Here is a 72,089-nt window from a genome sequence, read left to right on the forward strand (position 1 = left end):
GCTGTCCCAGCATATTGATACGACTGTATTGCGATGTCCGCAGCTTAGGATTTTCTGTCCGCATTTTAATATAGCGAATACTTCAGCCTGGAAGACAGTGGCGTGCTCCCCCAGCGAGTATGCCCTACTGGTATGTGGGATCCCACCACAAAGCTCTGATCCAGCTCTGTTATTCATTCTGGAGCCATCTGTGTACTAGATGGTCCCCCTATTTAGCAATGCAAGTCTGTTGGAACGCTGCCACTCCTCTCTACCTGCAATATGCGTCACGAATCCCTCGCAGTCCACAGTCACTGAAGCCATGCAGTCACTGCCCATCAGAAGGATAGGACATTCCTGTATGGCCCGTGAGCAAATTTTTGCGTGACCGTTGCTATGATTTAGTCCGCCACGATAGTTGATTGCAGTGGTTTTCGTAAGTCTTTGTAGTATACCTTTTGAGACTGCCACGGACCGAAGTTTTTGTTATGCCAAATACTGATTCAGGGCCTATGAATGGTTTTTCAGATCCTTGGCTTGCTAGAGACTCTGTTTCTTCATTGTCTTCCACGCCTGTATGTCCTGCCACCTGACCGAGGAAGTATTATAAACAGTTCCAGACTAATTTGAAGCTGATGTTTAAGTGTGCTAGAGCTTTTATTAAGACCGAATTGTCTGTAAAAATTGTTATGTCTTTATTAGCATAGTCTCTTTCTTAGTTTTTTTCATAGCATGCATTTCTTCTTGGCTTGGAATACTGTGGTTTGTTGCCCTAGTGACGCAAACAAGTTGACTCTCGGGTCAAGGCCAGATATTTCTGCTCCTATTCTATCATCTTTGATCCGTCAATATACCATACTAACTTATTGATTATTAGTGAATGTTTTGTTTTATCCTTCTAGTTCAGCTGGGTTATAGAAACGTTATATTCATGTTGATTTTGGTCATCATATTGTCACTGCTTATCTCTAAGAGTGAGTTTGTGGTTGTGTTTATTATTGTTGTATGACGTGCAATGTGTTATTCATAACAGTTGCCAATACACTGAAGTCTGTATGCCGTTCAGTCTATACTCCTTATATTAACAATAATATTGACTGGTAGGTTTAGCCGGGTTTCTATGGCAGCAGTTGACGTGCTACCCATATAGTCTTTGCATCCAAGTCTTTAAAGTTTGGATAGTTCTATTCTTGATCTGGTTTGTTCTAATTTTTGCCATTATATTGTTGCGCGATGTGTTAATTTGGTTTTTAGCATAGTAGTGTACAGCCATTGTACTAAATGAGGTGAAAATTCTGAAGACTTTCCTACTGCTGGTTCGATTTTTAGCTGCTTTTTGCTTCTGTTTATTGCGTATTCAATATGCGAATTCCAGGTTAGTTTTGCATCAAGAATAGCACTTAAATATTTAGCTTCTCGGATAAATTTCAAACGTTTATAGAAAAAAGTTGAATTGGCCAGATCTTCCATCTTTCTCTGTTTCTTAAATGGAATGAGGAATTTTTTTTTTTAATTAGCTTAAAGGTTTGCCCGACTGCACCAGTCCTTTACGATTTATAGAGGTCTTGGCATACTAGTTTTTATGTAGTGGCTTCAGAGAAGAGAAGTTTCCCTGGCATATCTTTCAATTAACTTTTTAATTATTTTAATTATACCGATGTAGGAGTAATTGGCCTATATCCGCTCGCCTGACAGCAATTTTTTCCAGTTTTATTATGAAAATTATTCTAGCCTTTTTCCATATGTAGTTTCAGTCTTATAGCCCTTTGGTCTTAAGAACAAAGATTGATTAGTAAGTAGAAGTCCATTCTTGAAGTGGAGTGACTGTAATATACCGGGTTGGGAAGGGCGGGAAGACTTTTCTCCACAAATGAAAATGCCAATCTTTTGTCAAGAGTTATGCATTTCGAAGTCTGAAGTTTGTTTTTGATAGTAATACACGATCCAACGTTTTTAGAATTTTGATCATAATCTTACCTTTGTTTATAGGTACCAGGTTAGAAATTTTCCCCTTAAAAATGTATTTCTTTTGTATAAGGGCTGCATCGTAGTTCCTTGTGTTAAAGGCACTGGTAAGTACTGCCGATGCAGCTTTACTATGCTGAAGGCTTAATTAAAGCACCAAAAGCTTCATCTTCTTTTGGAGATCACCTTAAAAGAGACATGAGTTATACGTAAGAAAGCTTTAAATTTCTTCTTGCTTAGTTTCTTTATGGCGTCTTCATCCATTGCCACCACAAGGATAACGCTGCTCTTTTCGTCTTTACTGCTCAGAATCCTCTAGTCTTCAGTTTGTAAGTCTTCATTTTATAGCTTCAAAGATTTAGGCTCTTGCCGGGTTCACTACTGTCAAGGGCACTGTGAAGGTTTTAAAGTATCCACATTAGAACCCTGGCGGTTTTCACTACCCTGCTAGCCTCATCCACCCTGATTGGTCTTTCTGGTGAACTGGTCTTTCATCAGTTTATCTTCTGGATAGTTGTGCAGAGTAACAGCCATCTTTAAGTCCGTAAGAGTTTGGCGGTAGGTTTCACCACCAGATGTTTTGAGTTTTGTCTGCAGCTTGCTCTTTTTGTGCATCGGTGACGGTGTGCTCGCATCCGAGCGAACCCGTTTGTTTACAAGTTGATGGTCTGATGGTTTTGTAGCATCCAGTCTCACCTTTGCATGGGTTTATCAACACCTTCTGTTAGAAGTAGGAATTTAACTTGTAGAAGGTTTTTCAGTCTCATATTTACATAGTCACCGATGTTTTTGACCTTCGGTTGCCTTGGAGCTTCCTAATTATTTTTAATGAGCTCCCTATGACTTTAGCCGCCTGTCTAGGCAATTTACGACCAGAAAGTCTTTTCTTTTATACGTCCCGGATTTCTGAGCTATATTCTGTAACCTCTAGGTTAGCTCCCGTTTTCGGTATTGTCCCTGTTAGAGTTTCGCTCTGGTGTTTGGCATATGTGATCTTGTTGCCTACAGCTACGCTTCCAGAAGTTTTATTTTTAAGTGGATGTATGGTTTCTTTATCCACAACCTCCATTGCAGTTTGGTTTGAGTTTTTTGTTTGTGTGTTTTTCATATTTAGTTCCACGAGTATATCGGAAGTAAGAGGCCCAGCCAAGCAGAGCAAGCAGAGCGATATACTTGGGGAAGGCAGTACTTAAGAAGATTTCTCGATTGTCCAGAGGGAACTTAAGCGGTCGTGTATTATAGCCCTATGATAATCCTTTTCTAGGCACGTTATCTTCACACTGTTAGAAGATTGAGAGAGGGGAAAAGAAGTACATAAGAAAATACAGTTATTAAGGCGACCCAGATGGCCGAAAGCAGCAAGTGGAAAAAGGAGAACTACACACAAGGGAAGGAGAAGAAGAATATGGTTCTGGCCAGACAATTACAAGGATAATTACCAGGTAGTTTATCGACATCTAATTTAGATCCGTAGAGTCTAGTTTCCTGTTTCAATAGGGTTACCGCATGAAGGACGCAAACAATAGTATTTACATATCTATAATAATACGACAGAGTTACCCTATGTTCTTGATAGTTTGATGACTGAAGAGGTGCAATGTCAAAAGGCTCTCTGTGAAAGTCCACCTTGCGAGTTAGTCTGTGAATTTCTTTATCATTACGCCGATTGGAATTTATCCCCGGAGCCAGCAATGGAACTCTTTCAACCCCATGGTATACAATAATGTACAGCTTGTTCTTGCTGTAAGTAGAAAAAAAAATGTATGTAAATAAATAAAACGTAATAACATTTTCATTGTTGGGTGAAAAGAACACGCAAATATTATATACCTAAGTCTCCAAATAGACCTTCACAGGACTATCAGGAACCATTGTTTACTGAAGCAAAATCGATGTAGCAGAGGCTTTTTCGCTGTGAAGGTATGCAACTTTCTTTCATGTAGAAGTATTCGCAGTTCTAGAGGTAGCAGCAGAGTATGAAGATAAGGGGATCTTTAAAATCAAGCGTAAAAATAATCGTCAAGAAGGATCATTTAGGAAATCAATTCGGATTACACTGGATCCTAGGACAATAGGCTATACAGTGGAGTGTAACGAAAAAGAGCATGAGTTTGCAATACTCGGATCAACCTACAGAACCCTGCTTTAAAATGAATACAAGACTGTCTCATATCCTAGAAGATTGTATAGGAAGAAAACCAGGGTAAAATTAGGATAACGAATAATAATAAATGAACAATTGGAAAAACGAAGTGCCGATAAATAAAAGATATGCTATCAGACATATCTAAAGATAGGGCGACCTGATTGCTCTCTTGGCACAAAGCAGTATATATAGAATATTTGTTACAGCTCAAATAGAAATTCTTTAGTTACTAGTAAACAGTTTTTTAATTAATATCTCAAGCAAGTAATTTAATCATGATTTTCTTTCTATAAAATTATATATAACTTTCTTGAAATTCAGTAGCTTTAGCTTAGATAATTAAATTATCATTATCACTACAAACTCTATTTAAGCCAAGAACTTAAATTTGTTCATATAATCAGCAGGCTAGAATTGTGTACTAATAGCTAACCCTAACCTAGTGATTATCATACGGAAATCTCATAGTAATCCGGTGTTCACGTGGCATTTACTAAGTGATAGTGAACATATCAGTTAGGTTATTGATAAATCGGACGAATTGATGGTCAGGATGTATGTGAAGGAAAGTTAAATTATAATCAAAACTTATATAAAAATATTAGATTTCATATTAATATCCATAATATAAGCATAAGGCTGCAGATTAAACTAATAATCCCAGTACATTCTACTACCCTGCTTGATCGATTCTTTTTACGCCTTATTGCGAAACGTCTAAGTAATTTTCCTGCAGTGGAATTTGCTATATAACTAGTAAATTTTAATAAATAACTTACGAGCAAGGTGTGTTGACATCTAAGAGGGTTAATAAATTTTAGCAGTACTTAATTTTACATTTTTTTTCTTTTGAATATTAAAAAACTTAATAAATAAAGTAATTAAAATGAAAGTTGTTAATATTTAATTTTATGGTCAATTTGGGTACTAGAGTTAGTTAAATAGTCGTCAGATTTAATATCTGGCATAACGAAACTCGTCTTTTTGAATGCCTACTTTTAAAACCTTGGGAATAAAATCTGTGGAAATTGGGCAGCACTGCAATTTCCATAGATTTGGCTACTTCCTTGAACATGTAGATTATTGCAATATCATGATTCTTATTTATGATATCATTTTGCTCACAAAGCTATTTTGCAATATGTTCAAGATTCAAATCTATATGGTATATAAAATATGTATGTGGTACTTATCTTAACATCCATAAGTATCAACATAAGAACATATTTTAATAAAAATTAACGAAATTAATAACATAATCTAAACAAGATGGGTATAAACAAATTTCCATTATCGACTCCGCTTATTTAATTTTATAAAGGGTTAGTCCTAAAAGTTTGTTAGTCAAATTGAATTTCCATTTTAGATTCGATTTAATACTGCAAAAATATTTAAAATTAAATAACACGGCAGAAACTATCGTATAACTTCAACCAATCAACAAAAATTGAACTAATCACGTGCGATATCGTCATCAACATCGCCCATGCGACGTAGCATAGGATTCATTATGTTCTTTCGTAAAGCTTAAAATTAAATAAACTAAAAAACAGTTTAATTTTATTTAAATTAATGATCAGTCCTTCGAGATTCAAAATTGCACAACAGAATAATTATTCTCATAATATTTATATTTTTGTGCTTTCATTTATTAGCATCTTTTTATTTTGTAGTTTAGGTTGGTAACTTCAATTTAATTATGGTTTTACCTACGTTTAGTTTCACCTATGAGGCACAGATTTAACTAGCTAACGCAACAGATACCCATTCGAATAGTAAAATCGCGGGACCCCAAATGTTAGCCGGCTTTTTGAGCGAGCTAACCATCGGCGTTTTACGTCGCCATTGTTGCCAAGTTTGGTGGAAGCCGGCGCCGGTCGGTCTCTCGGCTTGTTGTTCGAAGAAAAAAAACCTGAGGTATGGGGTTAAAACTACGATATTATTTTGGTTGCAATTTGCCGAGGTATTTGCGTTTTGTTTTGTGTTATAATTGATATACATTATTATACAATTGATTGCGTTTTGTTTTGTAATTAGTTTAAACTTTTGTGTTTAGTGTAAGTTTAAGTTTTTTTTTTTGAGTTTGTATTATAGTATTGCATAACAATGAATATTATTCCAAAAAAAACCTGCCCGGGGGGGTGGTAAATGTGAATATTTTAATTGTGGAAATTCACAAAATAAGTGTTCATCTTTAAAATATTATAGCCTCTGACAATGATTGTGGGACACCCTGTATACATATTTCTTGTCATTTTTTGTTTTATTTAAAAACTTACTTATACTTTATATTTTTTTTAATCCACATTAAAGGATTTTACTAAAGTTTCGACCCCTTTGCCGTTAGACATTTTATATTTGTTTAATTGATAAACATTTTTTTAGAGTCGATAAAATTCTTTTTTTTTATACAAGATACTGATTTTCTTATTTACATTTTTATACTTTTATATAAAAAAATATAAATCATGGAGACTATACCAATAATAATAAATTTTTAACATCACTATTTTATATACGACATAATATTCCTTTTTAAATTTCTAACACTAAATTTGTACATTTTCGAGTAAAATTGTTTTTTTTTTGCTTATCAATCAGCTTAGAATACTTTATAATAACCACGTTTTAAATCAATGACTAAGTAAATATGTATTTATTTTTATTTTATTAATTATTATTTTGTAATATAAATATTATGCATACTGTAAGTACATACTATGTCATATTGTAATTAACTGTAAATATTGTACATACTTTATACAAATTAATATACATACATATTTTCATAATTTAAAAGACGAAGTCTTTTTATTTTAGTTACGGTCGGTAGTTTTACATATTGGCAACAGGGCGCCGCATTTCGAATAATATATTACAGCTTTGGTATTAGTGCTGCTGCGGTGGCCGATTTTTATGAGGTCCAAACTTCGCTATTCGAATGGGTATCTGTTGCGTTAGCTAGTTAAATCTGTGTATGAGGTCTAGTTTTAACCGTTCATCTTATTTAAGGGTCGCATTTAAAGGGTCCTGGTGAAGGCGCCGCCAAATATAATTTCCTTTCTTTTTAAAAGAGACTAGGTTTCTTAAGCAATGAAAGGTAGTTAACGCAAGTTGACTAAAAGTGTGTATATTCAAATTCAAAATAATTATTCAAAACAATACAATTCTCAATAAGTACAAAAGCAAATAAAAAAGAATAAATATAGGAATCATCTTAAGTCTAAGTTTTGTGTGATTTTAAAAGACAGAATTATTTACAATAAATTTACTTACCATAATACGCCTAATTACAATTTTTGTTTTGCTACAAGGTTTTGTAAGTGACTAAACGTGTATAACGTAAACTGGTCTAGAAGGCTTAGAATAATATTCCAATTCCAACAGATTTATATATTTATATCCAATTGTAATAGACTGTTGCATATGTAATGTGCTAAAACCGAGAAACCGACGTCTACGTCGCTTTTCTGACCTCATGAGTTCTTTCGACGTTATTAGAACGATAAAGGTGTTCCAAGAACGTTGACGTATACGTGTAAATTGACAGCTGCGCATGCCTAGTTTCACGTCCTTTACATACGACTCTTCACGGATGATCTTAGGCAAGGCGCACATTGAGACACATGCGACGCAACCCACGCAGGGCAGCACAAACGTCGAAGTCCACGAAATTCGGGGGATGTGTTGGCTGAACGCATATTGTTACACAAGCTGTGTTGTTTCCTGCGTAGTAGGTAGTTTCCTTAAATTAATAATCATGGAAAATTTATTACTAGACTTAAGTTCTGAGTCAGATTCGGACGCAGATTGGGAAACAGAAGTTTTGCTGTACGACCTATCAAAAAAAAGAAAGAAATCATATTGGAAAAGCAATTACATGAAAAAAAGGCAAAGTCATGGCGAATTTAATCTGGCATGTGAATTCTCGGACTCAAAGTTTACAAATTATTTTCGACTAAATAAAAATCAGTTTGATGAAGTGCACAATATAATGGAAGAGACAATTTATTCTGAAGGTTGTAATGCCCGACACCCATAGGAACAAAAGAAAAACTAGCTGTAATCTTAAGGTAAGAAATTTATTTAATGTAAACTAAAAATTTATTTATTTAAAAAAAAATAACACTGGAATGCATTTTTGTTAGACTGAAAAGTTATGAAAAAATGATGCGGTGTCTTTGGACTGCGCACTGACTGTCTCTGGTGCCTCTGTACCAGGAGACTGTAGGGGTGTGCTAGTAAAAGATGAGTAGGAAGCATGGGAGTATGATGTTGAACGGCTGCAGGTTCCCTGAGATATTAGTTGAAGCTGGTGCAAAATTGGAGTCTGAGAACCAGTTTGTGAAAAATTTTGAAGTGAAGAAGTGCCTAACTGTAAATATTTAGCTTCTACTTCTGACACTGCTTGATATACTCTATTTCTTATAACATGTTGGTACGTAGCAGGCATTTCCCTTGTTATTTTATACATGGCCAAAAAAAACTTTTGAAGTCCATCACGTTGAGGCATTACTGCCTCTTCACTGGCTTTTTTTCTTTCAATTGCCCGTTCTTCAGCTCTTTTTTCCCGCTGAATCATCAATTTCTTCAGTATGCTGGCTATATCATCTTTTTTCATTCGCTTATTTTTCTAAACAATAGTGTCCGACATTGATTTAGAAACACCAGAATTACTTATTGTATTTTTATTTAGCAAATGTTCGGTTTCGGTATTCTCCTCTGTGGACAAGTTTTCAGTGTTTTCATTTTCATGAACTGAAGTATCACTGTCTGCATTTTGAGACAAATCCTGTGTTTGTTTTTCTTCGCTTTCGAGATCTAGGTTACCCTCGCGTGGTCGATTTCCCATATAAGGGACTAGAAAATCCATTTGCTTCTGGTATTTCCAGGGTTTTATCACGGTTGCAGCAGATCCACTTTTAAAAGTATTTTTCTGTCTACGTAATGCTTCACGATGACAATCTCGCAATTTTAGCCAACTTTGTTTTGCCTCGCTTCCTGCAATAAAATATGAACATTTTTAGATTTAACTATTATAACATTTCTTCTTTATAAAATAATATCGATGTTTTTTTCATTTACAGATATTTAGCGTCGGGAGACAGTTACAAAAGTATAGCCTATAGCTACAGGTTGGGCGATCGCACGGTTTCCAATATCGTTCTTGAAGTATCAAAAGCTATTTGGGAAAATATGCAACCCGTATATTTACCACAGCCCATAACTGAAATGTGACAAAAAATATCTTTGGAGTTTGAAGACAAATGGCACTTTGTCTAACATATAGTTATAAAGAAACCGTCAAAAACGGGATCCTCATACTATAACTATAAACATAATTTTTCCATTGTCTTAATGGCGAGTGTTGATGCTAACTATAAGTTTACAACAATAGATATTGAATCAATGGGAAGATTTAGCGATGGAAATATTTTTTCTAGTAGTCCATTAGGAAAAAAAATAGCAAACAAAACTTTGAATCCACCAGAACCCAGTGAACTACCAATAGTTGAAGGACTTTTGCCTTACGTTTTCGTAGGGGATGAGGCATTTCCTTTAACACAAAATTTTATGAGACCCTATCCAAGAAGAAACGTGCTTGGTAATTACAACACTAAAGTATTTAATTACAGATTGTCACGAGCGCGCCAGTGTGCAGAATGTGCTTTTGGAATTCTAGCTTCGCAATTTCGTATTTTCAAAAAAGCATTTGAAATAAAAGTGGACAGTGTCGTCAGTATCGTGAAAGCAGCTTGTATATTACACAACTATTTGACAAAAGAAAAGGTAAATACTTTGGACGAACAACTAGAAGAAATGCCTACATCTCAGTTACTTCCCTTACGACCAACAAATAGTAGAAGTTCATTGAATGCTTTTGCGGTGAGAGAAAAGTTTACAGCGTATTTCAACACGGATGGTAATATACCCTGGCAAGAACAAAGTGTTCGAAGTGGAAAATTTTAAATTCATAATGAAAAATATCGCATCATCCAACAAATTTTCGATAGCAATGTTTTCAGTTTGTATGTATACCGTAAAATGTTTTTAATTTAAAAATAAAACATCATGTTTTTTTTCATCCTAAATTGTTTTTATCTGTATATTGTTTTATGTACTTACCGGTTTTTAATTTAACATGTTTAGCAATCGTGTTCCAGAGTTAGTTTAGTTTGGATTTCATATATGAGGGATCATTTGTATCATATAGAACAGGAAATTTTCTGACAGCCTCAATAAGTTCTTCCTGCATTGTTTTGCAATAATTTTGCCACACTCGCTCACGAAATCTGTGTCTCGAACACTGGGCGACACACGTTTTGTTTGGCACATTCGTGGCTTAAGCTGTGCTGCGTCCTAATATGCAGGCGTGCAATGCTAACTACATGATACAAAAACGTGGCGTGTGCTGCCCTGCGTGGGTTGCGTCGCGTGTGTCTCAATGTGTGCCTTGCCTTAATGTTATACACTTAGCTGCTATTACTTGCGAACAGCAGCGATTATTACAGAGTGAGCCGCGCCTTTCGAATTAGCTGTTTGATTGCTATTGTTTGGTTTATGTTTTTATTTGTAATTTTGTATATTTATATAGCATTACCATTCTAAAATAAATCCCAAAGGGAGCATCTTCTACAATATCGCCGCTAAAATCAGAATGAACAGGTGCAGCTGCAGTAAAAGTTTTGTCCATTTCCATATCATAAGCTATAAATACAAAAGAAAACGCCACAATTTGCACAGAATCGATTCCACGTTAACGTTAACATAGAAAAAAGTACTTCAACACTTTTTTAAAATACCACGATCAAATTCACACGGCTTACGTTTACGTGCTGTCGGAGCTGGCGGTATTTCAGCCATAGAACAATATAATAAGGGGAAACAGAAATTGCATCTCTGGCTATTTCGCGGAACCATGTTTTGGCGCCCTGTGTGCGGCCTGTTGGGTTATTAAAGGAGTTTTAGCATAGACGTTTTTTAACGGACGGTATTTTATTATTACGTTGTTTTAGATAGAGCAACTATAACCATATATAACCAACTATTTTAGTAGAACGATTATTTTCCATTCCAAGATTTCTTGCCGACCCTGTATAGTAAATAAATAAAACATCGAATTCCAAATAAACTTATTTATTTTATTTTCTTACATGGGATCCAGGGATTCTCCACAATTAAGGAAACTTAAAAAGGCCTAAAATACTGCTATTCTGAGTGAACCTACCATAATTTTACCAAAAATTCTAGAAGTAAACATTAAATGGATTCTACCTCTGGTTCTTTACAAGCCGTCTACGTATTAGAATTAAATATAATTTTCTTAACTTACCACTACTAGCACAATATCACTAAAATGAAGATCAAAAAAAGTCGATAATTATAAATAAAGCGCCTCGAAAACCACAATAAAAACAATCACCAACCACCATCACACACGCAAATTGCAAGAAAAATAAAAACTAAAATGGTTGACCTTCCTTTATAAATCATTAAATATCATTACCTGCATTATCGTGTTATGCAACCGACTCTGCATATGTGGGGACTTGTATCGCCCTCTCACTCACTCCGAGAGTGGAGTGGAGGCTGTCAATTGTCAGGATGTATTCGATCCATTATGGCGGATGAGGTTGCACCTGAGTCGTGACAGAGACTGGTTGTAAAAGTCGTTGACTTCCACGTGTCTAAGCTATGTAGCTGTTTTCTTGTACGATTGGTACAATAAAGTATTGTTATCCGTTAACAAGTGTATTATTTTGGTGTTTAAGAGTATAGGATCTCTCGTCTGGTGACTACAAAACCTACAGTGGTGACCCCGACGTTCATATAGTAACGGTTGTGCGTGTGCTGTAAGTTAGCAGTGAACTAGTACGCTATTTGCTAATTTTACCCTGGAACGGTGATGTGATCGCTCAGTAGTGTTGTTAATGAATTTTATTGAAAAATTGTGCCGTCTTTAGTATCCTTACTGCCAATTTTTCCCATCTGCCATCGTGTGCGTCCGGCTTTGTGATTGTTCGTATCGCTAGGCAGAATTCTGGCACGCAGTTGCTGCCGGTTGAAATTGTGCTGTGTGCAGCCGGCTTTTTCAGTTCGACTGTTGGCCGCACTTGTTGGTAGCGTTTGTACGGTTGCTGTTTGCCGGTTGCCGGATGTTTGGCTGGTTGCTGTACTTTGGAGCGCGACGTTTCGCCACTTGACTCTCGCATCTCGCCGTCTGACAGTAGGATCAGCTGTTTTCAAACTTCAAATTTGTGATTGAGGGATCAGCTGATTTGATACTTCAGTGCAGTGCGTAAAGGTACAAAAGTTTAAATTTATTTAGTTTTTTATTATGGGTGTGTGATAATCATCCCTTTTGATTAATTATCGTCACTGTTTTTACTGTATTAAATATTGTGTTGGAAAACTATTTTTAATTTAAAATTAGATCATACTTTTTTATTTTATTCATTTATTTCACATATATTATTCATTTTGTTCCATTATGTCGTCTGAAGAGCTACAAGTGCAATTAGATCAAACTAATGCTCAACTACGTGATGTCAGGGACGCCCTGGCTAACGTTATTGCCGGTAATGGCCGTAATGAAGGCCGCATCGACGCTGTTTCGCCTAAAATTCCCAAAATTATAACTTCTGATATTCAGTGCTGGCTTTTTCAGGTCGATGCCGCTTTCCGCCGTGCCAATATAACTGTAGATTCTACAAAATTCGATTATTTAGTTATGGCTATTGACGATGAGGAAGCCTTCAAATGTATCAGCTCAATAATTAAATCGAGTCCGCTTCCGGGTGATGCGTTTGAACAAGCAAAAGCCAAGCTTGTTTCACGTTTTTCCTTATCTAAGGAGGACAGCTTAAAAAAGTTATTAAAGGGTCGTGTCGATGTTAATTGCAAACCTTCTATAGTATTGAGTCAACTTCGTGATTTAAATGAAAGTAACCTCTCGGATCAAGTTCTTAAAACAATCTTTCTCGAGTGTCTTTCGCAACAACAGCGCGACATTCTAACGATTGTATCAGACAAGGACCTTGAAACTTTAGCCACTATCGCCGACAAAATTTCGTGTCAACCGGGTTCGAACGCTGAATTTCCCCAAGCTTTCGGGGTGTTTAAAAAACCCGTACCATCATTGCCAGTAGACCGCTCTGAATTTCAAAAGCTCGAGGCAAAATTTGACACCATGATGGAATCATTTAAGCGAATGCAAATGGAATTTAAACGCTTACGCAGTCGCGGTCGGTCACGGTCTGGGTCCAATCAGGGTCGCAGGAGTAATTCTGCGAAATCCGAGTTATGTTATGCGCATCAGAAATACCCGAATAACGCTCTTTCGTGCAAAGAGTGGTGTAAAATGTTCGCGGAATTTTCAGCTAAGCCAAAAAACTAAGTTCTACACCTTCCTGTTTGGAGGCGGCAGGTAAAGGTGTGATTGGACCTTCTCGACGTCTTCATATCCGTGACAGGACCACAGGTCAAATTTATCTTGTCGATACCGGTGCGGACATTTCGCTAGTGCCAGTCGATCCTAGGTTTCGCGACAGACCGGCTCGGCTAAAACTTTATGCCGCTAATAATAGCTTCATAAATACTTATGGTGAGGCTCTTCGTACTCTGAATTTGGGGCTGCGGCGCGATATATCCTGGAACTTTTGTATCGCGGAGGTTCCATATGCCATTATTGGCGCCGATTTACTTTTTCAGTATAATTTGGCGGTTGATCTACGCAGGAAATGTTTACTGGACACTTCAACTGAGCTATGCTCTAAAGGAATTGTCAAAGAGGCTCCTGTACACTCCATACATTGTGTGCTGATAGATAGTGAGTGCAAAAAAATTCTTTCAGAATTCCCAGAAATTACAGGCAGCTCCTGCAATATTCCTCCAAAAATTCCTAGAGTTTTCCATCATATAGTTACCTCAGGACCTCCCTTGTCAGCTCGGGCTCGTCGGCTACCGCCTGATAAGCTAAAGTATGCAAAAATGGAGTTCCAGCATTGGATAAACACTGGTAGGTGTAGACCCTCTTCTAGCTCTTGGGCAAGTCCCATTCATATGGTCAAAAAGGGTGACACCGAGTGGCGGGTGTGTGGTGACTATAGACCGTTAAATGCTGTCACCAAACCGGATAAATATCCCATTCCCCAATTATATGACTGCTCCAGTGAATTACATGGTAAAAAAATCTTCAGCAAGCTTGATCTTATTCGTGCATATCAGCAGATTCCAGTTCATCCTGAGGACATCGAAAAGACTGCTGTAATAACTCCCTTCGGTTTGTTCGAATTCATGTTCATGACTTTCGGCTTGCGTAATGCTAGCCAGACCTTTCAGAGATATCTCAACCAAGCCTTGAGCAATCTTGATTTTACCTTTGCTTATCAGGACGATATTTGGTATTCTCCAAAACCATTGAAGACCATCACACTCATTTACGAGCAGTCTTCGAAAGACTTAGAGAATTTGGTCTTCGCTTAAATCCCGCGAAATGTGTTCTTGCCGTTAATGAAATTGATTTTCTGGGTTATCGCATTAACCATCGTGGTATATCTCCTATTCCTACTAAGGTTGAAGCTATTTTAAGTTTTCCCAAGCCTTCTACGGTCTCTCAGCTTCGCCGCTTCTTAGGCATGGTAAATTTTTACCATCGCAATATTCCTACCGCGGCCTCCTCTCAAGCTCCTTTAAATGCATATTTCAAGGACTCGCGTAAAAATGATCAAAGTCCTATCATCTGGACGGATCAGTCTGAACGAGCTTTTGAAAAAGTTAAACAGGAGCTGGCTAGTGCGGTCTTACTAGTCCATCCCCGCGCTGGTGCGGAACTCCGTGTGGTATCCGACGCCTCTGACATTGCGATTGGTGCGTCCCTCGAACAACTGTCTGAACCGACTGATGGAACGAAGCAGTCCTGGGAGCCTTTGGCATTCTATTCTCAGAAATTGTCCCTCGGCAGACTCGATACAGTCCTTACGATAGAGAATTGCTAGCCATTTACGAGGCAATTAAATACTTTGAGCATTATCTTGAAGGTCAGGAGTTCAAGGTTGTGACCGACCATAAGCCCTTGATCTACGCTTTTCTTCAGCGTCCAGACAAAGCTTCTCCCCGGCAATCTCACCAACTTTCATACATTTCCCAATTTACTACGTGCATTGAATACATTAAAGGTTCAGATAATGTGGTGGCTGACTGTTTGTCACGTATTGAGTCTCTCTCTCTACCCATAGACATCTCTCTAAAACAAATTTCTGATTTGCAGAGCAAAGATGAAGAACTGGCAGAGCTTATTAAGACACCCCATAAAGACTTCTGTTTTAAAACCTTCGACTTTGGTCCTGACAAGACATCTTTATATTGTGATGTCTCTGGCGACTCCATTCGCCCCTTTATCCCTTTGCCATTACGGCGCGTGATCTTTGATCGTATACATAACGCTGCCCATTGTGGAACCAAATCAACTGACAGGCAAATTCGCATGAAGTACATTTGGCCCGGTCTGCACCGTGATGTTGCACTATGGTGCAAAACCTGCTTAGATTGCCAGCATGCCAAGGTTTCTAGGCATGTCAAATTTATTCCTGAACATTTTGTAACCCCTGATGGTCGTTTCGACCACGTACATATCGATCTGGTGGGCCCCTTGCCTCCAAGCAACGGCTTCCATTATATTTTGACAATGATTGATCGGTTCTCCCGTTGGGTAGAGGCCATTCCAATCCCGGATAAATCTGCCCAAACTGTTTCGCGGGCCTATATGATACATGGGTCTCTCGTTATGGGTCTCCCAAAGTTATTACCTCTGACCAGGGTCTTGAGTTTGAAGCCACCTTATTTAAAGCCTTACTTAGCCTTATTGGCACTCAACACATCCATACGACTGCTTACCACCCCGCGGCAAACGGAATGATCGAGCGTTGGCATCGTTGCCTTAAAGCCGCTTTGAAGTGTCACAATAACAAGAATTGGACGCGGACCTTATCCACGGTTCTTTTAGGGTTGCGCTCTCATGTTCGTGCTGACACCGAGGCATCGCCTGCCGAATTCTTGTTTGGCACGACACTTCGCATGCCTGGCGAATTCTTTCTTGAAGGGGATTTTACTCCTGATCCTTGCACATTCATTGAGGAGTTTCGTGAGTTTATGCGACTCGTCAGGCCTGTTCCAGTCACACATAACCACAAGAGGCGTTGTTTTTAAAAATTTATACGAATGCTCCCATATTTTCTTACGCAATGTTGTTGCGAAGGCACTCGAACAAACTTATTCCGGACCTTACAAGGTTGTTAAAAGACTGTCCGATAGGGTGTTTGATATCGATATCAACGGTAAAACGAAAAGCGTCTCGGTTGAGCTACTTAAGCCGGCATATCTCATGTCTGAAGACTTGTTAGCTGATACACTTGATAGCGACCCTCCTTTAACCACCCCTTCGAGTCTAGCTGGAACCCAGGACTCGAATGGTGCTGGCAATTCGCCAGTCACCTCATCCAGTTTGGCTGGAACCCACGACTTGGACGGTCCTGGCGATTTGCCAGTACCAATGGTTAAAAAGGTTTTAAAAACTTACGCTCGTAAAAAACAAGTGAGATTTTCAAATATATAATTTTATTAATCTTTGCATATTATAGTGTTTGTAACTTTGTGTTATTCTAATGTTTCTAATGCATAATTTTATTAATCTTTCCATATTATATAATGTTTGTGACTTTGTTGAATTGTAACGTTCACACTAGGAGGGGAGTGTGTGGGGACTTGTATCGCCCTCTCACTCACTCCGAGAGTGGAGTGGAGGCTGTCAATTGTCAGGATGTATTCGATCCATTATGGCGGATGAGGTTGCACCTGAGTCGTGACAGAGACTGGTTGCAAAAGTCGTTGACTTCCACGTGTCTAAGCTATATAGCTGTTTTCTTGTACGATTGGTACAATAAAGTATTGTTATCCGTTAACAAGTGTATTATTTTGGTGTTTAAGAGTATAGGATCTCTCGTCTGGTGACTACAAAACCTACACATATAATACCGTTGCTGCCATCTGTTGGCGAAGCGTGCCATTATTTTCGTGAAATTAGAGTTTATTAAGGATTGCCCAGACCCTGATTTCAGCTTCCTAATCTGGCATCCTCGCTTGTCAATTCCCTCCCACCACTCGTCTCCTTCCTCGCACACGCTTGCCACCTTTGTATAAATTATTAATTCTAAAGCTCAAAGATAATGTATGTCCATCTATATACCATTATTAAAAGATTATTGTAAGTTTCCTCTCCTTAAATTAATAGGAATGAAACACTATTATTTTATTACGACGTTTTGGCGGTTTAATTCCGGCTTCCTCGGACACTGAAATAAAGACATAGATTTATATAATGAAATAATTTAAAATACGGAAGAATTACAGCCTTTGTTTAAATATAAATACAAAAAAAACAGTTGAAAAAAGTCAGAAACTTAATGATAAAAAAAAACTATTAGCTAGTTTAATTTTATTAGACAAGAAGATTTAAAAGAAAAAGAAAAATAAATAAAAAACAGACTATTCATTTACCTAAATAATCAGTGGTAAAAAAAAGTAAAAAAAAACATAATGCAAAAATAAAACTATAAAGTTAATGAATATCATGTAAAATATTTTTATTGAAATACCTTGCAAAAAGCTAAGTTATTTAAATCAACTTTTGTTTGAACGTTTATTTAAAAGGTTGCTGTAGATATGACACAGGCCCAAGGTGTCTCCTTAAATTTACACTATCTTTACATGAATATATGTGAATCAAAATGCAAACACCTTATAAATAGAAAATTATGTCCAGTGTCAAAGTAATGGCAAGCTAAGGCTGTTTAGTTGCTTTTTGTTGCATGTTGAATATGAAAATCATTGAGGTGTTCTTTTGCTCTTAAATCCAAATACTGTCTAGTTTCTCCGACATACAATTTTTCGCAAAAACATGTAACCCCATGTATAACACTCAATTGCTTATCTAATGGAACTTTATTTTTAAACCTAGTAAACAATAAGCAGATGAAGTAGTCCCAGTTAGTGCTTAAAGTACCATCCGTATTTCTAGTCACCGTAGTGTCGCAAAAAGGGATGGAACTCATCTCTCTATTCTACTCCATCTTAAAAGTAAATTGTATTTTATTACGATAGCTATTAAAGTGGTGAAGAATGTCAGGTAAGTCATCCTTACGGATTTCAAAAAAAGTGTCATCAACATAATATTTCATGAAAGGTATTTTTATTTATTCATTTATTCAAAAAACTTTACAAACACTATATATCGAGTAATAGTAATTACATGTAAAGCCTATAACAGGAGAAAAAAAAACAAACAAAAAACAAATTAAAATAATTTCACAACAATAACACTAAACCTAAGAGAAAAAGAAAAAAAAAAGAAAAAAAAAAAGTAAAACATGAGTCCTAAACTATGTCCCGATGCTCAAGCAACCTCCTAATTTCCTTAACCCTGATATTAAATATATCTACATCTTCAAAGCCATTTAAGACATTGCTACAGATCCTTAACATATTATTTATTGGAGATGTAGTATTAAAATTATTTATATAAAAAAGCTCTTTATTAGTTATTCTTAATCTAGTCTTTGGTATCTTAAAAGAAATGTATTCAATTAGTTCATAGCTCAAGTATTTAACATTATTTACAATGAAATATATAAAAATGACTGCCCGATTCTGCCTTCTGGTACAGAGCAATTGGAAGTCAAACGTTTTTAACATTGCCCTGTATGACACCATATATGGTTATTCTTTGTTCTTTCTGACATACAGAAATCTTAAAAATCTTTTCTGTACCTTCTCAATCATATCTGAATGTGATGATGCTTCAGGCAACCAGATAGTAGAGGCATACTCTATATGTGGCATAACAAGGGCATTATAAAGTCTAATGATAGTGCTGACTTCAAAATTTCTAGTGTTTCTTGTTACAAAACCCAAAGAACGGTAAGCCTTATTAACTATTTCACTATATTGACAATTAAATATCATATTGGTCTGAAAAGTTACTCCAAAATCTCTAATAAAGTTTTTTCTAAGAATTTTGGTACTATCAATATAGTAGTCTTCAAGAAAATAGTTAACTTTACGAGTTAAAGTGACCACAACACATTTTTGAACATTAAGGGACATCTTATTAATCTTAAACCAATCAACCACAGAACATAGGTCATTTTTTAATTTTACAGCATCTTCCTTGACAGCAATAGTTTTAAATAGTTTAAAATCATCAGCATACATCATACTTACAAATGAGGAGACACAATCAGGCAGGTCTCTAATAAAAAGAACAAAAAGCAAGGGACCAAGCTTGCTACCCTGGGGAACACCTGAGGTTGACATATAGACCTGATAGACAATTACCAATCTTAACCACGTTATTTCTCCCAGATAAATAAGATTTCATGAAATTACAAGCTTTTTTAGAAAAACCAAAGCCAACCAATTTATTTAAAAGCACACAGTGATCTACCTTGTCAAATGCCTTCTCATAATCGGTGTATAGCACATCTGACTGCTCCTTATATTAACATTCACAAAAAGGACTACATACACCTGTACTGATTTATTTATCCCTTTCTTCATTATTTAGTCCTACTTCGAGGCTAATATTATTTTATGCACTGGTGCGCAAAAAATTTATTTAACTTTGTTGTTAATTCAGATATCCTTTCTAATTCAACTAACATTAACCCGTAGTTACTACTAAAATAGGATGGGTCCTGAGGACCCATCCTATTTTTAAATAGGGTATATTTTTTAAGTTTGGCAACATTGGATACTCGCTGTCTCGGTACTCCTCCGCAATACCATACGCGTGATTTCGCCGGCATAGATTCTTACTTCAGTATTCGTTCGTGTCGGCGAGGTTCGAAGGCGGTGTTTACTGGGTCCTGAGGACCCATCAGTAGTAAATTCGCGACAAGTTATTAACTGCTTATTGGTTTGAAAGTATCTATTTCGTTGTTATTTTTTACAAGGTATTTTTCTATTTCACAAGAATAGATACTAGTGGCCATAAGGTATAAGTTAATAGATATAAAATGTGTTTTTTTACTATCTTTCAGTAAATGTAACGCAATGGCGTCCAGTTCTAGGGCATTGTCAGAAGATGCGTTAAGAAATATTTTAGAGTCTGAAGACTTTTGGGAAAGTATGGAAGACTCAAATTAAATGGGCTCGAGCAAGAAAAGTGTATCCGTTGGTGCTCCAAACAGAGAAGCTGTGTTAGAGGAACTAGAAAGATTGGCTGAAGAGAGTGACGAGAATGAAGAGGACAATGAAATACTGAGCGACCACAATTCCGAAATAGAGCAAGAAAACTCCGATTCGGAAGAAGAAGAGTTGCCCATCAGGAACAGTTGTTATGGGAAAGACAATACCAAATGGTCAAAAACAGCAGGTATTAGAGGTAGGATCCCTGCTCATAATTTGGTTACTATCTTGCCTGGCCTTATTGGCCCTCGTAGTAATCCTCCACGTGAGCCTGTAGATGCTTGGAGTCTACTAATTTCTAATGAGATGATACAAAAGTTAGTTGATTTTACCAATTTGAAGATAACCTCCACCAGAGAAAACTATAAAAAGTCTAAAAGATTTGCTCAGTCACAAACTAAATTTTGGCCTTCGTTTACTAAAAATACCAACATATATGAAATCAAAGCGTTTTTTGGGTTGTTGTATCTTCAGTCCATCTTTAAATCTAATCATGAAGACGTCCGTTCTATGTGGGCAACAGATGGGACAGGAAGACCTATTTTTCAGGTTACTATGAGTCTTGCCAGATTTTTGTTTTTATTGAGCTGTCTCAGATTTGACAATGTAGAAACCCGACAAGAAAAAGTAAAAACTGATAAGTTGGCCGCTGTGTCGGAATTATTTGATGAGTTTGTAGCTAGATCAAAGAATAAAAAATCTGTACCTCCTGAATTTTTACCGAACCGAAAACGTGCAATTCATTCATCAACTTTTGGATTTACTTCTTCAACCACTATAGTGAGTTATGTGCCAAAAAAAAGTAAAAGCGTCATATTACATTCTAGCATGCATCTTGACAATTCTGTCAACGAAACAACCAAAAAGCCGGAGATAATTCATTTTTATAATGAAACAAAATCTGGAGTTGACGCATTAGATGCGAAATGTGCGTTGTATACAGTATAGAAGAAGAACTAACCGTTGGCCAATGGCAATTTTTTTTGCTATATTGAACATTTGAACATTTTTGGTGTAAATTCTCGAGTATTGTACCAATTTGCATCAAAAGGTAAAGAAATAAAACGATACTCATTTATCAAAACTCTTGGGAAGCAATTAATAGATGAACATTTGCGACTCAGAATGGCCAATAAGAAGGTGCACTAAAATGTACGAATCCTCATTGCTGAACTTTTGGGGGTTGCAAATCTAGTTTCTGAGCAGCCTCAAGTACCTCCTGAAAAAAGTAAAAGAAAAAGGTGTGCCATATGCCCCACCAACAAGGATAGGAAAACTGCTATCCAGTGTGACATAATTATGTAAGTTGCCCATTTGCAATCAATGCTGCAAGAAATTGTGCTCTAAGTGTTCTGAAAAATAATTTTAGGTTTTTTTCGGTTTATGTACTGTAATATACCCAAGCAATTTTAAATTTTTGAATAAAAGTTTTTTTTTATTGATTTTATGGCAATTTTATTATTATGGGTCCTTAGGACCAGTATTGCATCAGTAGTACATATGTAATAAAAATGTGTCGGTAGTAGTTCAGGGTTAAAAACAGTTAAAAATATATTTAACATTGTGCGGATTTAAGCCCGGAACCTTTTGCATACAAGTCAGATACTATAACAGATATGCCAACAATAGTGCAAGGTTGATTTTTACAGCGGGAGCAATTGACCCATATTGCTATTTATTATTTTTATTTGACGTTTTTTTAAATACGACGCTGCGAATAAAGTATGGCATATAATTTTGCCGTTTACAATAAAATTTAGGAGAATTTTTTGTCGGTATTTTTAAAAAATTGTAATGCCATAATTTTCCTTATAAAAAAGCTAACATAGCCCACTTTTATTATATACTTATTACCAGCGATGCGGTATGTTCTTTAAGATTTTTCTCAGACTTAAGGGTCTATTTACATTAAAATTCTCGTTTTTTGTATACCCAGGGAAATAGTTTACACAATATATTTAATGTATTTTACATAACCAGAAAATCCTGCATATAGATATATCGCCTTTAAAGAGCTACGGTCATACATTTTATTGTTATTTGCTCTCAATAGCTTTCTCTCCTTATGGGTCAGGCGTTTTTTTCAAATGACAATAAAAAATTGATGATGCCTGCTTGCGAAGTTAAACCCCAGTTTGCGGTTGATAGCCTGTTTTAGGATTTTTTTATTACGGCATTCTTTTTTTCCTTAGCCAATATCATTTATTTTATTTACTTAATTTATTATCATCTAGTTGTAAATTTTATTTACGTCGTGGCCGATAAAAAAGCTACCACAACGCATGAAAAAATCTTAAAAAACTTTTGAGCAAGATTTTACTCCCTCTTCCTAACACTAAAAACTTTAGTGCTCTGTACATACATTGTTCCCTCTTATAATTTTAAAAAATCGATCTAGATTCGTACATTCTCTAACTTCAATGGAACATGCAATTTGAAATAATTTAAGTAGTTCAACAATTTTAAATGAATTAAACCACAATTGGTAACAAAATTAATTACTGGCCTATCTAACAAGAACTCGATAAATGTCAACCAAAATTAGCCACATACAATCCAAACGAAATAAATAAAGAGGATCTTTTAAAGGAATTATATTTTTGTCAAACTTATTATTTGCGTTTCAAAGCTTCTTGTTGTCTAAAGGAGTGCACTGATTTTAAAAAGTTAAGGAGCAGCTTATAAGGAATTAAAAACCCTTTATAATGAGCTTCATTTTTTTTTCTTCGTTACGGAAGCTAATATCTTTAATAAAAGGCGAATTATTTATTTGCTTTGAAGAGAATTTAGGCTGAACAAATTCACAGTTTCACTGCAAATACAGGGTGTTTCAGAACTATGGGATCAAACTTCTAGGGCTTGTTCAGTGCAACAGTAGAATCCATTTGACTATAGGAACACATATCCGGAAATGTGTCACTACGCCACTACGGCCGTAAGACGCGTTTAAATTTAGAAAAAATATTAATTACCTAAATAGGGTCTGATGCATTTATTTTTACCTTTTGTATATGATACCATCATAACAATTGTTCAAAATGTCTTCCTCCAACCTCAATACACCGATTTAAACGCCGCACATGATTTCGGCGGACTACACTAAAAATTTGATCCTCGTTTTGAATGACTTCAAATGCTGGTGTTATTCATCCAATTAAGTCTAGCTCTGATTCTACTGAAGTTTCGTAGACTAAAGACTTTACATGTCCCCACAAGAAAAAATCGAGCGACGTTAAATCGGGTGACCTAGGAGGCCAAGAAACTGCTCCACCTCTGGCAATCCAACGGTGCCCAAACCGCTGAGCCAAATACTCGCGTACTTGTACAGCAAAGTGAGCCAGCTCCATCATGCTGAAACCACATTTGCTGTCTAACGTTTAGTGGAACATTTTCAAAGAGTTCTGGGAGCTCTTCCTCCAAGAAACGCAGATAAATAGGTCCTGTTAACCGTTCCGGTAGAAGGTATGGCCCAATTAAATAATCATCAACAATGCCTGCCCATACGTTGACAGACCAACGATTCTGATGTTTTCTTGGAAAAATTGCATTGCAAAATTCTATATAAAATTTTTAAACACGACATTGAGAATTGACATTGATAAGCGTTGATTTTAAGCAATTGTTGTTATGGTATCATATACAAAAGGTAAAAATAAATGCAGCAGATCCTATTTAGGTAATTAATGTTTTTTATAAATTTTAGCGCGTCTTAGGGCCGTAGTGGCGTAGTGACGCATTTCCGGACATGGGTTCCTATACTCAAATGGATTCTTCTGTGCACTGAACAGCCCCCAGAAGTTTGATCGCATAGTTCTGAAACACCCTGTATATACATTTGTCAATAATATGAAGGTGATTTGGTGGTTACGACGCCATTTAGTATTAAATGTTTTTCACTTACCGATTTTACTTGCGCAGTTCGCACGTGGCAGCGAGGGCGTTCGGTAATGTTTTGTTTATTTATTTTCATTTTTCAATTGTCAAGTCAAAATTGATGGCAAGTTTATGAATAAAACCATGCATATAAACTATCTATAATTTTTACGCGATTCTGTTTTCTGGTTCTGAAGTTATAAGCGAACATAGCTACAGATAGCTACTTTTATATACAGTGCGGCTTTTAATTGTCTTCCTCATCTTAACTTTGAAATTGGCCACACATCAGTAGCAACTTAAATACAAGTTTTTGGTCCCTAATTCATTTGCGCAAAACTTCAAAATGGCGCCCCGTCGCCATTTTGAAGATTTGCAATTGTTTTTATGCGAATAATTCTTACTAAATTAAATCAGTTATTATATGATATCTGATGTTTGTAATAATTAAATATGTATTCATATTAGTTAATTATAGCTTCAGAGTCAGCTTTTTTCATGTTCCACAACCGTTTCAATAAAATATAATGGACCACGTTTAAAAATTAAAGTGACACAACTGTAAAATTTTCTATAGTTCCATCGCACTCGCTACTAAAGCAGGTAAAATTTTTCGAATTTACTTTTTCAGACTCCTTCTGCACCTCTTGTAAGTTTTGAAGCAAATATCAGTACCAATATACCATGGATAGACAATAAAAAATAATTTTAGCAATTTGCTAATTTTATAGTCTTCGACTATATATTTAGAATAATAAATCCCATTTTTCACAGCCTTTTGATTTGTAGACTTGAAATTGCTTACTTAACTTTGCATTAACATTATCTCATTAACATTGACAATTGACTAGTAAAAAGAACTTAGTTTTTTGATTTTTACTAGTTATGTAAAATAAGACGCAATGTTCCTTCTTTTAATAAATTTTGAATAATAATCCTATTCAGTAAAATATTGAATACAATCATATACTTTGGTATGAAAATACAAATCACAGAATATGCCGGTGGTAAAAAAGGAAAATATTGCTAGCATTGTGAGATAATTGTTATAAAAATGAAAACTGTTACAATTTTTCGCAAGTATTCGACTAAGAAGTGTGAAATTCAAGAGCTGCAGTAATTCTAGCAAGTCAATTATCGTTCACCTGTCACTAAAAGACTTTATAGAAAATGGGTCAAGAAGTTAAGAAGAAGTTATTACAACAGAGATTATAGAAAAATTTGCGAAAAAAACTAGATACTAATGAGAGAAAGTTAGTTTTTTATAATTTAAAATCAAATAAAAACTTGTATAGTAATTTAAAAGATCATACACCTACGTTTAAAAATCCAACAAAATATTTAAGATTTCATATTCTTGTTGCATGATTTATGTAAGTCAGAATAAACAGTATGCATACGTTTGAAATACCCACAATTATCAAACAAAAAATGCCTTAAAATTTTAAAATATTGCTTAGGACATACATCTCACTTCGATCTTAACCATAATTTCAATTTTAATCAGGTTTAAATGATAAACAATGAAGTAAGTTGTTATAAAAGAAATACTCACATGCTTATTGATAAATTTAAAAGAAACAATAAATTTTATAGAAAATATACATTTATATTCATAAATTAATTTAAAAGTAAAATATAAATTTATTATCTATATTAACCACTTAATAAAATAAAAAGAAATACATAAAAATAGTGTTATAAAATTTTATTTTCTTGAGAACGTCTTAATACCTATTATATACTCGTTTTCTATACATACATACTTGATACACACAGTATACATACTATATTCCAAATAATATTTTAGAAATAAAATATTTTCGTTAACTAGTTCGTAAGTCGTCGGTTATGGGAGGATGCAATAAAGCACTACTGTTATATAACATCCTCCTAAAACTTCTATAACCACGATTTACGAACTAGTTGCCTAATCCAGAGAGATAAAATGACTCAAACAATATTCTCAACTATAACGTAGGAACATACGAATCTAGGTTAAGGGACAACACCAAATTGGAAAATACAAATGCGATAGGTAATCAAAAATAAAGTGTTTTGGATTCTTTAGAGACAAAAAATCCATGGTAACCTTTTAATGATCTGAGGAGACAAATGAGAATCAATTTAAGCCTCTGAATAGGACACCTGGCAATTAAAAGAAATTTTGATTGTGAGAGATGATTTTGAGAATAAAAGTATGCAACGGAGAGCTGACCTGTCGACTTTGCAAAAAGGAATTAACCTAGTTTTATTACTTGCGCTTCTAAACTACCGCGTATCAGAAGTTAAAATAAAGAAATTTAGTCATTAAATAAAAAGGTTATGAGCAAAAAGTAACCAAATTTGTTTTAATAATAAACATGAATTTTATTTTTTAAATACAAAGTTGTGATTTAATGACGGATAAATTTAATTAACGGGTTTTTTGAAAAAATCCTCAAACAATTCACTCGTTTTATCTTTGGATTCGGTATAATTTAACATCAAATGTAAATATATGTGGTGTTGCAAAAAGATGTAGTAGAAAAAACATTTATTCCTTAAATGTGTGTACAATAATACCCTTGGTTTGGCATTTCTTGGTTATTTTCATTGATATACCGTGTTGTAAGTGCTAGAATTAAGTCTTGAAGTAATTGAGTTTAAAAGAATCTTACTTTTCCTTCTTTAATAATTTTATTACCGTTGTTCTATGAAGTATGTCATTCAACGGGTACATACAATGAGTTTTTAAGAGAATCAAGTTTCCGTGTTATGAAACTAGGATATCAAGTTTTTAATCATTAGAAACGTCGGTCTGCCAAGATCTTTCTCTACTAGGCCTCAATCGAGTGACTTAAAGGTTCTTTAATAGGATATTTATTGTAGAAGATTATTTGATCTTTATTGTGTATTCTAGTTTTCACAGCATTTCCAAGCATAATTAATATTTCGATTCTCTGAGTCTCAGTTAATTGGATTGTACCAGGTGTACAACTAAGAGAGGTCGCCGGCCATATCTGAGTAACTACTCATCGCACAGCGTAGGGAAAAAAATATTTGTGATAAAAGAGGGAAAGAGAAATTGCTGGAAATTATTTACAAGTTCGAACGATGACCGCTAGGGGGCATAATACAACATTGAAATAGAAAAAAATGGTTTTATTGAAAATATTTAAAGTAAATCCTAGAAAAAAATGCTGCTATTAAAAAGTATTATAAATTCATTATTACATTCATTCAAAGTATTATAAACGTTTTTTATTTCATTTCTAATTTCAATTCAAAACTTTTTTCTTTAATCTGTCAAATAATAGGTGGGGGAAGGGTTGAATATTTTTATCTAAAATTCTTGATAACTTTGGATTGGCGTAACGAATTTTAACGAGCTTACTTTTATTTTAAAGGATAATTATTAGGCTTTTATGTGGTATAATAACTTAGCCGGTTTAGTTATTTTCTTGAGCGCTAGAGGGCGGTTTATTTTAATGTGTACTTTTTCAGCGATTTTCTAGCAAATATTAAATACAACGATGTATTTTTTTTCATTTAGGCTAAAAGAGCATGAAAAAACATAGAAACTGGTGCAAACCGCAACTTGATATCTTATTTTATTCCGAAATTACAAATTAAAATGTTTTTGAACAATAAAAATAAAACTCCAGAACTCAAATTTTTGTAATAAATAAATTGTTTTATATTTTTAATAGTGTCTTAGATGCTCAAACTGTTTTCCTTCATTTACATTTACATCAATACACAGTCATATATATTACATCAATACACAGTCAAGGTCGTTGCATCGTTGACAGAACCGCTGTCTGGATTTCTGCTGTGGGTAAGGAATTTATTGCATTGCGTATTTGGTCCTGCATGTCGTTCTGTGTTTTGACAAAAACTAAATCTTGAATCCTTCCCCACAGATAAAAATCTAGAACAGTCAGATTTGGAGATCGAGCAGGTCAAGGAAAAATACTTCCTTATTCGCGGCAATATTCATCGAAGACGAAGGCGCATAGAGGCAAACGTTATAAATATTTTGGCCTATATTGAAATAAACCCTCACATAAGCATCCGAAATATTTTTAGGGAATTGGAAGTGTCCCTCGATACAGTAGAAAATATTCTGAAAGAGCACAGGTACCCATTTTTATTTCTTACAACACTAATAATCATCCTATTATCTTATATTTATTGTTTTTTACTTAGAATTCATCCATATCACGTGGTTCTGCACCAGGCGCTTCTCGAAAAAGACTTTGATAACAGACTCAATTTCTGTTATTGGCTGTTGAACATGGTTAAAGAAGATCCCCGATTTATCTCGAAGATATTATGGACGGACGAGGCATTATTTAGTAGTGATGGTGGTGTAAACCTGCATAATCTGTATTATTGGGCAGAACAAAATCCCTGTTGGATTTGCGAGACTCAACACCAAGGCAGATGGACTATAAATGAAGGTGCGGAATTATTGGCGGAAAAATTATTCTTCTGTTTCAATCAAACACTTATGTATGTGTATCTATGTATGTGTATTTAAACACTTATGTATGTGTAATGTGTATTTAATTTATTTGCAAAATGATCTCCTGGGGTTACTGGAAGATGTTGATTTGGAAGCAAGAGGGCAAATAATTTTCCAAAATGATGGTTGCCCTGCACATTTTGCAGCTGAGGTTCGTCAATACTTAACCAGACGTTTGTGGATAGGAAGAGGAAGTATTTTTCCTTGACCTGCTCGATCCCCAGATCTGACTATTCTAGATTTTTATCTGTGAGGAAGAATTAAAGATTTTGTTTTTGTCACCCCTACCCAAAACACAGAACGACATGCAGGACCAAATACGCAATGCAATAAATTCCTTACCCACAGCAGAAATCTAGACAGCCATTCTGTCAACGCAACAACCTTGACTGTGTATTGAAAATGAAGAAAAATAGTTTGAGCAGTTAAGACACTATTAAACATATAAAACAATTTATTTATTACAAAAATTTGAGTTCTGGAGTTTTATTTTTATTGTTTAAAAACATTTTAATTATTATTTTCGGAATAAAATAAGATATCGAGTTGCGGTTTGCGCCAGTTTTTATGTTTTTTTATGCCTTTTTAGCCTAAGTAAGAAAAATTATATCGTTGTATTTAATATTTGCCAGAAAATCGCTGAAAAAGTGCACGTTAAAATAAACCGCCCTCTAGCGCTCAAGAAAATAACTAAACCGGCTAAGTAATTATACTACATAAAAGCCTAATAATTATCCTTTAAAATAAAAGTAAGGTCGTTAAAATTCATTAAAAATAACACAAACCGCCCTCTAGCGCTCAACAAAACAACTAAGTCGGCTAAGTAATTATACCATATAAAAGCCTGATAATTATTATTGGAAACAAAAGTAAGCGTGTTAAAATTGGTTAGGCCAATCAAAAGTTATCAAAAATTTTAGATATAAATATTCAACCCTTCCCCCACCTATTATTTGACAGATTAAAAAAAAAGTTTAAAATAAAAAATATTTAGAATTTATCATTCTTTAAAATGGCATCATTCTTCTCTAGGATTCACTTTGAATATTTCCAATAAAACCAATTTTTCTATTTCAATGTTTCATTACGCCCCCTAGCGGTCATCGTACGAACTTGTAAATAATTTCCAACGATTTCTCTTTGCCGCTTTTATAAGAAATATTTTTTCCCTCTGCTGTGGGATGACTAGTTACTGAGATATGGCCAGCGACTTCTCTTAGTTGTACACCCGGTACATATTTTCAATTAACAATATAGTCATAGGATATCTAGTTTAGCAAATTATCTTAAAATCGCACCTAAAATTTTGGCCACAGACTTAAAATATATGTAATTTTAACTGCGAACAATATTCCTATGGTGTAGTAGCGAATTTTCAAAAAGATATTTTTTCCCGAAAAAAAAAACAAAACAATAATGTTGATACTTATGCATTTTAATCATACTTGTAATTCAAATTACGAAACAATTTTACCACTAACCAAAATATTCTTTATTTTTACTCTCGAGACGTGTTTCACTTACAATGTTAGCATCTCCGAGAGATGATATAGTCTAGCTAGTGTTAAAGATTTGTTTGGCCATGCTTCATCGCATTATCCGCTCTACTAGTTACATCATTAGTAAGGCCATTTGTAAGTAGTTTTAGTTTATTTACTTAAACTATAATCAAAACACATTAATATTGTAATTACAATGAGGGAGTGCCTACCAACTAATTAAACAAACCAAACTAACCTAATAAAAAAGAAACAATAAAATTAAACTATAGGGACAAGTTATAGGTCAATAAAGGCATTACCAAGATACCGACCAAAATAAAATTGTAAAACTGTAATAACAAGGACTAGAATAGAGGATTATAAAATTAATTTAATTCCATACTAAGTAGTTTTTCTTTAAGAGTTAAAACTTTTATATAAAAAAAATCTATATCACAGAGTTGGCTTAATTTCTTGCACTTAGTTAGCATGATTTTAGAGGGCAATAAACAAGCCAAATTTATATTATAGCTATTTATGTACCAAGGGCACTTATGTAAGGACGATAATGCCCGGAAGGTGGAAATAGTAGCCCTACGTTTCCGCCTTATGGGCATTAGAGTCTAACAATGCCCGTGGTGCATACAATGCTTTATGTTTTATCTAAAAATTGATTTTTATAAACAAAAATAATTTTAATATTAATTAAAAATAGGGTCCACCTGTACAGGTAAGTATACGTACATACCTACCTACAGAAATTTATCAAGTGACTTGCAGTGATTATTTAAGTTTGACTTTGATGTTTCTGTCAGTTAGTCAGTTGGCATTTTTTGTTTAAATATTTACTTAAAATGGAAGAAATTCCACAAAATATAAGCGAAAAGGCCATAAAAGCGACCGAAAATCTTTTGCCAGTTAAATCAAGGCAACAGTATGATCGGGAGTATGGCATATTTGGCATTTGGAACGATACCAACGCAATTGTTCAAATAACCGAAACCGTTCTAATGGCATATTTTCAGGAACTGGTAAGTTATTGATTTTATTTTAATAGGTACATACGTTTAACAAATTTTAATATTTTTAGTCGGAGAAATACAGTCCGAACTCTCTCTGGACCAAGTATTCTACCCTAAGGTCTACGTTAATGATCTATAAAAATATAGACATCTCTCAATACCATCGTCTCATATCTTTTTTAAAAGTTAAGTCGAAAGGAAGAATGTCCCGAAGAAGTCTATAGTTTTGAAAGGAGAACAAATAATAAAATTTATTAAGAAGGATGATATCTACTTGGTACACATAGTCATATTGGTAATGGGTGTTTTTGGAGGTTTAAGACGAGATGAGTTGGTCAAAATGACCATTGATGATATTGAAGATAAAGGAACGGGCTTGGTTATAAAGGTACCAGAAACTAAAACTTTAACTTCAAAAAGTTTTACTATCATTGAAGAAGATTTAGGCGCTTTAAATTTAATAAAAAAGTACGCAGCATTAAGACCAGCTGGAATAAAGGAGCGAAGATTCTGGGCCTTGTCGACTTTAAGTATCTCCGATTTTGCAATATTTTAAAATTTGAGCATAAAGAGTACTTTGAAAAGAATAGATTAAGAGAAAAGAATTGCGGATTATTCACATAGAACGCTAAAAAATAATATTAAATTATGTCATAAAAGAGGTCTACTCTACTCTATTTGATGATCGAAACTCGTTGCTATTGATAATTACATTGTCAAACTTTTGACATATGATCTCGCAGTTGCCAAATTGTGTATATATGTAATAAGAAACAAGCACATGTAAAAAGCATATCTTAATATCTTTATTATTTTTATTATCTTTATTATCTGTATTATCTTATTATCTTTATCATATCTTGTATAAGAGAAAATATGAAAGACATCTAAATCTATCTGCCAAAATGATAGCAGTGTTTTTACACTATAATACTGAATGGGTTTCACTTTTACACACATTTGTACACAAGCAAAAAATTTCATTCCCTTATGCAAATGTTCGTAGCCTCCATATTTTCTAACATTTTGAGATTCTATTCATATGAATAGAATCTCTATATTTTTATCCTCTCTATATTTTTAGAGAGGACTCGTAAATGTCGAGCACATGGGGGGCTTATGCCCCGTGTGCTAACGCAACCCAAAATCAACCCAATGCAATTCAACCGAGCCCAAAACACTAAAAACATTCAAATAGAAGAAATAAAAAATTCTTAAATCAAAGAACATGTATGGCAACGCTGTCACCTCGCGGCGTTATGTCAAACGTCAATAAAAAAGAATAATGAAGGAAGGTGGAAGGGAATTTTGTTTTTGTTATTTATATGAAAAATAAATATTCTTAATTTTAAATAGAATATGCCTATATTTCATATTATTTTTAATTAGGATCGAAATCTAAAATGTACCAAAACAATAAATAATACATTATGGGTGTCTTCGGTATGATTTTTTACACGAAAATAAAGGGACTTAATTACAAGAAAAGTTAAAATAATTTTTTTTATGTTATATAAACAATTTCGTCTTTTTGATGATGTTTTATGTATAATTTCATTTAAATTAAATACTTTTTCCAAAACTACAAAATTCTTAGTCGCAAAAAAATATAAAAAGTAAAACTGGCAGAGTTGAAATCTGAACCCAGGCAGACCGGCTCATAGTTCACTCTCATTACCACTAAACTATTAAGCGTTTGCGGAAAATGTTCGAAAACGAGTTTATATCATATGTAGGTACACATTGTCATGATTTTTTTTTGTTTTTATTATTTTATTAAAGAAAATGTTATTCATCATAAGATTAGCTTACTATTTCATATTCAAAAATGTTAAAATTCGGAGATACCTAAAGTCGACTAGAACCAAGATTCTTTCTTACCTATAGAAAGCAGGGACGGATGGGACAGGCGGAATACCGGGAAATTTCCCGGTGGACCGGTCGGCAAAAAGAAAAAAATATTAACATTATTTTTTGTAAAAAAATAAGAAATAAAAAATAAAAATAAATAAAAAAAAACTAAGTACCACACTGACCATATCACTCCCGCCCGCTTAATGGAAATCCTGTCGCGACAAGTTAAAACAATAACAATCATTATATCCACCAATTCCAAACTCAGATGTCATTCCGTCTTGCTAACGTCTGCACGCGCCGCGCCGCCGCCGTAGGAAATAGTTCTTCGAATTTCGGACTGAACTGAATTGGGTGTTTTTTTGTGATTTTTGTGAGTGGTTGTTATATATTATACGTACTATATTATTATCGTTATCGTGCCTTGCCAAAAAATTCATAAACCGGGATAACAGGATGGATAAAGGAAAAAGGAAAGGAGGGGCGGAAAAACAAAGGGATAGGAATAAAAAACGATTGATGGAGCAGGCAAGTAAATGCCAAAATTTAGATTTGTTTTTAAAACCGGTAAACTTAAATGAACGTGAAGGTGATACTATAATTAATGCTGATTCTCCCAGCACTAGTCAGGAAAGTACACCAAAAAGTGATTCCACTGAGAATTTTAATTCAAATGACGAATCAATGGTTACAGGAGAGAATTTTTTTTTAAACGTCCAGTTTTTGATGAATCACACAGAAAAATCCCGATGGATTTTTTCACATTTTGTTGTGTAAAAAAAAATGTTTAATTTTAATACACAATTGTTGGGTAATATCTCACAGTCCTGTATAAAAATTCTCTGACATTTTGTATATGTTTTAATGTGTATAATTCATACAATTATTGCATATTAAATTAATACACCATAAGTGGATATTAATTATTAAGATAATGTGTATAAATATTCCACATTTTTTTTTTTTTAATCCAATGCAGTTTGGCAAAAAATCTAATAACCAAGTATATTTTTACTACAATTTTTAATAAATTTTTTATTCTGGCTTGTGTTGATTTTATTTACAATTGTGTAGAAAAAAAAAGATTCTTGCTAATAGCCCTTCACAATTATAGAATTTTAAACTATGTATTGTGTAGTTATAATACACAATTGTGTATAAAGGAGGACGCGTCCGACGCCCTTGCCTTTGCCACTAGAACTTCGTTGTTAGCGTCAATGTTGCCAGATACAATATTAAACAGTTGTAAAGGTATGCATCAAAATTTGCAGTCGATTTAAAGTTGTTAATTGAAAATGATTTAATAGGATATTTAAAAATAAGCCTAATCAGCATAAGTTCTAATTTTATTTATTTAAATAATATCGTGATAATAACACGCGTAAGGAAAAAGGAAACGTAACTTCTTTAATTGGCGGTGTAATCTTTAAGATACATTTGATGGCAGCATTGCTATAATTCCCAGTGCCACAGGTGTTCAACTGTTCATTCTTCAGTCCTTCAATCAATCGTCCGGCATTAATTTGTTTTAAGGTTTTTTCGTTTTGTTAAGTGTTAAAATTGCATAAGAAAAAAATGGATATATTCGTTGAAGATAAACTTAAGGAGTGGGGTTTATTGGACCAACTCCAGGAGCAGTTTGTAGGTAGGTAATTAGGTAAGCACCATATTTTTTTATTGCATTTATTGTATACTTTGGAATTTACTGGATATTTTGATGTTTAGACAGGTAGCTGGTACCTATTTAGTTTTTCAGTGATAACTGATAACTTTACAGTAGAATAGATAAGTAGGTATACTTACTTTTTTTACATCTTTTTTATCTTTGTACCTATCCAATTTTAATGTAGAGGTCGGTTAAATTTGTAACCTTCATTGCATTTGTATTTCAATTTGTATTACAAAATGGTATCTACTTAATCATAGCACTGTCTGACAGTCCTGTACCGTCTTTTTCAAGTCCTGTAGTAGTATTATAAGGAAATTTGAACTCCTATACCTACATATACCTACTCGCTGTGGGCAGCCACTAGCTCTCACACTCTCGTCATTTGGTTAACTTGGTTTAGAAAAACTAAATATTGTCATTGCATTGAAATGCTTTATGTAAGTCTTTATAAATGTGGTTTGTTTAAACTTAAATCAAACTTTTCATAAAAGTGAACCGCAGTGCACAGATACTAAATCTAGCAAGTATAACTTTCATAACTATAGGTAGGTAGATATATACCTACTAAAGTTCCTACTAAATTATTAAAACCTTAGAGAGGGGGAAAAATACGATATGATATATATACCTATACAGGGTGAGCTTTTTTCGATGTTTAGTACAGGGATCTCGGAATCTGATTCTAATGATGTATCACATGATAGGGTTGTTTTTAAAAAATAAGCTTTTATAACCATTGTTCATTTTTTTTGCTGTTTATTTTGGTTTAGTCTAGTTGCTATGGAAACAAGAAAATAAATAATGTTTGGATATGTTACTATGGTAATTAAACTATTATCAACAAACTAAAAACCTTTTAAAATTAAATTTGAAAAATTTCTTAAAAATTACCTAGGCTATTACTATTAAAACAAATAATTAAGATTTTTTTTATTGGATAGGAAGGAAGGCTCCTGTAGATATATCGTGTCCACCAAGATCCCCTAAACTTACATGGAGCTATAAAGGAGACAGTGTAAAATATCTATGGAAAAAACTTAGGTTTGAAACGATTGAAGAAAATACATATTTAATACATTGCTTTAATGTATTAATGGTGGAATTTTCGAAAATATTTCATACAATTAAATAAATTGTTAAAATAAAAAAACAGCTTTTTTTTATCCTGTTTTTCCCAGGCTCACTAGAATTTATTATTACACAGATTTATGACGAAATTCTCTAAAATGTATTTTAAATTTTTAAACAATTTGTTTATTTTTTTTATACAAATATATTGATTATTTTTAAATTTTTATGAAAATAAATACAAAACATTGTAATAAAAAACTCCAGTTCTTATGTTAATTTGATATACAAACCTAAAATAAGTAACCTACACTATATTTAAATTTATAAAACAATATATAGTATTATTATACACAATTTGTAATAAAATTTAATAGTTGAAATGAAAGAAAATAAAATATATTGTTATAACAACCTACACTAACGTGTGTATTTAAAATGCACAAATTGTGTTTTTTTCCTGTACATACTATGTTAAAAAAACACTAAGGGTTTGCTTTTTTACTGAACAATTATATTAAATAAATATAAAATATTGTCGAATTTAAGTACACAAATAGTGTACTATATATACAATAAAATAAATCAAATTGATACACAATTTGTTGATTATAGCACCACAGTTGTTTAAACACAATAGCATAGAGAAATTCTACACAAATTGATTCTGTACCATTTCCAGAATCAAATTGTATGTAAAATCTATACAATTGTTGAATTTTTATCCACCTATTTTTAAGAGTGATTAATCCGATTTTTTGAGTATCATCCGGAGAGGCCTAAAAGCCAGAAAGAGATACCTTTTAACATTCAAAAAGTATTTGATAGAGATAATGATACCCAAAGGCAGTGGCTAACATACAGTACAGGCAAATCTGCGCTATTTTGCTCTATCTGCCTGGCATTTTGTGGCACCAATGAGTCAAACAGTTTTATTGAAGGTATGAGAGACTGGAAGCATGTACACCAGAGAGGTTAAACGAACATGAATCGTCAAACCTTCATACAAGGAATATACAATCGTTTATAAGATTTGCAGCCAATAAAACAATAGACAAGTATATATTAAGGCCCAAAGTAATAGAAAAGAGAAATTCTGAAATTTCCCGTAATAGACAAATTCTTCACAGAGTGTTAGATGTTATTAAATTAATTGGAAAGAGGGGTTTATCCTATAGGTAAGGTCCCACTTATCTATTTCTGATTTTAGATTTTATTTCATTTTATTCTCGATTTTATTATTATTATAGTTTTTTATTTCTTATAGTATATGTATAAACATTTCATAGCGCCGGTAATAAACTTAATTTTTGTCGCGTCTAGCCCAAATGGAAAAACAATCAAAAACTATAATTCCGTATTTTTTACAGAGGAAACGCTGATGAAGCTGCTAGATGATGTTGATAAGGATCATGGCAATTTTTTAGAAATTATCCTACTTCTTGCCAAATACGATATAATACTAAAACAACATCTAGACAAAATTATTAAAAAAAGTAAGAAACTTAAAAATGCTGGTGTTAAACAAAGATCAGGGAATTTTTTAACATTTATTTCAAAAACATCCATAAATTTAGTTATTTTATAACTTTAATAACAAATAAAATTAAAAAATTTATTTGTGAAGAAATAAAAGAGTCTGGAATGTTTTCTCTAGAAATAGATACCACACAAGATATCTCAGTTAAGGACCAGTGTTTCAGTGACCAGTTCTGTTGTGATCAGGTGAGTAGTATTCATTTATTCATTATTTATTTAAAAAAATTGTTTTTAAAATTTATAATCCATTATTAATTAGTCTATGCTTCCAACATTTATTAGCCTAATTTCTTTTAAAATCATATTAAGTATAATCTAAATTTCCAAAGACTTAATCTTTTAGGTACGTCTACAAAGGAACGGTTTACGAGAGGCTTCTGGCAGTAATAAATTGTCATGATACATCTGGACAAGGGTTTCAAGATTTAATAAAAGAAGTTGCACAAAAAAACGGACTAAGCATAAACAAATGTATTGCTGATTCAACAGATGGTGCTGCTAACATGCAAGGGAAATATAGCGGATTTACTAGTAAAATGAAGCAACAAAATTCCGAGCATGTCCATGTGTAGTGTTATAGTCATATACTGAATTTAGTCCTGGGAGATGTTTTAAAAGGACATATTAAGGCGGCAACCTTTTTTGCATTTCTGAACTCAGTTGCAGTTTTCTTTAAAGAGTCATACAAGAGAATGGATATTTGGAAAAAAACGTCACAAGATCCAAAACTTAGAGTACTACAAACTATAGGAGAAACCCGATGGTGGTCGAAAGAACAAGCATTAACTAAAATATTTCAGCTTGAATGTTCTAGTAAAAATGTTCTAAAAAAAATCTTACCCGCTATATGTAGATCTACTAGAATCACTAGACATCATTTCCAAAAGATACAGATTTTAATCTAGATATCCGATCTACGGTACAAAAATTAAAATTAAAATTAATTTGACAAAGTTTGAAACGATTATGATGGCCCATATATTCTTAAAAATATTCTTGATTACAGGACCACTGTCGCGATACCTTCAAACGAAAGATTTAGACCTAATTAAAGCCAACGCGATGATTAAGACTTCAATACAACATCTAAAAGCCACTCAGAGGGATATGGAATGGATCACAAAATCTGTTAGTGATTTCATGTCTTCAGTTAATGACGAACTAGATGACCGTCAATTGGACATTGAATTAGAAAACGATTTTCCGAAGACAAGAAAAAGACGAGTTAAAAAGTTTTTTGAGGAAAATACGTCTGACGAAGCTCCTCAAGACGAACATAAAAGTTTTCAGGTTAAAACATACAATGTGATTATGGATATGGTATGTGAGTCAATGTCGAACAGGTATGCCCAGAATATAGATCTCTGTGCTGAACTAGCTATTTTTAATCCAGCATATTTTAAAGAAATAAAGGCAAACAGCTCGCTACCTGACAAAAGAATGTATTTGATAGCTAATTTAGTTGCAAAATTTAATAACAAGGCGACGCCTGACAGAATTAAGGAAGAGTTAATAAGTTTTGCTGCTAACTGGGACCTTTACGAGTTATCTCGTCAAGAAACGTTTGCTAAAATCGATATTTCCAATCGTAGCGATAGCGATGACAGTGAAGGGGAGGATCATAGAGACGATGTGCAAGGAGATTGGAAAGATACAATTACAGTTTGCTCTTGCAGGGATTGCGTGTATTGTTGTTACGTTGCTATTTTAAAACGGTGTATCAATACATTTTGAGTTTGCCAATAATCCAGGTGTCATGTGAGAGATCATTTTCCATTCTCAAATACATTAAGAATAGACTTAGAAATAGATTAAGTGATAATTTGCTTGAATCTTTCATGCTTATGAATATAGAAAGATCTCTACTTAATCAAATAGATAATGAAGATATTATAAATGAGGTGGCAGAGTCCAGTACCTTGTATAAAAAAAGTTTATTGTACTGAGTTTTTTTGGATTTTCTATGTTTTGTTTGAGAGTTCGTTGTTCCTTTTTCATTTTCTTATTTTTAAAAGTTTTCGGTTGTTAAGCTTGTTTGTTCTTTCTTTTTAATAGTTGACTAAAGATTGAATTTAAAGAAAGAAAAGTTATAATTTAGGATAATATTAAGACATACATATATTTTTTGTGTTATAATTTCTTATTTCGTTGTTGACTGAATTTACGTTGATTTTTTAAAATTAAATAAAAAAATGTGTGTTTGTAGGCACTAGCATAATTCATCAGGACGAAAATTTCTCGGACCGATTTCAGAGAGCCCATCCGTCCCTGATAGAAAGAGTTGCTGTACAGTACAACCTGTTGGAAAAAATACCATAGGAAGCGTCCCAACATTGATCGCAAAATTTTTAAAATAGGATAATGCAGAAGCTTATACCGGTCACTGTTTGTGTCGCACATCATCAACTTTACTTGTTGAGGCGGGTGCTTCGTTTGAAATGCTAAAACAACATGGGAAATGGAAAAGCTCTTCAGTAGCTGAAGGATATATAGAAGAAAGTATTTCATCCAAAAATAAAGTAGCCAAAATGATTGCCAATTCAGTTAATTCTGAGGTTAATTCCGTATCGTCTATTGAAAATTCTTTAATAGACAATTTACAAACTATACAAAATAGCGTTAGTGCTGCCACCTCTACCATCACAAATAACACCGACCATTCTATAGTGGGATCAGCTACATTTTCCGGGACATTTCAAAATTGTAATTTTTATTTTGGAAATAAAGTTTAATTTTTAGTATTTAAAGAAACATTATTTTTTGTATAAAATGGATGTTTATTCTTTATTATGAGAGAAATAAAATTGGATAAGCAATAAAATTTCCGGGCATTATCATAATGCCCGCTTATAATGCCCTAGGTGTGATAGCAGGTATTATTGCTACCATAACATATTTCGTTTCTAAGGTATTATAAATCAATAATAGATAGGTAAAACATAAAATAACTTATTAATATTTGTAGATTTAAGGGCTACATTGGGGATATTAAAATCTTTTTCATTAATTAAATTACAGATTACTATATTTTTTGTTGTTCACTATGTAATATATAAAAATAATGCACTGAGCATCTCTCCTCTGACTTAAAGATACTATGTTGAAATTATATTTGTATTATATAATTAAATACATATTATATTATTTTATATAAATATACCTTAAAAATCGCTTATGAATTTTTTCTAAGTTGTTACAATGAACATTTTCTTGAGGTGATCATATTAAAGCTGCATACTCAAGGTGAGGTCAAACTATTGTATTGAACAGTCTAATTCTATTTTAAGCCACCTTGAATTTCTAATAACAAAACCCTGTGCTCTATAGGTTTCTATAAGAATAATATCCTGGTGCTTATTAAATTTTAGGTTTGATTACAAATAAACTATCAAGTCTTGGCATTCAGTCTTTCTACTAATTTTGTAAATCTTTAAAATCATTAAGAGAACTAATATGTTTAAATGTTTTAAAATCATCAGCAAAAACTTGGCTTTGAGAAAATTGAACATACTCAGGTAGATTGTTAATGAAAATTGCAAATAGTTAAGAGCCTAGATTACTATCCTGAGGTACTCCCGATGTAGAAACATTAAATGTATTTGAAAATGATTTTCCTATTTTTACCTTTTGATTTCTATTCTGAAGATAAGACTGCATAAAGCCACATGCCAATTCAGAAAAGCCAATTGCACATAATTTATCAATTAATGACCCATGATCAACCCTGTCAAATGCCTTCGCACTGTCAATGCAACAACATCTAGTTGAGCCTTATTATTACAAACTGCTTCTAAGGCAGTATCGGTCAATATGTCACAGGTTTATTATAGTGGTTCTGCTAGGTAAAAGCCCATGTTGTTAAATAGCAAATTTGTCATCTAGAGCTTGTATAATATCATTAAATAAAATATTTTCAAAAATTTTTGCTATTGCACCCAAAATACTAGCTGCCCTGTAATTTTGCGCTAAATTTATATCACCAAAACCTTTATTAATTCGAGTTGCTGTCTTAAGTGCATTAGGCAATTGATTAATTTTAACTGCAAAATTAAAAATTTTTGCCAGGGGTCGAGAAAGAAAATCAATACATGCCTTAAAAGTATATGCGGGTATGTTGTTAATACCTGTGGCTTTTTTTGGTTTTATTCTTCACCCGAATATAATATTCTTGCTAACATTGTTAGCAAAATACGTGTCAAGAGTAAAAATAAAAATTTTGGTTAGTGGTAAAACTGTCTCGTAATTTGAGTCACACCAAAGGTTCCAACTATACGAATACCTGTTATTATAAGCCCAACCCATCTTCTGAAAACCGAACTTAAAGTTATGGGAAAATAGGTCTATTTTCGACACTAAGACGCAAGGAAACGTGTCTACAGTAAGGCTCTTAATTATCCCTCCTCTTATCTTTTGAATGCGTTTATATAAAAATTTGAAATAAAACTCATCATCAGCAATATAAATACTACTTTGTGGTCCTTAGCTCAATTTGCACTATTTCAAAATGGCGGCGGGACGTGATTTTAAAAAATAAAATTTTACAAAGAGAGGAGTCATGAGATACATAGTTTAAAAGCTTCCACTGAATGCTTTATGATCCTAGAATCTTAAGTCATTACTTTTAACCATAGCAAAATAGCAGCCTTTCAACATTTTATTTTTCGCATTTTTATTTCCATTTAAAATAATGAACTTTACTATAATAACTTTAGGTAACACAGAAATGTAACTATTTCACTACAAAAGAGATCTTTAACGTAGATTGAAGATAGATTCTGGCTGGGTGACGTAGACTTTTTGTTTCAAATAGCTTCATAAAAAAATCTAGAGGTTTTAGATCAGGAGCTGACCATTTGGTAGGCCCTCGACGACTAATCCACCAATTAGGGTAAGTATTAGTCAAATATTCTCTAACATTTCTGCTAGAGTAATGCGGTGCCCCATCTTTTGGACTGCCACCATCTTGAGAAACTGTTTCCAACTCAAATTCATGAGGATTGTCTTCAATAATCTTGAGAATTAAGCAAAGGTTCCTTGTCAAATTTTGGTCTAAAAAGAGAGGCTCAACAATCTGATTCCCCAATATGCCAACTCACACATTTATTTTTTTTGCGCTGTGTGTGTGTTTCTCAAAATATATAGAGATTTACGTCGCTCCATTAACGGACATTTTGTCTTTAAATATTATAGCAGGGGAGCCTTGGATGCTACATTTCCAGTTACTAACGCGTTACGCGTTATACGTATTGGATTGAGAAGATTAGGTCCTAAAATTAAAAAAAAGTTTATATTAGGTTTGCCATTTTAGTGGAAAGGTCATGACCGATTTTTGAAGATGTAAGAAAAAAATGCGACCTGGAAATACTCGAGCGCGTCAGATTTTTATATAAACGGTTCAACTTGGTTCTGGACGTCCTAAACAATAATTTGACAATTATATAAAAAACATTGCTGATATGACAATTAAAAAAATTAAAAAAATACTTTTTCCGAAAATCGATAAGAAATAATAACATTTTTGACAACATATTTGAAAGAAAAAGTCAATATTTCCTCCAACTTTATTGTTGCCTGGCAACCGAAAATAACAGTAAGGAAATATTCATTTCTGTACTGTAAGGAAATGTTATTTCGATACAGTAAACTTTAGAACATAAATGCGAACAGGTTTTTTCCTAAATAATTTTATTTTTAAAACTTTCAGCACAAACAAGGTTAACATTATATTTTAAAATTATTACTTATTATTTGTTATATTTACTGTTATTTGACAATTAGTACAAGTATTGAAAACTGGAAGAACTTGGGAACTAATAGCATTATTTTGTTGAATATTTTCCAAACTATAAGATATTTATTATTAATATTTTCCAAACTATAGTAAGAGACTCTTCTATATATCCTTTAGTGACGTTTGTTGATTTCCATCCACCCAGTCTCTTTAAACTAGTAATATCTCCACCAGAATCAACAAGCATTGTGGCAGAAGACCGACGAAAACAGTGGCCGGTATATTCTTTCGAGTTTGGCAAATTCAAATAACTGGCCACTATTTTAGGCATGTTTCTAAATTGGTGAATTCCTACTACTTGTCTACAACCTTTTTCATTTTGCCACTTAAAAAAAAACCGAGTGGTATTCATGTCTCTTGGTCTTAAAGAGACATACTTACGGTATAGATTTAAGTACATTTCGTTTACTATAAATGATCTTGATGTATTGGTTTTTGAATCCGGTATGGTAACTAAAAGTTTAGATAGTAGGTCTTGTATATCTTGTACAGTCATTTTAAGCTCGTTCATTCTGCAAGCTCCGGAAATTCCAAATATTACAGCTACCTACAACAATAAATAAGCATGTAAAGAATCCAAATATAATTTGAAGTTTTGTAAGTTACCTTAATCATTAAATATTCCTTAATAAATTTGTTTATTTCTTCTTTAGTTAAAATCTTGGATTTTTTTGGCTTTATAGGCATGTGCTTGCCGTTTCAGGAATGCCCGAAGTTTTGAACTTAGTTTGAATGTATCAAGAAAATCTTTAGTTTTTTTGAAACCAACCTTAAGTTTTTTTCTCACCCCTTCCCAAGTTTTCTCCGAAAAAATTATTACCATGTCATCAGCATAAGCTATAACTTTCCCACCCACATTAAGATTACAAAGCATGTTTTTGTAAAGAATAAATAAAATTGGTCCGAGAACGATACCTTGAGGCACGCCATGTTTAATTTTTTGGGAGAGCTTAATATATTATTTATTTTGACAAATTGAGTACGATTTGTTAGATAATTCTTAAAGATGCTCAAAACCGATCCCTGTACACCATTTCTTTCAAGGACATTAATGAGGAGGGAATGGGATACGCTATTAAACGCTTTTTGTAAGTCCAGGAATACAACTATCGTTTTTTTGCCTACTTTTAAATTACCAGTAACATTTTTTACCAATTCATACATTGCATCGGTTGTCCGCTTACCTTCAAGAAATCCAAATTGATTTTCTGATATGCCGTCAATAGTATTCAAAAAATCAACAAGTCGTGATTTAAGACATTTTTCGTAAATTTTAGCAAAATTTGAAATAACGCTTATTGGCCTATAATTTCCTATATCGAGTTTATCTCCTGATTTATGAATTGGTGTAACGATAGAAGCCTTAAAATAAGATGGTACAATGCCTGTTTTGAAAATTTGTTTTATTATATGTGTAATTGGATCCTTAAATTTTAAATATAGAAGTTTTATTGTTTTAGAAGTAATTTGATCGATACCAGGGGAGCAATTATTTTTAAGGGAATTTATATGTTTTAATTTAAATACATAGAGTTAGGAATTGATTCTTTTATAGGAGTTGGCGTTTCTGGAATATTAAGGGCACCAGAAATTTGAGCACCAATATTAACAAAATAATCATTAGCATAATCAGCAATTTCATTGCTTTTAGTCAGAATCATATTTTGCTTTTTAATTTATGATATCTGTGGTTTTTTGTCATTTTGATTTGTGGCCTCATTAATTAATTTGTACAATTTTCTAATGTCATGTTTATGCTCAAAAACTTGATTTTTATAGTATTCATTTTTGGTGACCGTAATTAACCTTTTTAATTTATTTCTGTAATTAGTATATTCTAATTTAATTTCGTCAGTAGGATTTAATCTCAAATTTCTTTTCATTTTATCTCTTTTTTTAATAGAAACAATTAACTCAGTTGAAATCCATGGTTTTGCTCTTTTGTATTTTAGTTTTATTTCAGTTGTTATTTCAGATTTTTTTATTATGTCAGTGAGGTTGTTTATTAAATATTTGCATGCTAAAATAGCATTCCAATCAACTAACTCAGCTTCATGTCTTAGTCGTGTGTAATCAGTTTTTGTTTGTGTATTTATGTCAGTGCTGTCCATATTTCCTTTGTCTTGACTTGAGATGTCTATCATAATAGGCAGGTGGTCAGTAATGTCATGGCTAATAATAAATGTTGTGGCTTTTTTTACCTTGGCTTTCATTGTATTTCTCATAAATATATGGTCTATACAAGTATTACTAATTTCTCTTGTAGTTTTGTTACACATGGAAACAAATCCAATTGAGTTCATTAAGGCTAGGTATTTTATAACTTTTTGATCACTACTTTTCAACAAATCTATATTTATGTCGCCCAAAAACAGATCTATGTTAGATTTTTGACAATTTTTAAAAAATTAATCAAGGTCATCCAAAAATTGAAGTACATTAGTTGACGGGGATCGGTAGGTAGAGAATATATTATAATCTAGATGATCTATGCGAATTTTCATAGTAGTGACAGTACTACCTGATTGCAGTTTGTCATTTGAAAATACAGGATTTAGATGATTTTTGTAGTAAATAACTACTCCATCAAATGAATTGTAATGTGCCTCATTATAATATATACTATATCCAGGAATATTGACAGCATTTGTGGTATCTAAATTATGATATTCTGAGAAAACTATTATATCACAATAGGAAATGAGATTATATGAAATAATAAATACTAATAAATTGTCTAAATTTAACTTTAGCCCCCAGATATTTAAATGCATTTTATTTAGCAGTTTTTTATCACAACTTATATGATTGACATGGTTATGAACTTTACACCTTTTTATTTATTTTATATTTTACTATTAAAAAGAAAACGTATCTAAATATAAATCTATATCTCCTAAGATGTCAGGTGTTTGACAAAATCTTCCCATGCTTCTAGATTTTTCTTTCTTGTTCGTTGGTTACCATTAAACCAAACCAAGTTTTTTCTCCACAAAATACACATTTCACACTTACATCACTTATTATTTTAATGCATATAAAACTGATTGCATTAAATTAACATAATCGTTTAGATACAGCAAACAAGTTGGAGCGTCAAACCCGTACTATTGTGATCAGCTGAAATGGCATCATGGCGACAGACGATAGAGTGGGGATGGCGCGAGAGAGTGAGAGATAGATAAAGTGTAAGAAGGAAAGAGACGCGAAGTGAGAAATACAGTTCTCAGTAGCTGTACGCTCCACGCTATACTTATGGTTTTAGCTACATCGCCCCATGAAAATCTTCAGATAATATTTTTTCCGTAATTATTAAAGGATTTCCTTAAAAATAAAAAACATAATAATTACGATCGAGTATTTCAAGGTTAGGTTTTTTTTTACTTTGTGACTCGCCAATTTTCTTACGCCACGCTCAAATCGTCAGAATATTGAAATATACAGTCTTCTTCATGTACTTAACTTACCATGTCTTAATCTGACGCGCTCAAGTTTTTCTGATGATGGATTTTTTTACTTATCTGACAGGCTGCTGTCAATGCACGCCTCTATAGTGAAGATCTAAATATGGTAGGGGTACATTATAGGGTATAAGGATTCTTTCTATATGAATTTCTGACGCGCTCGAGTAACGCGCAAGATCTCCGCTTGGGCTTACCCTACTATTAACATAAAAATAAACATTCACATAAGCAGACTGGCGTCCTATTTTCTCGATCATCACTTCGCAGAATTCCATACGTCGATCAGGATCATCTTCTATCAATTGATAAACCATTTGAATTTTAGGTGAATCAAACTTCTGTTTTTTAAGTGCTCTTTTCACAGTAGCAGATACATTACACCAAACTCCCCAACTGTAAAAGTAGACTGTTGTGGATCTCTTACCATAGCTGCCTTAATATCCACCTTTTTTTTTCTGGATAGCTAGGACGCTGGCCCTGGATTCTTCCTATTGACAACAGTGCTCGTCTTGGTAAATTTCTGAATTAGCTCGCGATTATATACTTTCGACATTCTCTACAGTCAGGAAAGCAAACATTAAAAATTTCTTTTCGTCTCATGGACATTACGATTTCCACCCTAAATGAAAATAATTTTAATGTTTTCAGCAAGGGGACGTGGATCTAGGCGTTCTCAATTAAGTCAAGGGACAAATAAAATTCCACTTAACGAAATAGCAAAAACGTTCTCCCCTTTCAGTATTATTCGCTTTTAAAGTTATTGGTAAACCAAATAAGTTTTTGCTTGGAACAGTAAAGCCTGGTTCATAAATTCCGTACGGTAAGCAGTAAGAAGTAACACGTATGACGCAAGGAAAATAAACTTCTAATTGTTAAATGGAGCCATTCATATTTTGCCGTATGCCGCAAGCCGTAAGAAGTAAGGACGCATGAAATGGTTCAATTTAATTTCTTGCGTCATACTTCTTACGGAATCGTAAGAGATCGTTAATGTTCGCCAATATACCCAATTAAACAGGTAGTAGGGATTTCCGAGAGTTTTTTATTTCTTAAGTTTTTATATTATAAATTCGCACGATCCTTACTGCATGGAGCTTACTTACTTCTTACTGCATACCGTATGGAATTTATGATCCAACCTTAACTTTTATATTAATAATGTCACATTTTGAAAAGATTTTGTTTTTCGAAATGGCGTCCCGTCGCCATTTTGAAACTTTGCAAAATGAGCTAGGGACCAAAAAGTAGTATTTAGGTTGCTAATGATTTGTACCAAATTTAAACCTTTTATATAAACGCATTTAAAAGATAAGAGAGGCGGGACACAGTTAAGAGCCGCACTGTATAATTTCATTATACGACAATGGGTATGTTCCGCCAAATCGGAAAACTCATTTGTTTATTTATTTTTTATTTTTCTTAGTATTTAGTTATTTATACAGGGTGTTTCAGAACTATGGGATCAAACTTCTGAGGGTTGTTCAGTGGAACAGAAGAATCTATTTGAGTATAGGAACCCATGTCCGGAAATGCGTCACTACACCACTACGGCCCTAAGACGCGTTAAAATTTATAAAAAACATTTACCTACCTAAATATTAATTATATACCTAAATTATAATTACCTAAATAGGATCTGCTGCATCTATTTTTACCTTTTGTACATGATTCCATAACAACAATTGTTTGAAATCAACGCTTATCAATGTCAACTCTCAATGTAATGTAAAAATTTTATAGCTTACAATTTTTTTAACATTTATTGCTAATGGAAAACTTTACCAATCAAGAATTGGCATAAGCATGCATTTAGCATACGGAGCAACAAACTGCAATGCACGAGCAGCATCGCGGTTGTATCATGAACGTTATCCCGAACGACAGCATCCTGGATACAAAAAGTTTATTGCGGTTCATCGGCGGCTCGCTAAGACAGGCATGTTTAAGACCAAGATGCATGATACTGGTGTTGCTCGAACCGTAAGAACGGTCAAATTTGAAGAAGAGGTGCTTCAGCGAGTTGCAGATGAACCATCAAATAGCACACGTTACGTCGGTAAGAATATGAATACGAGTAAAGGTCGGGGCACACATATCCGTACCGAGACCGCACCGTGTCCTCAGCGTAGCTCGGCCGTGTCTCGGTGCGTTATCTGCCAAAACACACATCTCCGACACACGGCCGCATCCCGCATCGCATTGGACGGTCACGACGCACTTCAAAGTATTCAGTTTGGATCGAAACTTAATTGGGTTGGTACATTAAATTTATTTCAAAGAAAAATGTTCTCGAAATTTGGTAATGATCAACAAATACAGCATTCGCAATACGAGAACAACTAAAAGATTTCTTTAGTTCTATAGAGGGCAGCGTAGATTGGCAGGAAAATACAGCCCTGACAATTTAAATAATTTAATTAATGGATCATATTTGCCATTTTTTTTAGATGTTGCATCTTTTTCGCTAAAATGTAGTAAATAAAATCTAAATCGTATCAAATTCATGTTTTTTTACTAGTTATTTGGTTTCTTCGCCGTAAAAAAATATTTTCTAAGACGAAAATCTCAAACAACTAATGTATAATCTAGTGGTAAAAATATTGGTAATTAAACTTTATAACCTTTTCTTATGTAAATTTAAAAACTAAATAAAAACCTAGTATATTGAGTAATTGGAATTTGCGTATACAACTATCGTTATGAGTTATTTAAATAGTTAAATAAATAATAGATGATAAATAATAATATTAAATAGTTAAGTAAAAATCAAATTAAAATTTTTGAATAAAAACTTTAACTTGAAGAAGTTTTATTTCGAAAAATTAATTAATATTTTTTTATGCATATAGAAGTACCAACCTTAGTTAATTTTAGTACTAAATAGTACTATATTTCATTGTCTCCGGAATTACGTATATGTTCCAAATTTCACCAAAATCGGGCAACTAGAAGTTGGTCAAATTTGAGTTTCAAGATTTGCACCGAACATACATAGTTAGTTACATATGTACCATACATACATACATACATTGCAAGTTAAATAAAAGCTTTTCAAAAAGCTGCATGTCTCCTATCCTAAAATATGAATTAGAACATTTTCTAGGTCATTTTTTACACCTGATCTTACACACCACTTCAAATATCAACCTCAATCTTCGTTTGGTTTTTGTAAAATGGGCTGTAATGCATTTTAGAAAAAAGAATCAATTTCACGGTGTATAAAATAATTACAACTGGAACAAACTATAATAGCCGCTTACTAAAACAAATTCGCTCATCTAGACAACCGGATGTTGCCAAAATCTACCTAATATACTACAAATTATTTAACAATTTTTCGAATTAAATTTATTAAAAATATGTTTTATAAATTTGGACCCACTTTTTTTGTTCAATTCCAAAGAAATTTTCTTCCACACTCTGTCTTTATAATCTGTATTCCTATATTTTTCATTTTTTTAATCATACAGTGATAGAAACTTCCTTACTTCCTCTATTAACCTTTCAATTTCCATTTTGAATAGCTAAATTTTATTGCTCGTTCGAGACCGTACAACGCACCGTCACCGTTGAAAATTAAACAAAACTATTCTAGCTCGTTGCAGACTCGGTGCGGAGTCGGCGCACGGGCACGGTGCGGTCATGTTAAGACTACTTCATATGATTACGAACGACAATTCACAACCGAGACACGGCCGTGCTACGGTGCGTGCTCGGTGCGGACTCGTTGCGGGCATGTGTGTCCCGACCATAACGCTTCTGTCTGGCGGGTACTACACGAGCAACAACTCCATCCTTACCACTTCCAGAAAGTTCAAGGTATGACTGCAGCCGATTATCATCCTAGAGTTCAATTTTGTCGACGGCTTTTGAATCACACCATTGCACAACCAAATTTTTTACAATATGTTTTATGGACCGATGAAGCCTCTTTCACAAGAGACGGTATTTTTAATAGTAGGAATAGCCATGTTTGGGACGAAGAAAACCCTTATGCAATTTTTCTAAGAAAACATCAGAATCGTTGGTCTGTCAACGTATGGGCAGGCATTGTTGATGATTATTTAATTGGGCCATACCTTCTACCGGAACGGTTAACAGGACCAATTTATCTGCGTTTCTTGGAGGAAGTTTTCCCAGAACTCCTTGAAAATGTTCCACTAAACTTTAGACAGCATATGTGGTTTCAGCATGATGGAGCGCCGGCTCACTTTGCTGTACAAGTACGCGAGTATTTGGCTCAGCGGTTTGGGCACCGTTGGATTGCCACCAAATTGGTGTATTGAGGTTGGAGGAAGACATTTTGAACAATTGTTGTGATGGTATCATATACAAAAGGTAAATGCATCAGATCCTATTTTGGTAATTAATATTTTTTCTAAATTTAAACGCGTCTTAGGGCCGTAGTGGCATAGTGACACATTTCCGTACATGGGTTCCTATACTCAAATGGATTCTACTGTTGCACTGAACAACCCCTAGAAGTTTGATCCCATAGTTCTGAAACACTCATTAATCATTCATCACACACTGTATAATAATAGACTGTAATTAGCTCGAGCTTTGCTTAGTCGGTATTTAAGTTTAAATGTTTAAATATCTAGTTATTCTTTTAACTTTATTAATTTTACTTTAAATAATTTTTTCGGTGTATTTTTATCGCGTGACAATAGGACAAATTTATTATTTGACCGAGAAGATTCGCACGCATAAGTCTAGTTCTGTATAGATTCTCATTGATAGGAGTTGGTATTATTAGCATATAAACTACTGACCATATAAGTCGTTCTCAATACAAATACACGCGCCTGAATTCTCCAAATTATAAGTGCCGGTACTCCGTTAAATCCAAACCCCCTGGAGGTGAACCTGGAAGAACAAGGTTTAGATTGAGTGCAAGTCAAAGTGACAGCAGGGCTACATTTTATATAAGGTTGTCTTAGCGGCCATTTATTATAAAAAAGTGTTAATGCATGATTTATTTCAAATTTTACTCCATTTCGCGCGGAATATGTACCACATTTTTCTCTCATTACCTGGGCACGATGTGCAAGGTCGAAACACTTGTACGAGAGTAACGACGGTGAAAACAAGTAAATTTTTGGTTTCGGTACTAAGTCTATTGTTACAATCCTTCAAACAATTTAATTAATTTTCGGTTTAAAAACCATTGTGTGATGGTGGTGAGCCCGGACTTCAACTAAGGGGATCCCCGTTAAGAAGACCACAACTGTCTTATTGGGTAAGTGCCCATGAAAGTAGTGTGGTACATTCGTTTTTTTTACAATATTCTTACTTGTGTTAGCAATCACTTACAATTTTCAAATACAGTCCAAAACCTTTTTCAATTTCAAAATTTCATTTTCCGATGCTATTATAGTAGAGTTGGGTTGGGTTACGATGGACTGAGATGGAGTAGGTTTGAATTATACTTATTTTAAGTCTTCCATAATTTTAGGTGCGATTTTCAAACAAATTGCTAAATCATACCTTCACCGCAACTTTTAAATAATTAACACTTATTTGAAGAATATGTCAATTATTCACGAATAAGGATGGTTGTAATTGACATAACATATAAATGGTTATAGCTGGCTTTAAATGCTATTAATGGAGGTCCTTTCCAGCATTTCTAAATTTATTTTTAAGAATGTGTAATTTAATTTATTAATTTATGTTGCAAGAAAGTGTTATACCTAATTATAATTTAAACGTAATAGGTTCGTGAACAGTTATAGATAAGTATAAGACATTATACATACATGTCCAGAATTTTTCAAATAATAACAAAAAAACATTCTGTCACTTTTTAGCAATATCATGTGTGTTTATATTTGATAACAAAATATTATTGATTAGAAAATATAATTGACGTGTCCAAGCGTATAAAAGCAAACCCTCTTTAATTGAATTTATCCGTTATATAAAATCAAAACCCTGTATACATATATCAGATTTTTAATAAACCTTTCAGTATTTGCCCTTAGATTTTTAGCTAAAGCAAAACTATTTGGCTCTTTCAACTTTTTAAATAGTCACGAGAGAAGTTTTAAAAAGGGGAATTGGCACAATTTCAGCAGCTATCATGTCGCCCGTCTTCTAATGGAGAAATGAGCTGCCAAAAGTATATATGCATGGATGCCCTTTTAGTTAAAGCTTTGGAGAAAAGAGAATCCTTTACTAAAGCTAAGAAGGAAACAATAAAACGACGAAACGCTCGCTGCTATGCTGTAAAGGGGATCGTAAACCATATATAGAACGCGTAGGCGTGCCGCGCTATTTCGGTTTCCTTAAGATTTCATGCCGAATTTGCACCATAAAGAACTTTTTGTTTTCAAGTAAGTTTATTTGCGAATAAGTAAATACTTAGAATGAAAATCTATCCAATTTTATCTTTTTTATTAAAAATATTTTACTGTACAAAGAATACAAAGGAAATTTTCCATAGAAATCTTCAAAATGTAAATATGTGACATATTTTATTATTACTTAAAAAAAAACGAATGTACATATATTTTACTTTTTAGGTGGATAGCTAAGAGAAAAATCTTTTGTTTCTTAAGCTCCGACGAAAGTTTATTTTAAAACTTTCAAACTTTAATTTTTACAGATAAGTATTAAATAAAATTTTAACCAAATTAAAAAAAAAAACGTTGAAACCTAAATCACACGTTATAAATATTCGAAAATAGGTTAAAGTAATAATTAAGGGCAATATTTGGTAGACTAGTTTTTACAATCCCTGATCTTTCTTTCTCGTACATTTATAGAAATTAAGTCAAAAGTAATAAGTTTTCTAAACAGTGATAGGATCTGCCCTCTAAAATACAGAAAAAATTCTACCTAAAGTTTTCTGCATATATTATTATTTTACTTCTTAAATCTTTCAAATCTCATCCAGCATTTTTTTTAAACAATCGATTAAAGGTAGCCATGAAGGTCATTCTCTTCCTTCCGTTTGATAAATCAAACGGTGAGTGGTGATGAAGAATATCTTGTTGACATTGTGTGAGAAGTTCTTGCAAAAATCGTCTAGTCTACTAGCCGCATCAGTTTAATTTTCCAAGCCAGTAATTATTAGGAAATTTATTAATTGTTCGAATAGATTAAAGTAGAGCTCATCAGTTAGCGTTTCCGCAATGAATAGAATTAGAGGTTTGATATTAGTATGTCAGTCCAAACCTTTTGTTTCTATGGATACTCTCTACAAGATTTTAAAAAAGTTGTGGGTTTTTATGGCTTGAATAGCGAGGGTTTTATTTATTAGCACAGCTATTAAGAAAGCGCACGAAAAGAGAAGGAAACTTTCTACGTTTGGCATTCCTCATTCCATCGGATATTCAATGATATCCCCTTTTAAACATTTATAGACATACCCACAAATTGTCCAAATGATATCAAATGGATGTAGAACGCTCAAATGATATCTTGGAATCCATCAGTAATCCATTAAGTATATTAGGAGCCGCGTCGTCTCAGAGAGTCAGTTAATAAATCAGTGCAGTGAAGTTTGAACTATACGGCGCGATATTTAAATCGGACATATATATTAGTAAATAAATACAGTAAAAATCAATATTTCTAATAGTGTAATAAAGTGATCGTGTTTAGCAGTGTGAGTGACTATATTCGTGCATCGATTGTTTCAATTCTCACCTAACGAATGATAAAAGCGCTACATTGATGTCAGGCGTGAGGTGTAAATTGGACGTCAATCAACTAAACATTGGTAAAAAATTAATAGTAGTGAATAAAAATAAATCAAACTAAAGGGTGTGAAAATGCCAAAGCTGGTGGATTGAAAATTTGCTGACCTGACAAGAGAGCTGGAGAAAAAGGACTGCAATACGACGGGAAATAAAGCGGACTTTTGAAAGCGGGTTCGTAATGCATTACTTAAGGAAGGCGATGATTTGGACAACTTCGTTTTTGCTGGTACAAGCCATGTCAATTAAATGTTGCAAGGTTTGCAAAACAAATAAATAGAAAATTTCTATAACCTGGAGAAGACGTTGCAATAAAATCCAAAACAAGAAGAGAAAATTCAGTCAACCCAAAATTTAAGTTGATGGAAAATTGCATAACATTTCAGCCACACTAAGAGAGAATTGTGCCAGGTTAAGAGAATTGTGCCATTTTGGAAAAATCGTTTTCGGTGGAAAAATGGGTTTTCCATTATTAAAGGACAGATTCCAGAAGGTTCAAAACAACACTGGACGTCAACACTATCGATAAGCTAGAGACCTTTAGCGGTAGACATAAAGAAAGAAGTTTATGGCAATACGGATTCAGGTGGGCTGGTGCACCCCAAAGCGCCTCATTTTGATGGTAGTACATCGTAGAATATTTATCAGCGTCATTTTAAAGCGGCTGCAAAATTGCTGTGGATCCAGGGAGAAGGCCATTGCCATTACATTAACGCTGAGAACAGATTTAATCCTACAAAGAATGACTTTCGAAAAGAAAAAATTCTACGATCACCTAGTGAGGCCATTGGAGATACGTCGGCGATCGATGGGCAGTTAAAAAAATAGTGCCTAGTCAATATTGCACGTTTGGTTCAACTGTTATATCCAAATTTCCTAAAAAGAATCATGGTACATTTGGTATCCAAGCATTCCTGGATGAACTCCGCGAGGGTGAAATGAAATGAAGCAGTACTTACTACTAGCAAAATCCAAAGCCAGTAATACTAGTTAACTTAAGCTAGAAGACGCACTAACACAGGCTGTTGATTTTAAAGCTATCAAGAATACGAACAAGACTCAGACTCATGTGCGGCAAGTGATTCCAGGAGGGGGCATATTCAGCCAGCCCTAGAAAGAAGACTTTGTCCGGAGAACTGCAAGCATTGTCAGTAGGCAGAGGAGAAATATGCGAAGTTGTTAAGAGCTACCATGGTTGCAAAATATGGATCTTATAAAAGACCAAGAGGAGGACTCTCATATCCAGGTAGTCCTATCTTGGATAAAGAAAGGGAGGATTGTAACTTGGGACGAACTTGTCAAGTATTTTCCCAATGTCAAGTCATATTGGGAACAATGGAAGACTCTAATTTTGAAAGATGAAAAATCAACTATTTCTTGGGGTAAAAAATAGTTGACCATAACAGGAAAGAGGAAAGAAGGTAAATTGTTGCACCTAAATGGCGGATTTTAGATTTGCTAGAGGAAATCCATGCCGGTATGTCTGGAGGACATTTTGAAGTAACAACGACTCTGGGCAAAGTAAAGGAAAATTTTACTGGAACAATGTCAAAACAGAGTTTAGGAAATGGTATTGGAAATGCGTTCGCAAAGTTCTTTGTCCTTTATTATTTTTAGTACGGCAGCCATCGTCACATGTTGTTTACTTTTATACATGTTATAAGTAATGCTTCTAATTTGGCTATTGTTTGTTTGGGGTAGGTCCAGACTTTTTGGATGCCGACGGATTCTTTAATTTGGTTTGTTCAGTTCTTCTTCGTCCATATTGCAAATCTTGTTTGAAGTGCTTCTTGAGATATGGCATGCATCACATGTCCGCTTTTTTACTGCCAAAACAGATGGATCAGTCAATGGCTCCAAGTAATTTTTTTTTTATTTAAGATAATTTTGTACTTTTAAGACTTCCGAACGTTCGACGTTCACCCGAACATAGAAACCGATATTTAGCAATATGGTTGTCTTCCTGCAAATTCATAATTTAAAAATTTTAAAAATCACAAAGCGAATTTAATTAATAGCCTCATTATATCACTTCAAAATACCAAAAGGACTAGAATGTAAGTATAGACCACCAAAGTATTTATTTATTTAATCAGGCTCTTAACCTATTTTTTCGGCATTATATTTGGGTTTTGTATATTTCTCGAATTTATAATCCTTTTTTAACCCAATTCTACCTCTTTTTTCCCTTATTAAAACATAATAAATATTAGGTTACACTATTAAATAATAATATTAAAACAAATTATTTAAGTATAAAAAAGCATTTCCTTAAAATATTTCTTTTAGTAAAGTACTCTTTAGAATAATAGCCAATATTACATTAAAAACCAAAATAAACAGTCGTCCAAACCGGTACTCAATATAAATAGTGAATAATACAGCGATAAGGAATTCATTATTTAACCGATCCACTTATACCCCGAGATAATCCGTTGTGTTAGGATAGAATGAGCCAACTATAAACTAAGCAACCTTATAAACTGAGATCACGAGAAATAACTCACTTAAAAAGTAGTGTTCAAATAAAATAATTGTATATTTGTCGTTATTTAAAGTAATTTAATGTATTTGTTTTATACAATTTATTTTAGACACTTTCTACTCAACTCTCTCTCTGTGGAGTAAAAATGATTATTTTAACAAATTTATAATATTTTGATAATAATTATTTTTTCACCAATATTTCATATTTATGTCAGCTATACAGTTCTCTGGAGTTTCGGTTAACTTAATCGATGATACTCAGGAATAAGAATATAAATTTTCCATTTTCATACTACTTAATTCAATTTTTCTGGCATTTCGTAAGAAAAAAAAAATTCTAATTTATACTTATTTCCAGCTGCCTAATTATCAGTAAATGTATATAAAAATAACATCATCAAAATGTGGGTTCAGCCAATCAGAGTGAGGTAGTATGCGCCGATGTGACAACTTTTTGAAACTAGTTTTCGTTCATTTTTGGGTACATACATTTAGCATACAGATCTGTCTCCTAATCTCTAGTCTCTTTGATTTGTACCATCTTAACCTTGTAATGGATGAAATCCCATACAAGAGGAGTGGTGACTGGTTACTATACCTTATATCAGCTTAACGCCAGCTAAGGACCTAGATTTAGACTTAAACACAAACATATGTTGTTTTAAGTAACTATCTATTTACAATAATATCTTTTTATGTATTTTCTTCTCGCTGCATTAAGTAACAAGCATTTTATCTCATTTCTTTTAACTTAAGAAGCATTTAATATAATTTTATGTGTTTTTTAAATACTTGTGTATTTCTTAATTTTTTTATAACAAACATTTTTTGTTAAACCAAACATTGCTAATTAAAAAGGTTCAATTCAATCAGTGCCTAGAAGTGCATATACAGTCAACTCCACGTTAAATTGTAATTACAATTGATTACTTGGTAATTGGTAAATAACCATTCAAAATAAAATCTGCTCTCAACGCCAATCTCACTGAAAAATAATAGACGCAGAACTATCAATTTCAAATTGTAAAAGTAGAATGGATTGTAAATTAAACGAACCCTAAAACCTAAAAGCCACGTTGTTGGAATGCCAAAAGCAATTTTTTGCGCTCCATTTTGCATTAAAACAATGTTAAAAAGAAACGACGGAATTTGATGGCGCGGAAATGAATAGAACACTATGAACTAAATATTTTGTCTTCCTTTTAGTATTAAATATACGTATATAGTAATATAGTAATTATAGTATACAAATTTTATACAAAGTGAAGTTAAAAATATGAAATTGTTATACTTTAAGCCGTTTTATGACAGGTGTTAAATGAGTAAGAAATGTCAAATCCAGCTTAAATTAATTATTTTTTACAAATCTAAAACTGGCGTCGTATGATCTGTGCGTGAATGCGCACAAGACATATGACTCTTTTTTGTTAAAGAAAATCATTAATATAAAGAAATTACTTAAGAGACGTAGTTTTTGGATGATGCTTTATATTATTCTAAGAAGACATTACAAAAAGGATTGGATTAGAGATGTTTAGCTACCGAAGATTTATTTATAACGCTCGCTCCCGTATACCGAGTATCAAAAAAATATCATTTACAATTTTCTAAATATACTAGGGGTGAAAAGGAAACCTATCTGGCGAGCTTCGTGGCTGCTCAGTTGTCTTAGTCATACTTACTAACTCAAAAGTAAAATTCTAAGTTAGTGGAATAGGGTATCTATTGAGTTTTAAACATTGGTCAGGAAAAAACAATAAACAAATTGAATTCACGTGACCAACATATGTGTTATATCAAAAATTTAAACTTAAAACCTAATGGGTATAAAACAAAATTACAAATAAGTAATATCTGGACTACCCTGAGAAATAATAAAAATAAAAATAAAAATAATAATAATAATAATAATAATAATAATAATAATAATAATAATAATAATAATAATAATAATAATAATAATAATAATAATAATACATACATACCTCTATGACAACTGTGACAACAAATGATCCTGTTACAACTTTCCCTCTTTCCCTGAGAGAATTACCAGAAAAGTAATGCTTATTCAGAGAGAAGTAAACACCCAACAAAAAAGAAAGTAAGGAGTGTGCACAACCTAATTATTAAAGCAGGGTAGTCAGAAAATAAACTTCTAATTATCTTACTCATTAATTAATAGTATCCAACGAAAAAACAAATAATCAAAATTCGAGTAATTCTTATAGAATTCATATTCGAATAACTAAAATGGTTCAAGTAATAGACCTTTACTACAACAATACAAATCAGGTAGCTACTATCCAACAACCTAAAAAAACAAAAAAATATTCTTAGTTTGCACAACTTTTAGAAAAATTATCTAAAAGGGAAACATGTAGTAAATAAAACAGAAGAAACAAACTTCCAGATTAATAAGCAAAGTTGAAAAGGTCTAACCGGAATCGGAATCAGAGTTCTTCCTCGTTTGGGATTTTCTTCAAATCTTTTACACGCCAAGCGCTCTTTAACTTACGCTTTTCGCCAACCAGTTCGTAGCTTCGTTTTTGTGAATCGATAGAAAAATTAAGATGCGAGTTTGGCAGTAAAGCCTTTACTAGCATCAAGAAGATTGTAATTCTATCGATAAATACGATCACCGACTTTAAATCTAACTAATCTTCATCGATAATTATAACGATGTTTTGACCCTTGTTGTGCCACTTTTAGCCTTTCCTCAACAGCCTTATATAATTCACTTAGTTCACGAGAATGTGCCATAAATTCGCTAATCGTGAGGTTGGGAACATCCATATGATTGTGCTAGTTACCAAAGGGTATATATTCTCTGAAAAAAATTATGAAGTTAGGGAGTGATCCTGAAGGCCTCATACACCCTAGGTACGAGTCGGTCACAGTTCTTATGGTTATCCTCAATATAGCCACTTAACATAGTTTTAAGGGCTTGGTTTACACGAGTTTAATGTAGGCAACACGTAAATAAATTTTAATTTATTTATTTATTTCAAGAGTGAAGGTTACAAGTTAAAATTAACTTAACTTTAACAGCAACTTAATAGTAGATAATATAATTAAAAATGGAATTGCAATACATGTACTTATACTATAGTTATTTGCTTAGTAATTATTAAATAAAAATAGGGATATAAGAATTTTAGGTACCTCAATAAGCAGATTAGCAGCGTGTAACTCCTCCCTTGGTAGAGGTGAGTTTGGAGATGCGGGGAACCTTAAATGACTATTTGAGGCTAAAGTATTTCGCATAGACTTGGTACTCAATGAAGCTAATGATAATAATATGTATATGTTAATAGGATCCAAATGCTGATGGGCTGGATCTGAAGAGGTCCTTCCATGAGTGGAGCTTTGTTCGTCCAGTTGTTTTTTCTGCTGGGACATAATACTGGGTATTTTTTAATTATTCTCAAAATTTAGCTTATCCATTTTAAAGGCTGGAAAGTCTATGTAATTAGAAGTCAGGTTGGCTTCAAAGATGAGTTTAGGCAGTTGAATATTTTGAACTTTAGCTTGTTCTCTTAGGTAGTTCCTAAGGAAGTGGTCTTCTACTTGGATGGAACAGTTAGGTGGAAATTTAGTAGTAATGGTAGAGGGACAGTGTCCGGTGGGTAGGCCTAAAAGCCCCTTTCCGCCAACCTCTGAAACGCCGTCATCACCGCTGACCATCTTCTCCAGCCTTCTTAAGCAGGCGATCCGTCCTCCTAATGAAGGAGAGTAGGTCTTTCCAGTTAAGACCCGCTAGTCCCTCTCGTGGCAGGAACGTTTCACCTGACGTCATTGCCATCCGCTCCGCTATGTCCGGGAACCAACACACTCAAACCGTTCTCCTACCTAATGTGTCTAGCGCATCCCTGCACTCTTGGACCAGTTTAGAGCTGGTCTTGGCTGAGTGCTTGAGTGGCTTTAACGCATCGTGGCTGTCTGAGTAAATAATTTGTTTCAGTCTCAGGGCTCTCTTTGACTTCTTCCCTGGTGCCACCACGAGAATGATGAACACTTCGGCTTGTCGAATGTCTTCCAAGCGAGAATGCTTCCCCTTGATCAGTGTTTCTACAATACCCTTCAGCTCCTGATATGTGAGGGCCATTCTTGAACCGTCTGTGTACAATATTTGCAAATCCTTTTGAGATCGAGCCTCTATCTTAGGACATTCTTCACTCTCCCCTGCTTACTATGTCAACCTCAAACGAACCTCCTGACTACACAGTGGTCTCTGGCTTTGCATTGAGGGGCAACAGAATTGACATTTCCTTCTCTACCAGTTTGATGATAGATGCATGCCCTACTACTCCGGGTCGATGCTGCCATGTGGCCCTATCCTTCATCCTTACGTAGGGTTTCGGCAAGCTCAGGAGGATGTTGAGCGCTGCACCTGGTGTGGTTCTCTAATCTGACCCAACGGACCAATAAAGCCGGTGTGCTCCTGGTCCGTAGAGCCTTGCAGATCTGACTGGTCTTTGCTTTATTGACGGCTCCTTCACCGTTAAAGAAGAGTGCTAATGCAATCTCATTTCCAGCATTTTCCATTCATTCATTCATCTTCAGCCAATCCCCAATCAGACTTCTGATGGTTCTCGACAGAATCCATAACCGTATTGCCCTCTCTTCGATATTGCGTTTCGAGAAAAATAGTTTATTATTTTTTTAGTGTCGCCTCTTTAGGGCTTGTCCAGCTGTCTCCTATCTTTAGGGGGCCTATTTCACGTCTTCTATCTGAGCTGAGGAGTTTGACTAGTCTGGCGGAATCGGACATCATTTCCTGTTCACTACAGAACTTTTGCGAGCTAGCGTTTTTGCTTCTTCTCACCTTTGTCTTAAAGAGCTTTTTAACCTCTTTATACTCATTCCAAGCCTCTTAAGATCCTTCCCAAAGTGCTAGGTGGTGCGCCCTCCTAGACTCCCTTTTGAGATTATCGAGGGCCTTGTTCCACCATGGCAACTTTTCTAAGAGGATATGCTGCCTCAAAGGGTTGATTGAATAGTTGACCTAATTCACTTACCCTTGTCTCAAAATATTCTTGGTTAGTAATTATAATATATAGGTTTCTTTTAAGGGTATTTTTTTCTTTGATGTTTTGCAATTATTTCATTTAGTACTACCAACATCCATTTCTCTCTTTCTAACTTTTAGATTTTTAGGCTATTAATTTTTGTTTTGACAATTTATTGTTTTTGATACTTTGTGTCAAATGCAACTTCATTTAAAAGGAGGTATTTATTATGGGGGATAACGATTTGGAGAGTATTATTAAAGGGAACTGGGAAAGTATATATTCGATATAATTCATAATTTTTTATTTCGACATTGGATACTTGTTTAATAAATATAATTTTATTTTCTTTTAATTTTAATGATTTTTTCAAAAAGAAATAAATTTTCCAATGTAGCGATGAAAGGTGATTTATTGTATGTAAAACGTGGTGGTATCTATTTGATTTAAAAAATTTGATTTAAAAGGTCCATATACCAACATTTTCTAGAATATCATAGGTGTTTTGGAAAGGATTATTTACTTGGAACAAAATGATTTGGCTCGTAAAATAACCGTAAGAAATGGTGTTATCATTTTGAATTTGTTTAATAAACGTGTCTATCTGCCTAATATGTTTTTCTAAAATTTATTGGTTGTATGTTAAATTTTTGCTTATGCTTAAAAAAATGTTTGATGATTTTTCTATGATACTAATGTGTTATTTTAGAAATGTTTTAACTTTATTTTCGTTATTTGATATAGCATTGATATCGTTGTCGTATCTTTCAGCATTATTCTGGTCTAAGTTTCGAGTCAATGATTTGATAGATCGTAAACCGTTAATGAGACCTCCTTTTATACGTAAAAAAAAGTAGAAAGGGTTGATTTGCCTAATTTGTATATTGATTTTGGTTTTTAGAGACTCGATCGAATCAAAAGAGTTTAGAAAATGATTATAATTAGTGGATATATTTTTCTAATAGATTATAATTTTAAATAATGATTTTTAAGGAACTCAAATTCTTTAATGATCTAATTTAGGTCTTATATTTCAATAAAAGACCAATAGTCAGCTATGTTTTGAGCACTACCACTTTTTAGGGAAAGGAGTCCCGCATTTTACGTTATGGTATGGAAGTTCGGGGTTGCTAGTTCTGCCCTGTGCACTGGAAGCTTGCCAAAATTACGAGAATTTCCATTGGGTTTTTTTCTCTGCCTTAGCCTAGTAGTCCTAAGGGAATCGATACTAGTACTCATGAATTTATTCTAAACGCTCTTGTGTTTACAACTTAAAATTAAGTTTATTTAATAGTACATCATATGAACAACAATATAATTATATTGGTGTTTGCTTAGTATTTAATGAATGGAGAAAGGTTTTTTTTTAAGGTTTTTAGGTAGCTGAATAGGTAGACTAGCAGCGTATAACTTGCACTCAGTGGGGTTGGTCTGGTGAAGATAAGCCTGAGTATATCGAATATTGACCTTATACTGCTCACACAATTTGGAAAAAAGTTCACCTCGGAATTCAGCACCTTTATCGCAGTTAGGAGTTTGGAGAACAGTAAAAATAAGAAAAACTTGTTTCTCTATTATAGGACGATAAGTCATAGGGCCTTTAGGTAAGCAAAGTGAGAATATCCAATACAATAAATACGTATTTATAGTCCTGATTAGAACTAGGCAAGCGTCCAAAAAGATCAACCCTAATCGTGTTTCATGGCTTCAACACTTGAGTTGGCTGTCCCATTAATCCATGTTGCTCTCAGAAAAGCTTATGCGAAATATATGGCGCAACCCATAACATGTTCGAGAATATCAGCTCTCATTTTTGGTAAATAATAACGACGCTTCAATCGTACGTTTTCATAACTAATTCCTTCTAGAAATCTTCGTCATCTTGGAGAGAAGCATAAGAACACCTCCATACTTATAAAGTAAGTTTCTCTGAATTTGCCATTGGAGATAATTAATAGAATTTTCTAAGGCCTGATAAAAGACTCATTGATACTACTTATCGGCAACTTCTAGTTCCTGGTTTACATCTTACTTAGCAGTCTCTGGCACACCTCTATTAACAACTTCCGGAACAACTGAACTTTGCCCCTTCTATGAATGACTTTTTTCGCAAGCATAAATGATGGCCAACGGGTCTCTCTCCGTGGTGGAAAATTTCCTATCTGCTTTGGAAAGAGATCGACATATGTAACAAATAATATGTTTACCATCATTAAACTCTTGAGTCAGTACGGCACCGATGCCATACACTGAAGATTCAGTTTGAACCAAAAAGGGTTTTGACAAATCAGGATAAGCCAGTACAGGAGAGGAAATAATGATTTTTTAATTTTCCGAATTCGATCCATTTCCATTTTTTATGCTTACAAAGAAGAGCTGTAAGAGGTGAAATAACAGTTAATAGTGTTTTAATTAAAAATCTCGGGGCTTTTGTTAAAAATTGAAGGCAACATTAATTATTGTGGACTTCTCAGTATAAGCATATTTATGCCAAGGTATGTTCTAAATATCCTAACCAAATAAACAACAGTAAGAATTCTCCATATCCCTTTCAAAGCGTAATTAATCCTGTAACAAATAACGGAATTTGTGAGATTATAAATAACAAAAACGAAGATATTCAAAACATCAAAAATCGCCAACTAAAATGTTATGCGCTACGCCCAACGAGTGTTCCAGTAAGGACGTCCCTAATGCTGTTGGATGCAAGGATTATCAAGAGCTGGGTGCCTGAGTGGAATCTTAAAGTTGGAGAATGATCAAGTGGGATCGAGAATGGAACCGATTCGGATGGAAATTAATCGGAGATATATTAGAAATGACAGAAAAAAATTGAGCGAAGATTAAAAATATAAATCATAAAATCATCACCATAAAAAATCCATGTAGAAATGTGAAGAACCATTAATTGAATAACTTTAAATAATTTTTTTTTTCGTGCATCAGCTAATTAATATTAAGTTATAGGCAATATGTGCGACGTTTTTTACCACTCTATATAAACATTAAATAATGGAGAAAGAATATACTTGTGACAAACGCCACAAAAAAATGTTTTCAATATTATCATCAACACCTACCTTTCCTATAAGATCTAAATACAGATTTCCTATAATCCTGGTTTTCCAACTCACAATTTTCATATCTGTAAATATTTATGTAATTACGCAAGTTTGTGATATTGGACCTTCTCGAAAGCTATGAAGTAAACATATAGATCTTTTTTCATTTCGAGATATTATTGTGCTCATACGTTTACTGCAAATCATATTAAAAAAAAATCATATATGTCATGAGAAATATGGGTCATGAGGGAAATAGTTTAATAATCGGAACACTTTTTAGAATTTAGCATTTATAGCAGAGTCACAAATATAAACAGTAGCTCTGTATGTTCTTCTTAAATATGAGTTTCCTTTTCAAATGCCTTACTTTTACTAAATAATACCGATTTTCATAATTTACAAAAAGACCAAAGTAATAATTCGAATGTGAACTTACTTAGGCTTAGGTCCGGAACTGTGGTAAGGGTACATTTATCCCTTCCTGAAACTAATTTAGTTTGCATACATAAACTTATGTATATACCTTAAAAGGTTCGGTATAATCCTAGTTTCCTTAATAAACAACCAGCGCTTTATAACTTATATATGATAATTAAATCAGTAGCAATATGATAAATAAAGTAACATGGGTAGTATGTAATAAATTACTAACGAATCCTTTAAATATAAATAAAGGTTCTGGATTTTTTATCTTATACGTATTTATTTATTATATTATATTTTAATATATTATACGTATCTCATATTCATTGGTGACGGAAGTAGAGGAAATTCGCAACACATAAGGGAAATGTCGGATCCCAGCTGCATCATTTAACAGGGAATTAGAGGTTCGAAATATTCATCGGATAATATCGTTAAGAAGTTCCATTGCTCGAGTGACATTCGGTTTAATTAAGGATAAAGTGACTATAGCTTTGACTAAATACCCTATTACTGCATACTTATACAGATACTATTTAACACAATAGATTTGTTTACATATTACCCAATTTTAATTTATCGCTAAACAATTAATTTTTAAGATAAAAAACAGCTTTTGTTTAATAAAGTTAATTATGAAATTATACAATTTTATTACATTTTAATGAGCTTTTCTAACATTTTTAATAATAAATTTTGAATTAGAATTGAGTGAATTATAATATAACTTCCTTCTTTGGCTTTGACACAAACCAATATAGTGTATATTTAAAAAAGGATTATAATCTGTTCTTGTTATTTCTCATCCATAAACTTCATTAATAAGAGGTAATCAATTGAGGCGGTCCGCTGTAATAACCCATTTGCGTTGTCAAATTTGTGGCCACGATTTTATGTTATGTAACATATATTTAATAATCAAACTTTATCTTGAATTTTTTATAATTTCTGAAAAAATATAGAAAATATGAAAATTAAGTAGTCTAATTAATAATGAATAAATAAACTAAAATAAAAAATGTCTCATCACGTTACGCACAAGTCGCTTACCTTTCTCGTAGTATTATTGAGACTCAGATAACTTCAATAAAAAATGATCAAATTTATGGATACTTATTTCTAGTCAATAGTCCTAAAGTCGTGATGAAGTAAACAAGTTATAGGAAAAATGCTAAAAATGTGATATTCTGCAAGGCGCGACTGTATGAAAATTAAGATAAAGTCTTAAAGTTTTTTTGCAGAGTTAGAATACAAGGTAATTCAATAAGACGTTACAAATTGATAAATAATGATAGCGCATGTATTATTAATTGAATTATTATTAGATACCTTTCCTAAAAATAATTATTGAAATTTATATTAAATAATAAATAAAATCAAATTAAAATTATGGTAATTCACAAACAATTTCTTTTAGCATTATATTTTCTTACCATTAGAGACAATAATAATTATTCTTATTAATTACATTTGGATATCTGCTGAGGTCTCAAATATGATTTCGTCAATTTTAATATTGTTTTTCCTATTATTATTATAGAAAAAAAAACAAAATAGAAAACCCTAGTATACTAAAGATCTACATCTATCTGGAAGAAATATGCACTCTTTTCAGTACATATGGAAATACTCTATGAACAATGTCTCATTCCTAAATTAATTTGATAGATACCGCAGGGTCTACAGAAACTTGATTCACATGGCAAAGTGGACCTACGAGGTACGTCCAGAAAGTAAGTTCCGTTTGGTAATAAAAATAAATTGTGTACAGATACAGGAAAAATATTTATTGCACAAAAATCTACAACTCCTAACCTATTTTTCTACACAACTGTCGAAATTTTAAGGAAAATTGGTCATAGCGTGACACAAGTTTTTCTATGCCTTCTTCATAGAAGGTTGCCGTATGTGTCTTCAACCAGATGGAAACATTTTCGTTCAGCTCTTTGTCACTGTTAAAGTGTTGATCTCCAAGGAAAGACTTAAGATGTAAGAACAGATAAAAATCACTAGGAGCGAGGTCAGGGCGGAACGAAGGATGGTCAAACACGTCCCAGCCAAATCCCTTCTTGGGTTTCTCGTCACATATGCAATGTGTGGTCGTGCATTGTCGTGAAGAAAAACAACACCTTTTGACAGAAATCGTCGGCGTTTATTCTGTATTGTATTGCGCGGCGCAATTTGCTAAGTGTCTCACAGTAAACAGCTTGATAAGCAAGATAAGTAATAAGTAAGATGCCTTTTCTGTCCCAAAACACTGTGTACATAATTTTTTGAGATGTCAAGATTCGGCTTAAACCTTGCTGGGCATGAAGTGTGCCCCATTCTCTTGATTGCCGCTTAGTTTCAGGAGTAACATAAGTTTCATCTCCTGTGACTATCTGTGATAAAAAATCTTCGGCGCCTTCATGATAATGGATTAAAAACTGAAGTGCACTACCTTTTGTTGTGTAAGAATTTTTGGCACCCAATGTAAGCAAAGTTTACGAAATTTTGGTAACAATTCCATGAATTAATCATTGTGTGTGATTTGGAAAATTTCATAGCGAGAGCACTTATTGTAAACTTACGGTTTTCTTAAGCTTTTCATCAATCGCTCGAACTAGTTCTTGATGTAATCAAAGATGGATGTTCTTGTAATCAAAGATGAACGCCCACTTCGTGCTTTATCGTGCACTTTACTACGTCCTTCATTGAACTGTCGGGCGCATCTTTAATCACTCATCACGTTTTGTCCGTAAACTTTGCAAATTTGCCGATAAATTTCAATTGCTTTCACTTCTTTAGCATTCAAAAAACGATTCACAGATCTAATTTCACAAGCGGCGAGATTTTTAGTTAACACCGACATTGTAAACAATCACAACAAAGCATACTTAGCTGACAGTGATCTCAAACTGGTGCACGTTTCTTCTCCTTGATATAGAGCGTCTATTGTACCTAACTGCGATCGCTGCAGTGGATATAAATAGAAACGGAACTTACTTTCTAGACATACCTCGTATTAAAGAAATAGAATAAATAAGTCCTCCAATAGATCAAGAGAATCTTGAAATTATAAATGACCTGAGGGGCAAAAATATTGTCTTTGTTTCTCCAACCACCTTAGATTTTAACATCCTTAATTTATTCTATTGTGATGTTGCTAGTAAGCTTTCAACAAATATCTCACAGTAAATTGACTCCAGGAGCTATCTAATCAATGTGGTAGTAGCTGATTCTTTCTCTTTAACTCCAACGAATGAAGATGGGCTTAAAAGCTTATTAAATAGTATAATTAATAAAAGTTGATCAGGTTAGGATGCGCTTTTACTAAAGACATTCTTGGCTTTGCCTTCTGTTGCCTTGCAGGTTTTGGCTGAGGCAATTAATTTTTCATTTATGTCTGAAGTTCTACCGGCTTGTTAAAAGAGAGCAGTGATTATTCCTCTTTACAAGGGGAGGTCAGCACAACTATCCTACTTATTTTAGACCCCTAGCATTACTGCCTACTTTGGCCATTATTATGGAACGGCTTGTTAAGGTGAAGGTGGTTTTATTCTTAAGTATGCTTGGCTTATTAAGCTTTCAACAGTTTGGCATTCATAAATTTATGATCACGTAAGATGCTATATTAAGTTTTCTAGAACACCTTTATAAAAACCTGAACACTGGCGATGTTGCGGAAGCAGTGTTCTGTGACTTGTGAAAGGTATTTGCCCACATGAGTCACAGAGTGCAGCTGGCGAAATAAAAACTGTATGGTTTTAGGGGAATTGCCATTAAATAGTTTTAGTCTTCTCTTTCAGATCGCGTTTAGCCAGTTACGTTTAATGGTAGTAAAACAAAAAAAAGGTATTTATTTCCAACAGGTTTATTATCCAATTACAGGAAAGAGCAAAAAAAAAAGAAATGATAAAAATATGTTGAATTTTGTACTTCAGCACAGGCAAAGCAGGTAAGAAGAAAAAATTACAAAATATCTATAAAAATTAAAAATTAAAATGCTTACCATTCTATGTACTTAAACAGACTATCTATATACATACTAAAAAGACTCTTCATCACCTATTTACTTTATACTTTCTATAATGGACCTTAAACTTTCAACAAAAATATCGCACCGTTCATGTAAATTAATATTAATATAATTCTGACACATTATATTACAAGGGAATTTACATAAAATAATCTAAAAATTTCACATTATAAGTAATTCCCAGAACGATTGCCTCATCCACTTTGGTTAACACAACATAGCTTTAAGGAACTTAATATAAATATAGTTGTACTGCAGGTATCAGTGCTTGGTCTTGAACTTTTCCTCATTTACGTAAACGGCCTTCAGATATCTCGCAAATTTACATTGTTTACAGATGATACCACTATCCTTCCACTATGGAATAACTCAGGTGTTGCTCAAATGATGGCTAATATAAGTACAGATTTGTTGAAAATAAAAGACTGGTGACATAAATTGTTTTATATTCGATGTTTCTAAGAATAATATTCTAAATTTTAAATGTAAAATCAATGGTGTTTACCTGAAGAATGAACCAATCACGGTGGTGACATCACCATGCCACCCTCTAGTAAGTTTTTGGGCCTTTCAATAGAAAAATCTCTTAAATTTGAAAACCATATTGCAAATGTAGGCCAAAAGGTTTCATCTGGCTCTTATTCCCTTTGAGTTATTGCCACTTATCTAAACTTTTACCTTGCCAGATGTGTATATTTTGCGATGAATGTGTCCGTATCCGTATATATCTTCGTTATGGAATCTGCTTTTGTGGTTCCATATCTATATGGAGCTCAGCCCTGTGAGTCTGGTCGCTCTTTATTCCTGACTCATAATATTTTACATTTGTCTTTTTATTTAGGTAACAGTTTGGTTAATTAAAAAAAAAATATAGGCATGCACTTGAATTAGGTAATCATTATAACAAAATTAAAAGAAAACTGAAATATTCCTATGTATGAAATTTTTTTATATTGAAATAGATTTTTTTAGTGATAAGCTTTTAAGTATTCTTTATGATTTACATTTTAATCTATTTATGTTCTGACTTATTGTCGTGTCTGTAAATTATAGTATGTTTTGGCTTTGTCTACAACTTCTATGTTTATATTGACAATATAGTTATTTATGTAACAAGTGTGTAAAATTATCCTTTTTTGATGAATGGGTCAGGGAAAAGAAACTTGTCAATTCCAATGAATAAAAAAAGGGGATCTTACACACGTATAATATACAATATTTTTTCTACTACCGAAGAAAACATAAAAAATATCAAATTACTTTATGCACTTAAACGACTTTACTGTAAAATAAGGTCAAAACATTTGTTGACAAATTATAAATTAAACTTTACACACCCTGGGAAGTGTGTAAAGTAAGCACTTTACGCGCGGTAATAGAAAACAGGATTTTTTTAATTTGAGTTTTTGAAAAAAAAATGCAAAAAGCTTCACTGACATCATAAGAATAAGCTTCCGGCATAGAGACGGTGCTTGGGAAAGCGCAGTCTGCGGCGAACATTTTGAAACCGTTCACCCAGAGCGCTTCTACGAAGTGAGTCGGATTTCCCATCTAAAGTGGATCAAACAACAGCTTGGATAGTCTACCAGATAAAGTGTTTGAAAGAGAGTCGAATATCTTATAGAGAGATTTACCAAATTAAACTCAGATCCAGCCATTTAATTGCTCTTGGAAATGTTTCGAGCCACTCTTCGCTCTTTCCTTTCCTTTCATCTATTTTGTGATTTTAATTTTTCCTTTAAACATCGTTCACACACAAGAAAATAAATAATAATTACATTTCAATCAAATTCAATTTCGTTCGTTTCGTTGTTTTTTTTCTTTGGAACTATAGAGCTTTAAAAATGTTTTTTCCTCGTTTGTAAGATCTAAGTTGGAATATGAAGTAGTTATTTGGAACCGTATTTTTAAAACCTATCTATATATTTATATATTTATAAATAATAATATAATTATATGTAGTACATATTAAGCTATATTTGGTTTTTAATCAAAGAGAGGCCTAACATAGTAATCTCTCCTTAGTGGAGAAAACATTGAAACTGAGTAAAGCTCGAAGTCTATTTAAATATTTTAAGAAAATTTGTGCCATGAACATAAGAGAAGCAGCTCGCGATAATTTAAAAAGTGGAGAACTAGGCCATCCACATTGTAACTGCAAAAGAATGTATTCCGCGGCTAAATGTAGCTGTAAAGGCAAAATGCTTTTGTGCAATGAGTTATTGTAGTTCTCTGGTCTATATCTTTACTATTACCGGATTTCAGATTTTCATTGTAACGCATACATTAAAATAAAATATTATTACTTGTATTAACCTCCCTAATTAGACAACATTATGTGTTCCAAAAATTAATTTAAGAAATCCCTGTATATCTTACTGCGAATGCCCGCACAATAATATAATAACTAGGTCTCCTTATATATTTAAAATGTTATTAATATTGTTTGTAATTCTGATATATTTTCTAACTAGCATAATTGTTGCATGTGTAAAAATGCATATCTAACAACATTAAACAACTTTAAAATGAATAATTCGATTAGTTGGAATATGCCACTAGAGTTACCAGTTTGTCAAAATCTCTTATAGACCATGTTCTTAGTGACTGTAATTGTAAATAGTAAACTCATGTTAAAAAAAAAGTAATTTCCGATCGCATTAAATTAATATTTTTAGATATAAAAACTTCTTTGCATTCCCATAAACCAAAGGTATATTATGAAGTCAAATCTAAATATTGTAAAAAATTTGTAAATTTATTAAGAAAAAACAAATG

The 72,089-nt window shown here is 33.3% G+C and overlaps 1 pseudogene; it reads right to left on the reverse strand.

Annotated features, from left to right (window-relative positions):
* Positions 1–5,542: 5,542 nt before the first annotated feature.
* On the reverse strand, positions 5,543–50,118 carry LOC126742454 (uncharacterized; annotated as a pseudogene).
* Between the last annotated feature and the right edge of the window lie 21,971 nt (positions 50,119–72,089).

This window comes from Anthonomus grandis, chromosome 11, assembly GCF_022605725.1.
Source record: "Anthonomus grandis grandis chromosome 11, icAntGran1.3, whole genome shotgun sequence".
Lineage (NCBI taxonomy): Eukaryota > Metazoa > Arthropoda > Insecta > Coleoptera > Curculionidae > Anthonomus > Anthonomus grandis.